The sequence below is a fragment of the Mizuhopecten yessoensis genome, unplaced genomic scaffold, assembly GCF_002113885.1.
Source record: "Mizuhopecten yessoensis strain PY_sf001 unplaced genomic scaffold, ASM211388v2 scaffold10157, whole genome shotgun sequence".
In the NCBI taxonomy this organism is placed as follows: Eukaryota; Metazoa; Mollusca; class Bivalvia; order Pectinida; family Pectinidae; genus Mizuhopecten; species Mizuhopecten yessoensis.
The window spans coordinates 197,397-261,451 of NW_018408407.1; the positions used below are offsets into that span (position 1 = coordinate 197,397).

At 36.8% G+C, this 64,055-nt stretch overlaps 1 long non-coding RNA gene across 1 annotated transcript; it reads left to right on the plus strand.

Moving 5' to 3' along the window:
* Positions 1 to 4,553: 4,553 nt before the first annotated feature.
* Positions 4,554 to 58,341, plus strand: LOC110459629. The gene is made up of 3 exons (XR_002463913.1): positions 4,554 to 5,224; positions 51,565 to 51,654; positions 57,460 to 58,341. It is a non-coding gene; the product is annotated as an uncharacterized LOC110459629 (long non-coding RNA).
* The last annotated feature ends 5,714 nt before the right edge of the window (positions 58,342 to 64,055 follow it).

A 64,055-nucleotide genomic window follows, 5' to 3' on the forward strand; every position in this document is an offset into this window, starting at 1 on the left:
GTATTTTTTTCTTTTGTTCTCTCATTTCAATATTCTTTCTTTTGATAAACTAGAAAAATATCAATCACATGTAATGACATACAAGAAAACTAACCCAAAATGCCTCTTATTTTTTTCCGAAGCAGGCTTCATGTTCTGAAATATCCTAAAAATAGATAAATATGGCTTTTTAAGGTTCGATTCAGGTTCATGCTGCATGTAGGGATAAATACATCGTTACTTTGTAAAAGAACCAGCAGGTCGATTAATTCGATCTATTCATTGTCGTAATCCCATAAACAGACCACTTCAAGGCCGACTAACGAAAACGATTCCGTCTTGAAAATTGATCAAGATCTCTTTTTGTCGTTTGGAACGAGTCTGTAATAAATGACCACACAAGGAACCGACTACCGGATCGATAATTCCGCCTCGTGGTGACGACTTCATTTCTATTCCAGAACAGCAACTACACTGCATTGCACTACATGACAGTAGTTGCAGATGACAACAGTGGGATGTGAACGAACATAGTGTTTCCTCGGATTACTATTGGATCATATATATATATACCAATTACTAAAGTAGCATAACGTATGGGCAGGGAAAGGCATAAACTCATTCAAAGTCGTTATTTATACACTTAAAATAAATAGATTGGTAAAATAAAAGATACAACTTCCATACGTTTGTCTATTCGATGTATTTCTTCATATCACAATCAAATCATAATTCTTAAACTAACTCCTTAACAAGATAAACGATTGCAGTATTGAAAACTCAAAACAGTGTTGATATATATGAATATATATCACTTAAAGTTTCCCGATATTGGAAAGAATAAGGTGTTAAAAAACAACAGTGTCATAGAGTAATATGACTGCATAAACAAATGGCAAGTTGAGGCCGACTGATAAATCCAACGTACAAAAACAATAGGTTTGGTCTGGTTTGGTTCTATGTTGTAAGCGTCCCATCAACAGCTAAGGTCATTTAAGGACGTGTATCATTGTATGCTGAATATGTGTGCATGTGCGTTAATTAAGGCAGCGTATATTTGCGTGTTTGCCTCTTTTCGAGGACTTAAGCAGCCCCCATCCCAGTGGTAAATGTTTGATCGTTTGAGCGTCATGTAATAGTAAAAAAAAATGTATAGTGTAATTGGCCAGTGAAGACGGCTGACCAACACAACACATTAAGCACGATTTGTTTGTTATAATATCAACGGTCGCTGCAACAGGTAGGGTCATAAAAAGGGTCACCGAAAAGAAGGGTAGAAAGTAAAAAAAAAATATTGGTCCCAATTGTTGCAGTTGGGTTCAGTAGACCTTTAAAGAAGTTCTTTGGTTTGTCTAGAGTTGTTATCTTCGCAAATATGTAAGGTCATAAACAGACAGTTAAAGTGATGATTGGAGCCACATATTGGCTATTTTTTGGTGTCCACGCACTGAAGCGTTCTAACTAAGACACGCTAGCATGACACCGCACCTGGTCACATAACACATGATATAACGAATCCTTACCACCATTTATCTAAACCCGAACACCTGCACAGACAAGGATTTTACCGGTTAAATGACAAAACCAGCAGGCCTCCTGGCCTGGATGTAAAATAACAAATTTCCATCCCAGTGGCGTAAAAAATAAAACAATGGATGCAGAAAACATATAGGACAACATCATAAATTTATATAAAAATGTGAACAATATACCACCATTACTGTTGGCAACTGAATAATGCAATGTCGTATTGTGAAATAAAAAAAAACCAAAGCAAAGTGCTGCAAGATAACAGAGAAAATGTAAATCACATAAAATCGAGACGATAGCAGGATCGATACGGCCGTTATAATAGGTCTTTCCAAATGCAATGATATACATTATCTGTCCTCAGCTGAAATGTGCAATTGTGGCCTAGCGCCCTTACCATTAGCATTGGCCTTATGGTTAAAACGTCTACGGCTTGGCTTCCGGTGAGTTGTCTTTTTAAACCTATTATAACTTCCTAGCAAAGCTATGCTCTTATATGAAGACGGTTTCCTAGGGATTTGTTTGTTTGATGTTTTGCGTCGAAGAAAGGGCCGGTATGGTAGGTTTAGCCGGTGTAAAGGTAGATGAACAGTTGTGGCTGGTTCACCTGTTTTTCAGTATTATGTGACCGGGTGAAACTCTGTGCTGGGTGCCTTCGGCGTAGTATTTCAGTGAGGTATCACTATGAAGTCGGCATCAGATCTGCGCTATCGAACAGAGGCAAATACACCAACAAACCTTGTCAGCACACATACACACGTGCATGCATACACAATACACATGTAGTCACGTCCTTAAATGACCTTAGATGTTGATAGGACGTTAAACCCTATACAACCCAAAGCAAACTAACTTTTTGACCACACTTGCTAGCTTATAACACAGACTTTACGTATACATATATTACACTAAAGAATCCCGAACTTTGTGGAAAGTGCCTGAATTAGTTTTGACTTACCCAGTGGGCATGCAATTGCCATGGATATTGAAAGTGAAGAGGTTTGGTTGCGTCATGCTTTGTCAGATAAGAAACGTTTTGCAAGCTGTCTTTACAAATGACATGGTAACGACCTAACTCAGCTGTGATTTCCATCTCTGAACACAGCTACTTTATAAACAATTTTCCTTCTGTTGTTCATATTCCCAATAATACCTTATTCATGAAAACGTTCTCATGCTCAAGCATGGATTTTGTGCTCAAGCCTAATTTCATGTTCTTTTTATAACTTTATTAATAAAACGTTTATGTCAATAATTTTGAATTATTTTAGGAAAATCAAAGTCAGATACTGTTTTCAGTGTTTACATTTGACTTGAGCAAGTTGGTTTGAGCACAGAACCCTTGCTTGAGCATGGACACGTTTCATGAATACGAACCAAGGACGTTTTGGTGTTTTATGGTTCAGCGTCCCATGGACAGCCATTGTCATTTAAGGTCGTGCCTCCGTGGGTGTGATTTATGTGATTGTTCTGAAAAGTATTTCTTACGCAGATGAAAAAACGTGATAAAAGCTCTAAATTATAATCGCATACACAATTATAAAAAAATACGAATTATTGGTAATTTTTATGAATGTTCATATCTTTATGATTTTCCATCTGCTGTGATGTCAAAAAACGTAATTTATTATTAAAACATGCGACGCTTTAGCCGCTTGATATGATACATTTCTATACAAATATTATAATTGTACAAATCAATACTTCACTTAAACTACAAATAAAGCCTTAAGCACTACTGCTATATCAGACTGAATATACTGTATACCGGACAATTTTCACCCAGTGAAGACTTGCGCCCTCCGTCGGTAAAAATCTTTTTTCGCCAGTTATAAATGTGACTATCACATTTACTTACTACGTATAGTATGTTGTTTACGTATGTTTGCTGTAATGATTTCCTTCCTTACGAAAGGTCAAAAAGGCAAAACATTTACTGCAGCGAAAATTTCCTGGTATACAGTATACTGATCCCTGCAGTATATTGAGTAATTAAACTATATAATCATCAATACACATGTTGATACACTTTTGCTGCAAATTCTGAAACCAGATATGTGATTGAATCAATGAACACAAGATAACAGTAACATATGATTGATTTTTCGAGTTTGAGGAGTCACAAGAATGTTTTTATATAATTATAAAAAAAATTAAAAAAATCCAAACATGATTTCGGGGCTCCATTGTTTCCTCCTTATGACATCAGTTGTAGTTGAATCGGATATAATTTTGGTGTATAGAACATAATGTATTTTTTGGCATTTGGCATTTCTAACTCTTGGGGCAAAAACTACGGCTTTCCCCCCACTTGAATTAAACGTTTAATATTTACGACCTCTGTACCACTGTCGAATGGAAACTGTTTAACGGTATGATTATAGCATTGACGAATCATTTTGAAAAAAAGAAAACCATACAATGAGAATTTTTTATGACAAAATTATTGCGATAAAATCAACAAATTATAATCAACAACAGTGTCTGGAGTATGAAAATGTAGCGGAACCTAACCGGGACTCGAACCTTGAACTTCGGTTTATTATACTATCCCTCTAACCGACTGGCCAAAATGTTCTACAGTTGAATAAAAACATGTGTTTTTGTATGTAAAAAAAAACAATTAGTGCAGTGCAGTGGGACACATAACAAAACGTTTGTAAGGTAGTTGAGAGTTTCTCTTGAGAAATATGAAATTGTGATCATTTGACAACCGTCTTTAAGGTAAAATCGTCAAAATATAACACTGCAATATGCTTTACTTTTACGCTTTAATAGGTAACCCTTAAAAATACATAGACAAGAATATGTGATTATTGTGCATTACACTGTACGTCATAGCTTATACAACGTTAGTTTACTTATGATGCAATTTACCTGTTCGCAAACATTTGACAAAAACAATAAGTGGTTTGCAGATTTTGTCAACGTAAAAGTAAAAAGGAAACAATGAATGCCACGTCCATTATAAGAATTATATAAAATCAACAGCTAGAGCCAGCAAATGGCCCCATGTCTCTCATACTGCCACAGACCTACCGGTGCGCTTGCCTCAGTTGTATGCCAGCATCCACCGGCGAAGGCGGTCTGTTTTATCGACGTCTATCAGGAGTTAATGCTGCATAAAATCCAAGTTTATTCCCGACTGTGATTTCTCCGGGATAAATTGGATGATACATACGGCGCTCGTTCTCAGTGTCACGTCAGATCCGGGACGAACTGGAAAACATCAAAACCGTTTTAGTTTTATTATATTGCTTTTTATATAACAACAGTTTGACTGATATCTACCGGAGCAAGAATCAAAGTCAATGGTACGCTTGAAAGGATAGACGATCCCAATGGGATTATTGAGGATTTAAACGCGACTCCGGATCAAAAGAGCGCTTGCTATAAAAAGGACAGAGTGCGCTCTGTATGGTACATACAAACACGGTTGGTTTCTGGCATTTAGTTAGTTAAGAGTCGTCGTGGAAACTACGAGCCACGCCGACTTCGTCTAAAGAAACAGTAGAGTAAACTGGAACCTTTGAGGATGATCGCTTACCAACAGCTTGCAATGGAATGTGATTAACCATTTATATGTCATTCATTTAAAACGGATTTGACTTGAAACCAATTGTGATTCAAAGATTGGGGCCATATTAATAATCAGTTTTTTTCACCGGATTTGTGTTGGTGGTCTGATATAGCAATCAAGCTTCAACAGGATAATGTAAGTTTACATTTATTTTGAGTTAATATCATTTAATTTTGATCAATCATGTCAAAGATAAATTCAAACTTCATTGCAAAGTAGATTGTGGATATCGTCCTCGTTTCGATATTTGATAAACGTTCTTTGGCTGAAAATAAATTCAATCTAGCTTTATTTCTAGATATATTTTGGTTGTTAAGGTGACAGAGGTAATGTGGTCCTTTTATTTTTCGTGAGACAAAATGCACGTTTTTAAAAGACAATGTTCGTAATACTTTTTTGTCATATAAATCTTGCTGTTGTGATTTCATTACATACCTGTTGAATCTTGTCAATGATTTTATCACAGACATGATGAATCTTGCTGAAGTGATTTTATCACATACCTGATGAATCTTGCTATAGTGATTTTATCACATACCTGATGAATCTTGCCATACTGATTTTATGACACACCTGATAAATTTTGCTGTTTTGATTTCATCACATACCTGTTGAATCTTGCCAATGATTTTATCACAGACCTGATGAATCTTGCTATAGAGATGTTATCACGTACATGATGAATACTGCCATTGTGATTTTATCACATATCTGATAAATCTTGCTATTGTGATTTTATCACATTTCTGTTGAATCTCGCCATAGTGGTTTTATCACGTACATGATGAATCTTGTCATAGTGATTTTATCACGTACATGGAGAATCTTGCCATAGTGATTTTATCACATATCTGATAAATTTTACTATTGTGATTTTATCACATACCTGTTGAATCTCACCATAGTGGTTTTATCACGTACACGATAAATCTTGGCATAGTTATTTTATCACAAACCTGATGAATCTTGTTATAATGATTTTATCACTTACATGATGAATATTGCCATAGTGATTTTATCACATACTTGATAAATCTTGGTATTGTGATTTCATCACATACCTGTTGAATCTCGCCATAGTGATTTTATCACGAACATGATGAATCTTGTCATCGTGATTTTATCACTTACCTGATGAATCTTGCTATAGATATTTTATCACGTACATGATGCATCTTGCCATAGTGATTTTATCACATACCCGATGAATCTTGTTATAATAATTTGATCACTTACCTGATGAATCTTGCTATAGTGATTCAATGAATTGGAGCAGGTATTGATTGTTACGTCACTTGTTTGTGAGAGTAACGTCATCAATTTTTGAGAAAACGACGTAATTTTCTCACACAGACCAATGACGTAACAATCAATACCTGCTCCCAAGAGAAGATAACTCTGCAATACGCAAAGACGGAATATGCATCAATGTGATCATCCACACAATAAACTGGTGGTATAGGTGGCCTTTAGATTGGTTACAAATACCTTCTGTCCAAACAGCTAGAAGGTGTTGTTTCATGGAAATTACCGGTTGGTTTCAATTAAAAAAATCGAAGAGTCGAACAATAACTATTCGTAAATATTTCTGCGCAAGTTGAAGCCAAATGATTACATAAAATCAAGAATTCTTGTTTACTTGAAACTCGAAAACCTGCCTCAATATATGACATGTCACGAACGATTTATATTAAAACACTTTGTATTGCATTGACATTTAGCGTGCACGAGATAACTCATATGTAAAAACAACTGGTTTTAAATATCTTTTCAAAGCGGTAAATACGTCAACAATTCTGGACAATCTCAAAAAACTTTTGGTCTGTTCTACAATATATAAATAACCATAGCTTATTTTAGTATTTATATTGAAATGTGTCTTTTACTTATAGTTTGTTTGATATTATTTCCTGTGTAACATGTTTTATCGACCATGTGTTTGTCGTAATGACCTCTCCTGCCACTAAAAATAAATATTATTCATAAGCACATTCATAGCGATGCGTGTTATCTTGTTATAACATGCATATAAAGAGATTTAATAAACATGTAAACAAATAGTATATACATTTGTTATGGCGTGATTCACAACCACATTTAAACATTGGATTGGGGTCTTCCCGGGATGTGCTTCGTGTTGCATCGTAGTCATGCATGCTCCTCGCTGGGTAGAAGATGGCTGAGTTGCACTGCATCATCTTTGAAAACAGTCCTTATATGAACTTAGTTGTTGCAAGGGTGAAAACCCCTAACCATTCAACCAAAATTATAAAGGTTCACACCATAAACTGAAAGTAAACTAAACGAAATATCGCATTTGAAGACAAGATGAGTATTTGTACACTTCAGAATTCTTGAATTTACCAAAATCCATGAAAATCCGTGTTCATGGCTTATTACAATACGAACGCTAAGAACGGCCAGTGATTGTTACTTGTGAGTGGAGACGGTTTTGTGCATTCCCTTATCTTACTATTCTTTTCGACATTACAAGTAAATTATTCCAGCGACAGGAAATCCAAACCACTTAAAGGTCGATACAATACATTTAATGGAACATTTGAAAACAAGCCAACATCCTTCTTTTTATATCGTAATAGCCTGCATCTATATTTAGCTATTGGTAATTGATATTGCACTTCTTTGGATGACTACAGTATACTTTATCATTGAGTTTTTTATGACTGCAGTATACTTTATCATTCACTTTTTTATGACTGCAGTATACTTTATCATTGACTTTAAATGACTGCAGTATACTTTATCATTGAGTTTTTTATGACTGCAGTATACGTTATCATTGACTTTAAATGACTGCAGTATACTTTATCTTTGAGTTTTTTATGACTGCAGTATACGTTATCATTGAGTTTTTTTATGACTGCAGTATACGTTATCATTGACTTTAAATGACTGCAGTATACTTTATCATTTGACTTTGGATGACTGCAGTATACTTTACTATCGACGTTAACTGACTGCACTATACTTTATTATCGACTTTGGGTAACTATTGGGAAGGATTGGATGAACAAGCAAAGCTATTCTAATATCGAAGATGTCCCCTATTACACAAACTATTCTACAACTTGTGCAATAACAGATTACCGGGCAACGTTTGAAGCATTATCATGACATGTTGTTGATATTGAGGTAAACAAATTTGACAATATTGTCTCCTTGAATACGTTTCAAAATAAATAAACACTTTCTTCTAGACACTTAAAAGCAACTGTAATTGTTTCAATGAGCGCAATATCGATTTTCAAATTATTGTTGGAAGAGATATAGTTTTGCCCTAGTTACCAGTTTGGTCTTGAAAACTATAAAAGGAAAATACAAGTCTTGTTCATCAGGACGCATGATGCCTTCCAATTGTTCTACCGTTTTGGTGACCTAGACGATTAACCCTAACCACCAACTAAGAACCAGTAGCCTAAGGATAAATACAAATTGTCACTGTTCTGTTTTGAAAAGTATGTTTAACGAATTTTGTTTGGCTTTCTTGTGCTTATTCGATGGGCTTGTAGCAATTTGGCATACAGAAGATCCCCTGTGTATCGGATTTCCGTGATTAGGTCACATCCAACACGCTTCCAACTTCAAGCTGTCGCTGATAAGACATACAATTGACTTGATTTATATGGATTTTTACCGGCATGAAACAGATTTAAAACCCGGTAGATGTTCTGCCTGGGACGCGAGCGCTTGCTGAGGTTTAAGGATGAGTCAAACTTCATGATGTCCGTGTACAGGTTTTAGTATGCAATATAATCATTAATGAAACATGCTTCACCAGTTTTCAGTGTATGATCCGATTTATTAATTATAAATGATATTCGCCCAGGATTGCTTTTGTTTGAAATGCATCATAATGTGTTTTGTGTGTTTTCTGCCGTTCCCCTTGTACTGTTAACTGATAATGTCTCGCTGCATCTGCAATAATGCTTAACGGTTTATTTGAAAAGTGATTGCTTCTTGATTAAATACTTGCACTGCAAAATGATTTTATTTTTCCATGACATCTTCATATTATTATCTTTTAAACAAAAAAGGGAATGCCACCAGTAATTCCTAAACAGCAACCCTAATACAGCATAATTGTCATGTACTCAAAAAAGCCAAAGGTTAAAAGTTAAATGAGCTATGTAATGTTAGTATTTTAATCTTACTATATTTTTTTACGGTTTGCTTTATGAGCTTAAGATTCTTAGTGTGAAGACGTCACCACAAATCAAGCCTAGAGTTGGACATGGAAGTCCCGCACCGGAAAAGCGTCTTTTAGCGTTTACGCAAACTAGGAAAATATTAATAATTTTGATAATAAAGTGTCCGCAAAGCAGTAATTTCCTTATCGTAAATGCAATTGCCCTAAAATCATTTTAGTTTATCTGATGACACGAGACAAACCTTTAATCTAAGATTGACAACACAAGTAATTGAGTTCTACTAATCGATATTAACATCATTGACATTTTGTAATAATTGATGCATAATTTCCGAAGTATTGTCAGCTTTAGCAGTAATAAAATACACGTATTTCTAAGGCGGATAATACTCTTGAAATCTAACAATCTACATCTAATATAAAGTTGTACGCCCAGTTTTCTCCCAATACGTACTCGTCACCCATGTGCACAAACTGATAGCAAGTTAGATAGTTCATTTCTGTTGGTACTTGTCAACTTGAGATGTAAGCAAAGATTTGTTGCCTAGCAACAGGCGCTATCAAACCAATAACCTTTGCGTTGTTGATTATAGGAACACTGGTACAGAGAGTATTTTTGTTAAAATCAATGTTTATTCATATTCGGTTGTTCAATGTACGTTTTAAATTCAAAGGATTCTAACATGCAGCAATATTAAACATTCATATTTTATGCAACATTATACGGGAGTTTGTATCAGTCTAGCATATCAAGTAGATGTTTTATGCATAATAAAACCTGCCCTACAGAACAACATTGATTATTTATTTTTTGTTTTTCATATTGTCAAACATCAATATGAACTTTTTTTTTTAAATCTAAGTCAGCTATGTGTCTCTACCATGTGTTGCTGTCTGCTAAATTGTTGCCAGTGGTGAAAATATACGTAAAGATTTTCAATTCGTTACAATTCGCTTGTGATAAGGACATAAAACAACACTTTGTGTAGTTGTAAATGTAATTGACGTGAATGCCAACTGGAGATCTACTTAAAACGTCCATGCTGGCTGTGAACTTTTCTGGCAACGTGAATTGGCAATATTGATTGTTCAACTTAGACTTTCAATTTATCATTCTACCATAGTACAAGAAGCGACCTATGTGCGTCCCCTGCCGAATCGGGGTTTTTCTTCTACTAGGAGGACATTTGTCTTTTTTCTTTTTGTTTGTTTGAAGTCATGTTCCATATTATCTACATGTATGAGCCGCAAAAACCTCTTTTGTGTTAAAGGGCCGTTAAGAACTCACAAAACTCAAGAAATTATCGAAAAGACCATAATTTATCTCCTGTCTTGTGATCTATTTTTACTTTCCCATCTAACGTACATCCTTAAATGAACCTCGCTGTTTATAGGATGTTAAACAAATCAAAACCAAAACTTACTATCGATTGTGTCCCCTATGTACCCGTCTTCATAAAAAAAATAGCTGTTGCGAGGACAACCTTACGTATCTGAACAAGAATCTACAAAATCAACTTCTATGTTAAAGGTTAACGCCCTAAAATAAACAGTGTAATCCTGTCGATTTTTTTTTTGATTTTTTTTACTTTTTGAATAACGCAGATTCATTAGGCCAGACCAAAACAATATGTTTCATGAAGCATGTTGGAAAAAATTAGGGTATGTAGATAACGAATAATTGTGTATGGTTTATATAGGAAAGGGATCCTGACTCCTTTGAAAATTGCCTTAAAACGTTTAGAGTAGGTAGGGTTATCGGAAACATTTCTGATGTTTTCATTTGGCCATAGCAAAAAAACTCTATAATGTACCAATTTCCTAAAAATGTCAATTGTTGCAGATAATCCCAACAAACGGTTAACCTGTTTTCAGTTAGTTTCAATTTGGTGTCTTTAGCGGAATGGTATTGCCATTATTTTTGCAGTGAGATAGCACTTTAAATTGTCATCAGATCCCTTAAATCGCTAAGAGACAAGTACACCTAGATACCTCATCAAGCACGCACGTACATTTCACAAAAGGGTAAACGTTCTTAAATTGGCTGTAAATAGGACAACCAAATCAAAAAGAGAGAAACGATACGTCCCATCTTATGCAGAGGATCCCATTGATAAATCAAGCTGACTATATCAGGTCGATTCGGGTCGACTTTTTTTCCCCCAGAGTCTGGAGAGAAATCTGTCCCTGAAAGTTATACATCAATATAGAGTCATCAGACAAACCATACAGGCACATAAATCAGTATACTCATCTGAAGAAAATTTATAGTATACCCCACAAAAGGCCAGACACATATATTATGTTGCTGATGGTGTCGATATGAGCTCGGCGGGGATAGGCACTGCTGATTTTTTCAAATCGTCCATGTCTAAATATTTCTGAGCTGTGGGATACATTTTATACTGCTGCGAAGCAGACCGTATTGTGCTATCATGTGTTCCGTCCGTTTGTGTGGGCATAACTTGTCACTTGTAATGACCTTTTGAATCGTGGTGGTTTCCTTCCTGTTGTTAAAACAAATCCATTTTTTTCTTCTGAATATTATAAAAGTTCAGGGTACTGTTATAAAAGGATTAATATAACATAAAAGTGGGATCAGGCATCAATTTTGAAACGAAGATTTTTGTTGTGAGCGCAACTAGTCCCACACTTTTAAACCGAGTTTTACGAAACTTTACTTGTATCACAGTTGCCATACACCTATAACGTCAAATGTTTAATAGCAATTTTTTCGCTTTGAGCATATCATATTATGCAGTTTTGCAGGTTCCTGTGTCATTATTTCACAATTACAGTTACCCTTTAAAACTGATTTTTTTTTCCAGAGCGGAACTTGTCCAACAGTTTCCAACCGAATGTTATGCAATTATGTGTGTATTAGGGTATTGCAAATATTGCAAATTTGCATATCAAATGATGTACTTGTGATCCCTCCTTGTCCTTTAACAGTTTTTGTATCTGTGTATACGTGACATACAACACGAATGAGACGAATAGTGATAGAGTTGGTGAAGATTTACACTTCTACAAAGTAACTAATCACATTGGGAGAAGGCGTTTCTAAGTTGTTATAGCTTGTGCCTAATCCCATTTGTTAGATTGAACGAATAAAATATGTTAAAATCAAAACTAATCACATTAAGTGCGAAGTGATCAACATGCATGCATTACACACATGGATGCACGTCTTTATATGTCTCGACTTTGTATAGTGTCATTTAGCAACATTGTTAAGCGTAGCTATAACAACCAACACATTAAAAACAATACAGGGTGATGCGAAATAAAAATTTGCAGAACAAAAAATGAAATAGGAAGTTCATTCCATATTAGGACAATATTGAGAAACATTCAAACATATTTGTATTTAAAATTGTTAGACAACTTCTACTATTTCCGCTAATTTCAAATGTAATTATGCAGGGCCTTTCGACGTCAACATTTGCTACTATAGAAAATTGATCATAGTAGTGTCGTTGCCCTGCTTAAGAAAATGTATGTGTGGGCTAAATAATGTAAATGGCTTATATTTACCAGAGTACAGAGTCAACTACTGTTGTAAATTGAGCTGATCCGATCTTTAGTATAGTGCCTTTGGTGTCTAGTTATGTACCAGTAGCCTGAGGGGAGACAGAGTTAGTCAGACCATTGGAGATACAGCTAGTTATGTAACAGTAGTCTGAGGGGAGACCGGGTTATTCAGACCATAGATAATACAGCTAGTTATGTACCAGTAGTCTGAGGGGAGACAGAGTTAGTCAGACCGTAGAAGATACAGCTAGTTTTGTACCAGCAGTCTGAGGGGAGACAGAGTTATTCAGACCATAGGAGATACAGCTAGTTATGTACCAGTAGTCTGAGGGGAGACATAGTTATTCAGACCATAAGGGACACAGCTAGTTATGCACCAGTAGTCTGAGGGGAGACAGAGTTATTAAGACCATAGGAGATACAACTAGTTATGTACCAGTAGTCTGATGGGATACCGGGTTATTCAGACCATTGGAGTTACAGCTAGTTATGTACCAGCAGTCTGAGGGGAGACAGAGTTATTCAGACCGTAGGAGATACAGTTAGTTGTGTACCAGTAGTCTGAGGGGAGACAGAGTTATACAGACCATATGAGATACAGCTAGGTATGTACCTTCAGACCATAGGAGATACAGGATCTAATACACGGGCGTTAATAGGATTACTGGCGAGTTTGACGACAGCAACAGCAGGTGGTATCGACGGAGGGCTTGGACGTTAACCACTTATATCAACTAGTGAAGTAAATACGATAATTCAGTCAATCATTGCTATTTATAGATTACCGTTAATCCATTTCCATATCAAACTCCGTATCAGCCGCCTTACATGTTGAGCGTTCGCTGAGGAAGGCAAAAAGTTCTGTACCCAGGCTGGGACATACCGAAGTCATTAAACATTGTAGTTGTTTTATTTGCTTAACGTCAGCATTTAGGTTAGTGGCAACAACTGGTTCACATGTTGTCAGTATTATATGGCCAGGTGGAATGCTGTGCTGGGTGCCTTCGGCATGGTATTTCAAAGAGATAGCACTATAAAATCAGCTTCAGATCCGCGCTATCACAAGGAGGCAAATACACTAACATATCCTGTCCCCGGCACACATACACAGCTGCAGGCGTACACAACACACATGGAGGCATGTCCTTAAATGACCTTTGCTGTTGATAGGACATTATACTCTAAGCAACCAACCACCCGAGACTCCGTTATCAGTCTCGGGGGACCGGATGCCCTTGGGCCGATATGGATCGAGGGCTGATACGAAGTAGATTAAAAACTGGTCGCATGATAACATTTTTATCATTTATTGCTCTATAACTTTATAAACAGTAACACATAAAACACACAGACATTTTTTTATTTCACGAACTTAACTATAATCACATTTTACCTTAAATGCAACGCAATGAACAAAATAGCAAACAAATGAGTATGCAGTGTGTACACAACCAGTTTTAGGTGTGATATATATGAAAACTATTATCCGGAAGTTAAAATGGATATGTCACGTGCCGGGCAGATATGGCGGGTTCTCCAATAAAATCAACACTTCATATTAAATGAATGTATAAGAACATGCTGTTAATATCAAGATGAACCAACTTTGTCAGGAACTCCCCAATAAAGATAACGTTGAAATAAATTAAAGGATGTATTGAAAAGGGTATCTTGATGCTGGTTTTTTAATAACATCGATTTGATTCTACAAAAATAAAAGGTTCTTTTAGCATAAAACTACGAATTACACACATTTTTGATATCTGGCCAGATCTAAGAATGTCTATCAATAATTCCAAGATACAATACTCATTCATTTAATAGAAAGAACAAAAGCAAAGAAAAAATAATCAATATTATGTTTATGTTGCAATAGTAAATGTACTCGTCAAAAATGCAACACCTTGTGTTGTATACCGTACAGTGATATATATGTTATTCGATATTTGCCATTGATCCATATCAAGTTATTAAATCATTGCTCCATCGATTTGCACTTTAAGTACCGACATCGGAAACAGCCATCTCATGTTCCCGGGCATCCCTGGCAATAACTAGCTTTAATAATACGTACAGGCGTAAAGTGAACGACACATACGTTTGTAGTAAAAATTAAAAATAAATTATAATCAGAAAGCGTAAATCTGTGAACGTCAAGTGTACCTGTACTAAAACTGTTCATAAAAGAAAAGATGACGCGCAGTTCCATTTTCGTTGTGTTAAGGGTTTTGTGTGGTCGCATCAACTACAGTTATATGAAGATGTTGTGAAGAAATGCTGGCCTACTGATGGTTTATCTTCTTACAGTACCATCACACGATCTGTGCTTTTTAATAGCATGACTAAGCATCACTGAAATAGATTTTGGAATAATTGTGTTGAAAACTATCCAAGATGCGTAAAATATGCATTTTAATTCTATGAATGTGTAATTACGGTATGTCAGTATAATGTGACCAGGTGAAATAATGTGCTTGATGCATTCGGTATAATGTTTCAGTAAGGAAACACGCTATGTCGACATCAGGTCTGCAAGGAGCAAATTACTTGACATGCTAGTATGACATAGTAAAATTGGTCATTTATTTGATAAACTACGTTTTTCTGTCTTCCTGTCAGCTTCTTTCAAAAATAATTGGTCGAACATTTCGATTAGATCCATTTGGCAACCTCACTACAAGTTCACAGTCGAAGGCATGTCATGCACCAAACATCAGATCAGAATATTTCCAGAATATCAGCTGATTTAAATTTCACGGATCCTGATTGATTTAACATTGGCGACTGCCTGACCGGATTGCACCGAAGCAGAGTCATTTGATAGGTTGTGTCAGAGGATTGGGAGTAATGAAGGGTCTACCATTGAAATACATCAAGTTGCTGATTACATTTGTTTTACCAGAAAAGACGTATGTTTGCCACTTAACGTAATGTGATAGCCAGCGTCGCATTTCTGAAGCAAGGATATTGCATGTTGCTTTTTCTTTGAATCGTTATTCGTTTTTAGGTTTACAGAGTAACAGGAAATGCCATCTCAGATGTGCATCCACTCCTTATTATTTCCTTTGGCCTTTAATGCAAACATGTGGACGAGTTTCACAAATAGATGATCTGTTATAAGTTTCCCTTCATATTATATTTATGTTAGAAGTTTTGGATTTTTCATGTTCTCTAGCAAGAAAATATGAAAGATAAAAAACGAGTATCATCAATCTAATATGAAGGGAAACGAGTGGCAGATTATTTTTAGCATATAATACAAAGTAAACTGTATAATTGTGATCTGAAACGAATATATTGCTCTTGACTGCCTTTTAAACATTCGCTTCACAATGACGTGACGTCACATTGATGGTTCCTATTCGATTTTGACGTCATTTCCGGAGTGATATAACACACGTTACATAAACATATTTTATTTGATGGCTTTATGACACTGCATAACACGGTATTCATATGAAAAATGTCATTTGACAAGTAAATTAATTACACATATTTTTCAACCATCGTCTTATAGTGGGTGTCACCATCTTGAAGTCTATGAAATAATGTGCTTTTGTGAGTGAAGACAATTAAATAAACAAAACCAAAAATAACACACGAGGTTATGCCTACTGTCATGCATAAACGTCATGTTGGAAATACCATTTATGTCACAATTGTCATATCAGCTGAAGTTAACGTTACGTGTTAAAAAGTAGTTTATTTAAGTCCATGTAACGCAAGTCAAACTTAGCTACAAACAATGTTCAATATGCACAACAATTATTCTGCAGTATAAGTTTTTACATTGTAACTGTCTGTCTAGTTTTATTAGATATGTTCATTTCAAGGTTTTGTTAACTTTCGTATACCATTTACCAAATTACAAAAGTTCTGTAACGCATTCCAATAAAGCCTACTAACGTGTTGTAACAGCACCGTATCATGTCTCTTCATATCATAATAAAATTTCAAACTGAAACATGATTCGTTTACGTTGCATTTACCAATGTATCTTGTACAGACAACCGTATATGAATTACAAAAGGAAAACCAAAACACATAGCGGAGTCGCGTCCTATCTCCTTAAAGCATCGTAATTTCGTTATATTACGGTAAGGGTATTCGTAGGCCTCGTGTGTCTGTTTGAACAGTAATTTGATGAGAAGCATACAAGGACAATTGCGTCCTTTACCTTGTTACAGTTGGTTCTGTGCAAAATACAAAATATTTTTCCAAAAACATTTTGAAATATGATATTGTAGTTAAATACAAGAATAACTGTTCTTACAAATCCATGCACACATAACACTTATGAAGGCACAGCCTTCAATGACCTTAGCTGAACCCTATTACCTTTATTATAAAAACCAAAAATAGCAAAATACGAAAAAATAATTAAAATGGTTGCGCTTGGGACCTCATTTCAGTTCTGAAAATTTTAAAATACGAACAATTTAAGAAAACACTATAATGTCTAAATACCTTTTGACACATAATAAAACGGCTTACAGGAACTGCGCCGTACCACACCATTGGAATGGGTAAATTCGTATTGTGATGTGGCAAAATTATTCTGGAAAATATCGGGGGATAGTTGGCAATGTCAGGTTGTTGCTGTTGCAGACAAGTCGATTAAGTTAGGATATAAAAAGGCAAGAATATCTAAAATTGATTATGTTTTTCATCCAGAGGGTTAAATGAAGTCCCCCCAGCGGCTCACTGTGTTAAAGTCATTTAAAGTGGGACCCAAAGCATAGTTTTTCTTCTTCGCAACATCTGAAATTCCTGTTGTTTCATCCTTCCTATTTTGTTTTCGACCGGCATAACAAGGCGCCAATCTTCAAAATATAAACGATTCCTAATGACTGCATGACGCATTCAGATTAATCTCAAAACAAATAATATATTTTAATACCTGAAGTCAAGAGGTAATTTCCAGACATAAATATACGAGTGTTTTTAAGGTGTTAAAATGAAGTTAAATTCCCAAACGTCAGATATTCCACAATAATAAGAGAATGATGTTATATTACGGGCAAGATGCTTCCTACGATCATTAGTTGCTTTGACCTGTTATCTTTGTACATAAGATTTATTTTTTGTGTTCAATATTCTAAATTACATATCAATTTTAATCCTCATTTCCATCATATTTTCAACTTTAAGACAGGCATACAGCTAACATATTGTTTTCGTGTGACCTTAACTGCATACAGTACTAAAGTGATATGTGATTGAACAATTTAATCACAAATTAATCCATGCATTGCAAACTAAATGAAAATACTGAATGAAACATGGTCTGTTAAAAACACTTTTCTGTTACACAATGGTTTAGTACAATAATCAGTGTAAAAGTAAATGTTACTATAAATACTCTCAAGAAATTAATATTTCGTGTGTCGCCATGTTCAATGGACACCATACTTATATAACCTTACTTGTTGTGAGAATGTAAACATAAAACAATATTGTATATATGAAGAAAACTGAGCTATAGTTAATACAGAAAAAAAGCATACAATATTATATAGTACCATCAAACATTCCGTTATACCTAGTTCTAATGCATGGTTTCATGTAAGCACTGACTTTAAAAACAATTTCCGTGCAAAAGGTTTACCAATTTTTTTGTTAAATCTATCGTGACGTCACAACATATTTTTTAATTTGTCATAAGAGTGAGGCAAACAGTGCTGCCTGCGATGTGTTACTGAACATGCTTATTATATAAACTGCTCTTGAAGGTCTTTAGTAATAGGGACGAATAATTCATGTGACGGAACATTGAATCTGATTGGAAAAATGTGTTGCCTGTTCGGCGCGTCTGGTCTTTGAAATGGTGTAACACACTAGTACGTGTATACATTGGCGTTAATTGGTTTAGTTTTAACGGTAATGGACGCAGCCTAATAGTTTGCTCTATATTTGATCAATGATAACTATTCGTCCGTAGATAATATTTAGTCCTCAAGTTCGAACCAATTATGGAAAACTATACAATTGCGTTTTTGGCAGAGTACAATTGTCGTCTCGGCAAGGCAATACATATTGTAGATTGCTATTGGCATAAAGGCTTTTTCTTCGCAAAGAGTTGACCAATCATAATCCTTTACTGAAATGGTTTAGCTTATATACCTATATGTAAACATCAGTTTCCGTTGGTATCGCAAAGACAATGAGCTACAATAAGCTTCCAAAACGAAAAGTATAATGTCGATGGAAACACCTTTGCCTTTTGTTATGGATTTGAATCACACCTCATTTGTATTTATCGTCGCATGTTCTTGATTAGTCTTGGCAATTGTATTAATTTGATAGTTGGATTTACTATTGTATTGATTGCTTTTTAGGAAAATGCTTGAGGATGAGACTGATCCTGCAAGATGTAATTACTACTTGGCGCCATTCTCATTTTTTTCCCAGTTTATAAAAATAGTAATAATATCACTATATGTGCATTGCGCCAGTAGCAGTTATAAAGTATTTGGTCGATGATAACTTCAGGGATCTCTTGTTATCGCATTAATATAGATTGGTAATTTTGTCAATGTGAAGATGCTCCGATATGATGTAATAATCATGGAGTTCATTACACAACAACCCTATATTTAGTTAGCACGTGATCATAGACTGTATATTGTTTCATTACGCCATGGTTGAATATATACGGATAAGCAGATTTAACTGTTCCGAATGAAAAAAAAAAGATTATGAAAGTATCAATTTTGATTAGTATAGTTGCTTTTCTCGGTTGGTATAGTCTTTATCCGCTATGGCTTCTCCTAAAATCGCGTATCTAACTGAATTAGAAAGCCTTTTCCAGGTCCTAATTACATTGTGGCTGCCATTTTGTTGTCGTTTTTTATCTTTTCCTGTTAATGACTGTCCATTACATTTTACTGAAGATCCTTTTAGACAAAACCTAATTTCCACCGTGATAAAATGTTTAGCAGGTGTGCGGCTCTAGTTAAAATATCCATCATTTCTATGGATTGGATCTCAGCGAGAAATTAAGGCAAGACAGAGGAAGTTGTGATATGCACTGATGTTGACGGAGGGGAAGGGGATATTGATATATTGATAAAAATACTTTTGACATCTGCCATACGCAATATGCATTACCATAACTTTAATAGTTGGTGCAATACCATTAAACGTTAATAATAATTAAATCGAGGGCACTCCTATTTTCTTTCCGTTTGTATTGGTATCCCCACGGTTTCGATTTTTGTAATCACGCCGAAAGTAACTCTGATATTGACCGGATCTTTTGATGCTGTGTGGTATTTTAACTTAAACATATGGTGACAGTTTACTGGTCTGATAGCTTAACCTTTTCGTCGGTTTCTATGCCTAAAGGGTAAAATTCCTTTATAGAATGAATGAAGTACGAGGTTGGGGTGGAGATTCAGGAAATGCCTGATTTTGTGTGTTAAAAGGGCACATATTTTAAAAATGCGTACAGCGCTATATCCGGATTTGTAAAAGAAACATGTCACTTCTCAAAGTCTTGCCAGTTCAATTCGAAATGTCACTAGCGTGATATACCCAATGTTTCTTTCCTATATATAACTTAATTTGCTATTGGAAAAGAAGGAAACGGCAAGGCAAGAGGAAAGACAATTTAAACTAGTGCTATAGGGGGCGAACGTTAAAAGTAAATATATCATTATTTTCATATCCGTGTAAAATGACGTGGTTTGCAGCCATATTAACAACACATATTTACTCATTGTTTCATATAATTGGTCCCCTTTCCATGTTAATAATTTTCTGTATTACAATGGACAATTTCTTTCGGTTTTAATAAAAAAAATAACACGTTTTTAACGTTAACCGCCACCTACCCTTAACAGGCCAGGCTTGCAAATAAAGTTTGAATTTAGGTATGTTTTGATTATGGTTATTTCGATAAAATAACCGAGAAAAATGACATGGTTTGGTTTATAGGGTTAAATGTCATATTAACAGTTAAGGACGACGTGCCTCTATGTGTGTAATCTATATAGCCTGACCAGGTGGAACGCTGTGATGGGTGACGTCGGCAGGGTATGTCTATAAAACACATACCCTACCTCCAGCACACATACACACATGCACGTCACGCATATATAACAAATAAAGACACGTCTTTACATGACATAAGCCAAACTTATTTTGAAAAAAGTCTTGCCGATTTAGCTGTTGATAGGACAGTAGATAAAATCAAATCAAGCTCAGTAATGTCCTCTACGTAGGGGAATTTTGGAGAAATCAAAAATTGACTGATCATCAATTGCTACAGTTGTGATATAGAAATGTATCTGTCCTTTTGACAACTCATACTTTCGTGTCTTTTTCACACTTAACGTTTACCAATCATCAGGCTGTAACATCGGGTATTAAACAAAGTAGAGGACATTTCGCACTTTATTTACACATAAATATCCGTTCACTTTATAATCATTATTCAGATACGTGTATTTTTGTACAAGGTATTGATTTATTGACATTACGGAAGTAAGCAGATATTGTCAATATTTAATTAGCCAATTATTGCTTGTTAAATACCAAGTCGCTGTCGTTATCTATTTTAGTACATATTTAACATGTCTTTATACATCATTACCGGTGTTTACTACCTTGTGGAAATGCAACTAAGTACCGATTAACAACATATTAAATAGAGCTAGGGTTTTATAATAAAGCTAATACTTTGTAAGCTTGGGTTTGGTTTTAACAGTTTAGCGCCGTATAAACAGCTAAGGCCTTTTAGAGAGGCATGCCTCGATGTGTGTGATGCACGCTCGGGTGATGGAGGTGTTATAGTGGTGTTTGTTGGTCCCTTGTGATGGCGTGTATATGATGCCGACTATAGAGTGCAACTGAACCCAATTACTATAGCGAAGGCACCCAACATATTATACGACTCGTTTACATTAAAAGGACAGCGGATAAACTTATGGTTTGCACCTACCTTTAATGCTCGACGTTTAGACGGGGGAAAACAATGTTAAGGGCTTCCTCAAAAGGTAGATTGTTCTGTCTGGATTTGGTTTGGTTTTTATTTGTTTGACATCGTGTTGACAGGTAAGGTCTATTTATATTGTGCTGGGGTATGTTGACCTGTGCAGGGTGTGTGGATGTTTTTGCCTCCTTGCGGTAGCGAAGATCTGCTACCTTACCGAAGGCACCAATCACTGCATTACGTTACACCAAAAACAGGCGAATAAGCTGTTACCAGTACCCTGAATGCTGAACGCCAAAAAGGGGATAACAACCATATTTTTTAAGGAATTTGGTATGTCATGCCGACAGAATTATTTGCCTTCCTCACCTATATCATGCATTTGAAATATAAATTGTATAAACATTGTTGCTTAAAAGATACATATAAAAAGAATATGTGCACATATGGTATTGATCATAAAATACAAATACACTTTTTCTGTTTTAATTCTATATGAGATTGATAACACTCTGACGGTTAATTATAGCTGGACGGAAAACTTTTCAATTAAAAACGTGTAAATATCAATTTATCGAAAGACATTGCAATTCAAATGTTCGATTAGATATTACAAAACGCTGGATGTTGTTGATCGCTGATGTTGGTGTTGGTAACCGTACACCAGCCTCCTTCAAAATGGTTTAAATGTATATGACACAGGGGATTAACAATGCAGCAAAAACAGGCCGGCTGTTGCGATGACGTTAAACCGGAACAAATAGTTCGAATCGAGGACCTCCAAATTATTTGCGAATGCTCTAAGAAATTGCGATACATGGGTACCCTTTATAGCATTTGACAGAAATACTAATGCGCATTAATCTCGTTGGGAAGAGCATTGAAATGCCAAGCGTAAACTACGCAGCCATTTGCAAGCTTACCGTTCCAATTAGTATAGGTGCTGATGACGTGATAGAAGTTCGGGAAAGATCAGTGTCTATGCAATGTTTTGAGGAATCTATTGTTTAATTTTCGTGATACAATGTTTTTTTGGCTATGTATAAATTACAAAGAAAATTCAAAATAACTACATGATGACTTTGCAATTTGCGCCCTGTATTCGTCCATTAACCAATCATGTCTTTGATACAAATACAAAGATTCAATGAAGACCAAGATATTTAAATGTTATCACGTGACCATTTCTATATTTTATTCCACACTCCGGGCCGATATTGGGGTATCCGGCTGATACGGAGTAGGATATAGAAATCATTTTGTCATATACTTCTATATCCCACGAAATTATTAGTAATAACGCTTTAAGCACACAGCAATTTTGCATTGCATGTTTAATGTACTCATATTTCTCCTTAAAATTAAGTACAACGAACAGCATAATACATGAAGATAGTAATGCAATGTGTACACTACTAGTTCGGTCAGGGATATCGCCTATACACAGCTGCTAGTATCACACATGCAAAACAACTCGTATCAAGGACAAATATAAGACAAATTTGAATATGAAAATCGATCACACGTGATTCCTTTAAATGCTAAAGCAATAGAGGCTTATAAAACATGACACCATTTGTAGGGATATTGGCAACACGAAACATAATGTAGCCGCCTTCTGGTACATGAATATTAAACCCTTTAAAAGCATATAAGACCCAACGCAACAGGTGTTACCTGAGACGTAAAGACGTTTTCTTTTGGAGTTAATGTAAATTGCTAAGGTCACGTGATGAGTGTAACAACCGGCGGTGGTTATGCAATCGGCATTTAATTGCTGATATATGTTGATACCTTATCCGTTAGTAGGACGTTAACTCTCGAGAACACGATACTCTGGAGCCCGTAATGCAACATGTTGGTGATCAATTGTTACCGCTACCGCCTTGTCCGCCTTCAGAACAATATGATCGGGTCGGTTGCCAAACTACAATGTCCAGGTTTTGGGAGGTCAGTGAAGTGACATATTTATTTTGTGATTGGCCTCTTCCTCCTTTGACCTTTGCCAAGACGCACATCATTAAACCAATTTTTTTCTTCTATATATACTATATAACTGCTATTATTGTGTGTTTTTTTTAAAGAAATGTATAAGACATCACTGCTTAAGTTTGCTAGTGCTTCTCTCCCTGTTGGACAGAAAGATTTGCCTTTGTCCGAGTCAGATCAAAAGCCTAGTTGTAACGACATTGTGACATTACATTTCGTTATAGTTTTATTTGGTTTTAGCTAGAATAACGTCCTATTATTAGCTAAGGTCATTTAAAGACATGACTCCATGTTTGTCGTGTATGCGTGCATGTTTGTATGTGTGTCGGAGGCAGGGTATGTTTGCGCATTTGCCTTCTCATGATAGCGCAGGTCTGATGCCGAAATTACATTTCAACTGCTAAATTGAGACCAAGCATGTTTTAGAAAACTACGACAGGCTATTGTATCCATACACTATACAGTTTAAAACGTTAGTGATCACATCTCGACCTATTGGGTCTCATGGTGTTGTTCGCAGTGAAAAATATGATGCAACGTTTCCTGTTGCGTAATACAAGATTTCCATTTAAATGAACATATCCCAACAGAACATTGCAAATACGGGCTCAACACACGTGATTGCATATCCGGTTTTGCTCGTATTTCCTGTTCATTCCCGTATCGTAATGTATAACCAGCTACAACAATAACTATAATGTTACCAGCCTACGAGTAACGATGTATTCATTGTCGTTCAATGCTGTGGTATATAGCGTTACCGAACAAAAATCATACAGGTTCACATATAACAAAATTACAAAGGTACTCTAACTGTTCCTTAAAAATAAAATCGCTGTAAATTGGCGATTTACTTTAAAATGTTATTCCATATATTGACATTTTGATTTGTCCTTCCATATGAGCATTATGCTTGGGAAAGCACACTATATGTAAACGTGAATGCTGGAAAAATATGTCTGAGTGTCCGTGTTCCTATTGGCTCACAACTACAAGGCAGCTAGCGCGGTTTTGTTTACTGACTATTTGGGTATTATTTGTCATTTCCATTGCCATCACTCTTAATTGTCAAATCATGAATTATAACGCGTCTCATCATGACAAGTTCAAATTATTCAAATCCCTTGCTAAAGGCACTTAAACAGACAACGGTAGCGAATGGAAAATAAATAGAGAAATATTAAAACAAACAAGGTGTCCTATTATCTGGAATCAAAACGTTAAGTCAGCAAGAAATGCTTGTTGGAAAACAATGATTTGATATTTCAATGCTATCCTTCAAAGTAATTGGAATACACATTAACAACAACTATTCATTCCGTTTTTCCGATTCCAGTTTATTTTTGTCATTTTCTTTTTGTACAATTGATGGAATAGGTAAACAGTTATCAAATCCACCTGTTGTTTTCGTATCTGCAAACTAAAAGCTTGTTTTATCTGACCATGCTTCTACCAAATTAAAATGAGCTATACTTTAGCCATATAACAATAATAAACAATATACAATATATTTACATGCATCCTCTGGTTAGGAAACATTTAAATGTTAATTCAAATATATTTTGACTAGTTTTTGGATGATAGAGGGTTTATTTTTTAATTTAATTTCATCAATTATTTCTTTTTCATTTCTTTATTTTTATCTTGCATAGTCAAGACATATTCCTTTTTAGCGGTGACTTCATTTCCAAAATAGTAATTGAATCACACAACGGTACCAAACTTAACAGAAGTGAACATTAATAAACACTTAGCTATTCATGAGTTGTGGTTTCCAAACAATATTCGAGATGCCATAATTAGCAGCATTCACATTGTATACTATTTGAATACATGTCGAGTTATCTATTGGAATTTGCGTGTTTCGTTCATCTTGTTAAACTGACAAGCCGATTGTTTTTTTCCATATAAGGAATCTATATTTAAAACGCCAGCAAGAATCATTTACATAAAAACTGAATGAAAATTCAAACAGATTCAGATTTAACGAACAACATCCGTTAAAAAGCTCGAAATATTGTTCTTTGATCAAACATCTTCGGGCTATCAATGTTTGCTAGACGTTTACGAACCTCGCAACAGCTAACGTCAAATGAGGTCAAGCGCCAAAGACACCATCATATAGGAAGAGTAGGGAGGTAAGAAGAAAAAAATGCCTATCCGAAGTGTTGCAATCGGGACAGCAAATAAATTATGATTTTATAAATATCATCTCAGAAGACACGGACTAAAACCCCTAAATCTGCAGTCGGCTCCTCCAATAGCATGCGTGGGATATATAGCTGGCCTATTCTACCTGAACATGCAGGGGTTTCGGGTTATTTAAATAAGTGTCTGTCTTTACCATATGAAATAGGATAGTAAAACGGTTATATTTATCATATAAAAAATGGCAACAATATACAAGGATGTGCTATCTAATATCAGGAAAGGCATTTAACATGTACATACGTATCTGTTCGTATATAAAAGTTCCATCATGGTAAATCATGTTATCACGCAATATTTCAAAACATGTGCAGGATGTATTTTTTTCTCTCAAACAAAATAGCTATTCTCTAGAGAATGAATCCTCTGGAGTTAAAATCACGAAATGATCCGAAATAACGTCGTGATACCATCAGAACCGCTCCGCCAAATTGGCATTTAATCACGAAGTGTCTCGAGGGGTTTCCTCTCCCTGACCAAGCATATATAGCGTCAAGAATAGTAATTAATAGCATGGCCAAATCGATACACATTTGCAATCTACACTGCTGGTTTTATACGTAGCGTGAATGTGGTAATTGAAAAAGTGTTGACGGTGTTGCGAGGCAACATGCACCTCGTGAATTTTTACAATATTACAGTCATCAGATGGTGCAATTGAATTTAGAGAAAGTCGAAATAGGATGAGACAGATGATAATCATACCTCGAACTATGAGGCTTTAGAAACTTCATATCTCAAAAGCAAACACTAAATCGTTAAAATATTTGTTATTATCTAATAACCAAAAATATGTACAGATTAAAAATGAAAAACAAAATTATACCAATTTTGAAGCAGGTTCCATGGAAAGGATGAACATTATAAATTAATATGAAAACTGTAAAAAAATTACCTTGTATATAGCACGTATGAACTAGTATATACCGTTTAAAGTCCACCACATAAGTTATATTAGCTCAGTGATAGGTTTCAAAACTCCATCTCTAGAACAGTGCCAACATTAATAAAATGTAAACACAAAACCTATACCCATAGACATTTTCAATAATCTTTAGAAAAAACGAGACAACTTATTTGTAATTGTAATGATACTTTTAGTCGACGTTGCAGTAAGCTAACAGAAGGTTTTGAGGTTATTTGACAAGGTAATTGGACCATCTACCTTGTGGTATTTAATGTCGACCAGAAATAGACAGTTCTGATGAGTTCAATATATATCTAAAATCGAATTAGTTTCTACTAAAGTAGATGGATTGCAAGAAACTAACAGATATCGAAATATAGAAAATAAGACTTCTTATATAATTAGCCTATAAAAAAAGCATAACCAGGAAGAGGGATCGGCACCTCGTTCTGGTTTTTGCCTATGGGCAGATTGGTCGAGTGGCTAACACTTCGACCTTCCACGCAGGCGACAAGGGTTCGATCCCCGAAGTCGTCGCACGCATGGAATATCAGAGAAAGTGTTTGACTCCTGCCCACAAAAATCAAACAACCCAGGTGGAGTATACAGTGATCTGGGGTGGAGGTTGCGGTATCTGTGCTGTAGCATTCAAGTGAGATGGCACAATAAAAGATGCCGTTGGAAGCACGGTCCCACTACCAACATAGCACAACACATATCCAGGACACACGTAGACATACACACATAGGGAGATATTAGCCAGGTGGCATATGACTAGTAGTTAGCGCCTGATAAGGCAGCTCATGCGAATTCCTATATCGTATATCTATGTACTATAAAGCGCTTTAGAGAGGTTTATGTTAGCTAGATAGGGAGCTATATCAAATGTTGTATATTATTTTTATCATTATTATTAATAAGACTGATCATTTTACTACGTAGAAAAATCGACATCAGCTAAAAGTTCTACAGGGTCTCAGTTATTCATGCAAACGTATTTGCTGATCATTCTTTGCGTATAACTGCAATACATAGTAAGTAGTTCTACACTTTAACTATTTATTACATTGTTACATGAGAAATATGAGAAAATGCCACTTTATAAACATCAGAAATTATTCATTTTTAAAAAGATATACAGAATGCATTATTTTTTCATTTGGTGTTATAAGGATTTCCAGTGAATTATCAAAAGTTATCAATAAGAAACAGGTATACGGAATTTTAAATATTTGTATGTGATGTTTAAGATCAGGTTTTTGAAACCTTTGAAGAGCAAAGTCGAGTAAGGACGTGACTCCACGTGTACAAACGCATGTTTATGTATACTATGTAAGTGAAGGCCTGTATCACTACGCACTCGATATTGAATGTTCTCTAAAGACTTATCTACATAATCGTAGTGAACATAAACAACAACATTACTTTTCATACATGAAGTAATCTCTCTTTTAATTTGTATTCGTTTTATCTACAGCAATATGCGTCATGGAAATATATTCTATGGCGGACTCGGAGACGAACTGTTAACCGCGGTTTAAATAAAGACTGTAAACCGGTCTATCAAAATCTCGAAATTTAAATCACAGAATATCTAAGTTTGAGAGATACTACCGAAAATAGAGCAAGGATACACACGATCCTAACGTTTGCAATGGGAGGGAAGAGTAGATAAACAGCATGGAGGCGTGTATTTATCAAGAATATGGACACGAATTTTTAATCCACTCTTTACATCCAAAATGGTAATAATTGGCAATCAAATTCAAACAGATTTCGGGAGAAATAATTTACCTGCTCTATTTCATAAGGCTGCTTCTATTGACGGTCTCTGGTAGATGGGCGTTGTCTCTCGTGTCTGTTGCCTAGGTGACCGTATTTGTAAAACATGTTTTTACTTCCGGTATATTCCCTTTTAACTACCTACATGTACTACCGAGCGGTCCTGTATAAACTTATAAGTTGACGGATGTTTATGTTTGAATCATCTAAATAGTTGAAATTCATTCGCATGATGGGGCTGCAATGTCTGGTTATGTGTTCTCGTATTTCTAGGTCAGTACTACATACAGTTTTATCGATTAGGCTTCTCGATGGTTTTATTTTACATGAAATATATATCAATGAACCTAACTACTTCCTGTATAACACAATATCATTTTGAGGGATGGGTGGTACATTAATATTCATAGTTTAACGTCCTTGTTTTATATTGTTTTGTTCTGGTTTTAAACGTCAAATCACAGCTTAGGTCAGTTAAGGGCAGTTACCTTGACAGTCACGTTAGGAAATAGGCGGAAAGTGATTTTTTAAATAATTATAAAACAAGTTATTTCCACTTATATAAATCACTCTTGTTGGATGTGAGCGCGCGGCGGTTTTTCATATGGAAGGAAACTGGAGTACCCGGAGGAAACCCACGTGGTCGAGGTGACCCAATACTTGTTCGAACCCCGATCGCCTTGGTGAAAGGCAAGTGCGCTATCCACTTCGCTAACCGACCACCCAGATAATTTCGGAGTACTTCGTGGATTTTCCTTCTACGTAACGCACTATTAGTAAGGTGTAAATTCTGTCATTGATGCCATAAATGCAATGACTCAATCGATTGAAAATGCTTGGGTGGATCAGGACTGACACGAATAGAAATACATCCTATGTTAGTAAAACATCTTTTTTTCTAAACCCAATCAACCAAAGCAAATCTTAACCACAATTACGCATGGGTAATACGTATAGGATACAATGATCGACCGTGTTCAGATTTCTTGAATGGATTTCTAGTTTAATGATGTCTGATTTCCTCAAACACACTATATTTCTGGCACCGTTTCTCCGTGTCTCGTGATGCTAATCGAAGTCGATATCGATTATCACTATATATCGAATACATTGACCTGATTCAAAATATAATCCATCAATTTGTTTTATACCACATTCAGTGAACTCTGTTAGCCGTGAAAATGTCCATTTCACACAGTTGTCATTATGCACCAGGGCACATGGACCATACCTACATAACTCACGTTTACATTCTTTCAGAAAGATTATATTTCCAGACATGTTGTCGACATTTAACAGTCAAACATTTCATGATTCGAATGCATATTATCTTTATATGGATCCCTGGTCATGTCGGTTTATTTGGGTTTTGCTTTATCAGGTGAAACGTCCTAGTAACAAGTGAAGCCATTTAAGGTCAGTGCCTCCATGTGGGTCATGTATGTGTGATGAAGGCGGCGATATGTTGGTGTATTTGTCTCCCTGGATCCCTCTTCAGGATCCCTATCTCTCTATAAAATGGGTTTTCCTTTTACCAGTAACTTTCCATTACCTTCCGCTTGGAATCCCAACTGTAGATAAGTTCGGTCAGGACACTTGACGTCCGGAGTTCAAATCCCGGTCCATGCGTACTCATTTTTTACATTAAAAACGCTATTGTTTATCATATTTTGATTATTTCATCAATATTGTTTTTAATAAAAGTCCCACCAGGTATGGTTTTCTTTTCAGAAAGGTTTTATCAAATCTATGGTCATGCCAGAAAAAAAATCTGCAGGATTGGGGACACAAAAGCGACCAAAATAATTCTGCTGTACCCATTGCAATATTTTGGATATCTATTTCTCTCTACTTCTACCTACCGTTTATTTCCTAGCGCCTTGCATGGCAACACCTCACTTTTGGTTATGGTATTGAACGTTCACTGAGGTGAGGAAGGCAATGATTTCTGTCCCCAGGCCAGGACATAGCAAAATCCTTTTAAAGAATAGTTGTTTTCCCTGCTTAACGATCAGCATTTAGGGAAACGACAACAACTGGTTCACCCGTTGTCAGTTTAATGTGACCGGGTGGAATGATGTGCCGGGTGCCTTCGTTATGACAAGGGGACATGTACACCAACATGCCCTGGCTCAAGCACACATACATACATGCACGCTTACACAACACATATGGAGGCACGTCCTTAGATGACCTTTGCTGTTAAAGGGACGTTAAACAAAACAAAACAAAATGCCAGACAAAATCAGAAAATTGTTGTTACGTATATATTAATTCCCAAGCATGTACTTAATTTGATTTAACATCAATCCTTCGCGACATTTTGTGATCATAGAAAATAATTGTCACATTGAATAATATAATTCCAATAATCATAAATTCCAAAATAATGAGCTTCGAAATTAATGGAAAATCTGACAAAAAATACTAGAAAAATAGAAATTACAATATATCGGTAACCATGCAGTATTAGGGGTTTTCTTCCGTGTTTTCTACAAAGGGGACATGGAAGAGACCAACATTGAACTGCTGCCTCCATTGCAACTCTTGGGGTCGTTATCTTATCTTACCTCACTTACAGGGGCCCACACAAGACGTCTCTGTACGGACCTTTATTTGATTCGCTAGTCAAAGGTGATCGTTGGATATTAACTCTTATTTATTGTTTTGATTTGTGTCTCTTCTGTTGAGTTTTGTTTGCCAGAGCTTCACTTATTATGACCAAGTTGTGTCTAAAAGACGTGGAATATACCGCCTGGCTATGTATGGCCTTGTATTGATGTGACCGTTAAGACTGTCATATCATATAATATTCCATAGAGCTTTTCAATACCTTCTTTGCATCTCAGAACCAATCAATCTCCGCCAATATTACTCTACCTAATAGAATTCCTTGGGGGGTCTAAGACTACGTATTATCTGGTATAACAGATTACAAAGGATAGATGCTGATTAATAGAAACGAACCTCATTTGTAATGGATTCTTGTGGTTCATATGATACATTTTGGATAAGACGTATTATATTTCAATAATAATAGTATTGAAGCAGCGGGTTAATGTTGTAATTAATTTTCGTTCAATATCCGTAACACATTGATGACATTTTTATCAAATTAACTGAACAGCAGTCTTCACTAAACACAAAATGCATCCAGTGCATGGTATATATATATAATCAGAAAAACATTCAAAGTGCTTGTGATTGTTAAATATAAAAAAAAAAGTTTCTTCGACTTTCCTAGCGCTTTCACCTCTTTAAAGAGGAGAAGCGCTAGGGAAGTCGCAGAAACTCTTGTCTTTTATTTTCCTATATAATATATATGTGTACATTTTATTTATTTTAAAGCAATTATGAAACACGTTATTACAACTCATATTAGACACTTTTGTTGGCCCGTATGTTAGCGCGCTGGGGTCTTAATGTGGCAGGAAACCGGAATACCCAGAGAAAACCCACGAGGTCGACCACTGCATGATCGTAGGAGCTGATTAATATTGAACCAACTAACGTGTTCTCTTCCGTGTCTACGGTCTGGGGATATCGTACAGAGTGCGAAATGCTGTACTTGTGTATCTGCCATGGTACATGTATTCCAGTGAGGTACAATGTATCACTCTTAAAAACGGTACTTGTTATTCCATGCTTAACGTTCAGCATTTACAGATATGGTAACAATTGGGTTACCCGTTGTCAGTATAATGTGGCCGGATGGAATGCTGTGCTGGGTGTTTCTGCCATGGTATTTCAGTGAGGTATCACTCTTAAAGACAGAATCAGATTCGCGCCATCGCTAGGAGGTGAATACACCAATATACTCTGTATCCAGCACACAAACGCGAACAAATTAAACACATGGATGAATCTTGAAATAACCTTAGCCGTTAATTGGACGCTAATGAAACGTTATCTAATGCATTAAACGCACCGGGGCACGCCCTTTAATGAACCTGACTATACATCATCTTGTCAGGGTTTGAAGATAATTATTTTGTTTTCTGGTGGGTTTTTTAATTTATTTTCTAGTTTATTTATCGGTAGCAACATGCGAACAAAACAGACTCCTTACACAGGTACCTATTATTACATTAAAAAGGCAAAAAATAGAATTAATGTCAAACTGGAAATTTGTTCTGGCGTCTTCTAAACCACAGTCGACTTGATAATTATTAACTTCTATAAACACATAATGGCCGGAGACGGAGCCAGACAATGGTTTCCGGACACGACACACGCCGATACTCTCCTGGTTAACCTTTTGCCAAGAGTCTGAAAAACACGCGTATAGATTTATGTGGACGAGACAAGAATACACATTCACACATCGGTCAGGGCACATAGCTAGACACTATAAAACAGGATACTTTTCTCGCTCTATTACGTGTGTCCGTGAATTATCGGATATTACATAGTCATTTTGTATGTCAAATACCTAACTAATAATATGATCTTAGCTTTAAGCATAAAACTCCAGACAAACAGACAAACACAAGGTACCCACCTGAATATGGCACTGTCTGTTGTTGGGCTTTAAACCCAAAATAAAGAAACAAACTAGAACTAGTCAATACAAAATCGACCTGTTCCAATATACTGTATACAATAACCGGGAAATTTCCCACCAGTTACAAATTCGCCCTTCGCCTGTGAGATTAATTTTCGCCCAGTGTCAATTTCGCCTTCATATTTCATTTCTATACATATTTTGTCTATTCGTATTCGCTGAAATGATAAATTCGCCTTCATTGCGGAGGGCAAAAATGGCGAAAATTAAACTGCAGCGACAATTTCACGGTATACAGTATACATTTGTGGCCGTTCAAATAGTAAACCTAAAACGTAATTAATAGAAATATTAATCACAGTACTTATTGATATTCAGAACTATCCATAGTTTCAAAAAGCAACGATAAAGTCTAGCATTAATAACAAACGTGCATTGAAGCTAAGAAATAAAACGTCAAAATGTTGCATGCGATTGTGGTGACTAGGCATGGATGTATTGCAACATGCTTATCCAACTATCTACTGAGCAACATGTAGCGGTCTGTGTGTTGTAGTGGCATGCATTTGTAAATTTGTTTGAACTCGGTGAAAGCATCCTTCTTGCAAAGCATTGTTAACTTGAAATTGTATCATCCTTCTTATCTTGTACTTGGTATTGTTAACTTTCCCTCAAATTACCTTAACTACACTGCATTGCTAGCTTAACTTTGCATGCATTTGTGTTTATTCATGTTTTATAAATGTGATAATCAGTTTTATTGACAGCTCATGGTTGGAAATAAACATTTTATATTGCAAGTACACTTGTATCCCGCAATAATTCGTATGTTGTCCTTTGCAAGAGGGGGAAATGGAAAAATAAACCACAATGTACGCTATGTGATGATGTCTGCGCAAGATTGTAAGGTTAGATTGCACTGTCAATACTCGTTGTAGAACATTAGTCATGTAATAGAAATTAATGGAGTGATATCGATCGGAGAAGTGTAATATATAGAGAAAAATACATGCCTTTTCCATATCTCACCCAGTATCAACCCGAGACTGCAATATCAGCCCAATGGCTGAATGCCCGAGGGCTGATATTGGTCGAGGGTTGATACTGTTTGTGATATGGAAAAAAAAGCATGTCTTATTCTGTTTATTACATACTTATTAATAAAAAACTACTATCTTATGATTTATTTTTATTTTTGAAATATTTAAAAACGAATTTTTTTCCAAAAGAGGGGTGATTTGGGTTTTGCGGGCTGATACGGGTTTTGGGGTGTGATACGGCGGGGGCTGATATGGGTAAGAGCAATTGTGTCGTATCGCATATACAAAAACCCCGTATTTATTAGTAAGTAGGTAATAAATACCTGTAGTCAATATCAACTACGTTCCATTACAATCACCATGGCAACCGTATAGCATACCCTACTTGTGACAGTAGTTTTCACATGCGTACTAATAAAACGCATCTCCAAATCGTCGACGTCAGTCTATTGACGACGTTATTGAAATACAAAGCTAGTATGAATATATCTGCAGTCCATCTTTAAAATCAATAAAATGTTAGTAGCACATTAACAAATGGAAACTTCAAACAAATACTACTGAACACTCTACATGTAATTAGGATGATAAATCCAAAAGAATCAACTCGAATTCGAGAGTGTGAGATTGTTCTGCACCATCGACACCCGCCTTGTAAATCTTGGCCAAATCCAACCAATGACGCGTTGTCGAAGAAAAACCTGAGGTAACTTATGTGACGTCGCCAATGGCTTGTCGTCTATAGCGTAACCTTCCCTTCACTTCCGTTTTTTTGATAAACGGTAGCACGGTTGACCCAGGAAACTTTCGTTGACTAGGTATCTCTGTAGGTTACAGTGATGGTATAGCAATATAAACTCAAGGATTCGAGTCCCGATCTTTGCCAACCAAACATTTTACATTCATAACACTATTGTTGATTGTGTTTTGTTTATTTCATCTTCATTATTTTTTCATAAAAGTCAAGCAAGGTATGCTTCTCTTTTCAGAAATAAATTATCAAAGCTATATAGTTATGCCGGAAAAAGTAATTTTCAATACTTTGTTGCATTGCTTGGCTGTAGTACGGGGATCCTTAAACTAATGTCCTATTTATGGCGTCGGTAATGTTCGTGAGGTTCATGGGGAATGATACCAGCATTATCCCACTGCATAGTTGTACGGGTATTTTGTTATCGAAGTTCAACGTTCTCACAACAGCTAACACAAACAGTGTTCTTTTGGAGACAACAACGAAATTATAAGAGAAAGTGAGACTAGATAAGATAGAGTTCCTTAGTGTTGCAATAACGCAGCAGATAGTTTGTATGGAGTCCTCTGCTTCATCAAGTTTCTCTCTGTCGTTTGCCGCGGAGACGTTCAAGAACAAAACCCGATGCATCGGATGCAATACTACAGCTCTCTACATCCCTTTTGTTTCTACATATTTTCTCTTCCGTGTTTCCCTTAGTGGTTTGCGGGCTGTCAGTATAGTGCAAACTGGGTGGAAAACTGTACTGGGTACCTTCGCGACATTCCATTTTAGTGATGTAACACTCTATCGTCTGCATCAAGATAGCGATATCTCAATGAGGCAAATGCACAAACATTGCACCCCCAGTACACACATGTAGTACGCATGTGGAGGTATTTACTTTTATGACGTATGTGTTAATATATCACTTTACCCTGAAAACTATAAATAGGTCGCTAACTATCTACCATGTGGCTTTCTATGACGTAATGTTCTGATTGGCAGTAAATAATTGATTAAATTATTTTAGTATAGCATCATAATGGACACCATCATTTGATAGCGACAAAGGTATTCCTAGATCATGCAATACACGTTAAATATACAACAACCGTCTTCATATTGTGTTGAAAATAAAACAAAAATTCTCTTCGCCAGCTCCATACAAACGTATACTGATAGCCTCATATAAACGTATACTGACAGCTTCATACAAACGTATAATGGTAGCCTCATACAAACGTATACTGAGAGCCTCATACAGACGTATAATGACAGCCTCATACAGACGTATACTGATAGTATCATACAAACGTATACTGAGAGCATCATACAAACATATACTGACAACCTCATACAAACGTATACTGACAACCTCATACAAACGTATACTGATAGCCTCATACAAACGTATACTGAGAGCCTCATACAAACATATACTGATAGCCTCATACAAACGTATACTGACAACCTCATACAAACGTATACTGACAACCTCATATAAACGTATACTGATAGCCACTTACAAACGTATACTGACAGCCACATACAAACATATACTGATAGCCTCATACAAACATATACTGACAGCCTCATACAAACGTATACTGATAGCCTCATACAAACGTATACTGACAGCCTCATACAAACGTATAATGGTAACCTCATACAAACGTATATTGACAGCTTCATACAAACGTATAATGATAGCCTCATATAAACGTATACTGGCAGCCTCATACAAACGTATACTGATAGCCTCATATAAACGTATACTGACAGCCCAATACAAACGTATACTGATAGCCTCATACAAATGTATACTGACAGCCTCATACAAACGTATAATGGTAGCCTCATACAAACGTATACTGACAGCTTCATACAAACGTATAATGATAGCCTCATATAAACGTATACTGACAGCCTCATACAAACGTATACTGACAACCTCATACAAACGTATACTGACAACCTCATACAAACGTATACTGACAACCTCATATAAACGTATACTGACACATACAAACATATACTGATAGGCTCATACAAACGTATACTGACAGCCTCATACAAACGTATAATGGTAGCCTCATACAAACGTATACTGACAGCTTCATACAAACATATAATGATAGCCTCATATAAACGTATACTGGCAGCCTCATACAAACGTATACTGATAGCCTCATATAAAGGTATACTGATAGCCTCATACAAACGTATACTGAGAGCATCATACAAACATATACTGATAGGCTCATACAAACGTATACTGACAGCCTCATACAAACGTATACTGATAGCCTCATATAAAGGTATACTGATAGCCTCATACAAACGTATACTGACAGCCTCATACAAACGTATAATGGTAGCCTAATACAAAAGTATACTGACAGCTTCATACAAACGTATAATGATAGCCTCATATAAACGTATACTGGCAGCCTCATACAAACGTATACTGATAGCCTCATACAAACGTATACTGGCAGCCTCATACAAACGTATACTGACAGCTTCATACAAACGAATACTGATAGCCTCATACAAACGTATACTGATAGCCCAATACAAACGTATACTGATAGCCCCATACAAACGTATACTGGCAGCCTCATACAAACGTATAGTGATAGCCCGATACAAACGAATACCGACAGCCCCATACAAACGTATACTGATTGCCCCATACAAACGTTTACTGACAGCCTCATATAAACGTATACTGATAGCCCCATACAAACATACACTGACAACCTCATACAAACGTATACTGACAACCTCTTACAAACGTTTACTGATTGCCCCATACAAACATACACTGACAACCTCATACAAACGTATACTGACAACCTCTTACAAACGTTTACTGATTGCCCCATACAAACATACACTGACAACCTCATACAAACGTATACTGATAGCCACATACAAACATATACTGATAGCCCCATACAAACGTATACTGATAGCCCCATACAAACGTATACTGACAGCCTCATACAAACGTATACTGACAGCCTCATACAAACGTATACTGATAGCCTCATACAAATATATACTGACAACATCATACAAACGTATACTGACAGCCTCATACAAACGTATACTGACAACCTCATATAAACGTATACTGACAGCCTCATACAAACGTATACTGGCAGCCTCATACAAACGTATACTGACACCCTCATACAAACGTATACTGACAGCCCCATACAAACGTATACTGACAGCCCCATACAAACGTTTACTGATAGACCCATACAGACGTATACTGACAACCCCATACAGAATTATACTGACAACCTCATACAAACGTATACTGACAGTTTCATACAAACGTATACTGACAACCTCATACACACGTATACTGATAGCCTCATACAAACGTATAATGACACCCTCATACAAACGTATACTGACAGCCTCATACAGACGTATACTGACAACCCCATACAAACGTATACTGATAGCCTCATACAAACGTATACTGATAGCCTCATACAAACGTATACTGACAGACCCATACAAATGTATACTGACAGCCTCATACAGACGTTTACTGACAGCCTCATACACACGTATACTGACAGCTTATACAGACGTTTACTGACAGCCTCATACAGACGTATACTGACAGCCTCATACAAACGTATACTGATAGCCTCATACAAACGTATACTGATAGCCTCATACAGACGTATACTGAGAGCCTTATACAGACGTTTACTGACAGCCTCATACAGACGTATAATGACAGCCTCATACAAACGTATATTGATAGCCTCATACAGACGTATACTGATAGCCTCATACAAACGTATACTGACAGACCCATACAAACGTATACTGATAGCCCCATACAAACGTATACTGATAGCCTGATACAAACGTTTACAGACAGCCTCATACAAACGTATACTGACAGCCTCATACAAACGTATACTGATAGCCCCATACAAACGTATACTGATAGCCTCATACAAATATATACTGACAACATCATACAAACGTATACTGACAGCCTCATACAAGCGTATAGTGACAACCTCATATAAACGTTACTGATAGCCTCATACAAACCGTATACTGGCAGCCTCATACAAACGTATACTGATAGCCTCATACAAACGTATAATGACACCCTCATACAAACGTATACTGACAGCCCCATACAAACGTATGCTGACAGCCCCATACAAACGTTTACTGATAGCCCCATACAGACGTATACTGACAACCTCATACAGACGTATACTGACAACCTCATACAAACGTATACTGACAGTTTCATACAAACGTATACTGACAACCTCATACACACGTATACTGATAGCCTCATACAAACGTATAATGACACCCTCATACAAACGTATACTGACAGCCTAATACAGACGTTTACTGACAACCCCATACAAACGTATACTGATAGCCTCTTACAAACGTATACTGATAGCCTAATATAAACGTATACTGACATACTCATACAAATGTATACTGACAGCCTCATACAGACGTTTACTGACAGCCTCATATAAACGTATACTGACAGCCTCATACAGACGTTTACTGACAGCCTCATACAGACGTATACTGACAGCCTCATACAAACGTATACTGATAGCCTCATACAAACGTATACTGATAGCCTCATACAAACGTATGCTGATAGCCTCATACAAACGTATACTGACAGCCTCATACAGACGTATACTGACAACCTCCTAAAAACGTTTACTGACAGCCTCATACAGACGTATACTGATAGCCTCATACATCGTATACTGATAGCCTCATACAGACGTATACTGACAGCCTTATACATACGTTTACTGACAGCCTCATACAGACGTATACTGACAGCCTCATACAAACGTATACTGATAGCCTCATACAGACGTATACTGATAGCCTCATACAAACGTATACTGACAGACCGATACAAAACGTATACTGATAGCCCCATACAAACGTATACTGATAGCCTGATACAAACGTTTACTGACAGCCTCATACAAACGTATACTGACAGCCTCATACAAACGTATACTGGCAAACTCATATAAAGGTATACTGATAGCCTCATACAAACGTATACTGACAGCATCATACAAACGTATACTGATAGCCTCATACAGACGTATACTGACAACCTCATGCAAACGTATACTGACAGCCTCATACAGACGTTTACTGACAACCTCATACAAACGTATACTGATAGACTCAAACAGACGTATACTGATAGCCTCATGCATACGTATACTGACAGTCTTAAACAAACATTTACTGACACCCTCACACAAACGTATACTGACAGCCTCATACAAACGTAAACTGACATACAGACGTATACTGATAGCCTCATACAAACAAACGTATACTCCCTCATACAAACGTATACTGACACCCTCATACTGACAGACCGATACAAAACGTATACTGATAGCCCCATACAAACATACACTGACAACCTCATACAAACGTATACTGACAACCTCATACAAACGTATAATGGTAGCCCCATACAAACGTATACTGACAGCCTTACACAAACGTATACTGGCAGCCTCATACAAACGTATACTGATAGCCTCATACAAACGTATACTGATAGCCTCATACAGACGTATACTGGCAGCCTCATACAAACGTATACTGATAGTCCCATACAAACGCAAACGTATACTGATAGCCTCACGTATACTGGCAGCCTCATACAAACGTATACTGATAGCCCCATACAAACGTATACTGACAGCCTTATACAAACGTATACTGATAGCCTCATACAAACGTATACTGACAGCCTTATACAAACGTATAATGATAGCCCCATACAAACGTATACTGACAGCCTTATACAAACGTATACTGATAGCCTCATACAAACGTTTACTGATAGCCCCATACAAACGTATACTGGTAGCCTCATACAGACGTATACTGACAGCCCCATACAGAAGTATACTGATAGCATCATACAAACGTATACTAACAGCCTTATACAAACGTATACTGACAGCCTTATACAAACGTATACTGGCAGCCTTACACAAACGTATACTGACACCCTCATACAAATGTATACTGATAGCCCCTCACAAACGTATACTGGCAGCCTCATACAAACGTATAGTGACAGCCTCATACAGACGTATACTGACAACCTCATATAAACGTATACTGGTAGCCCTATACAAACGTATACTGACAGACCCATACAAACGTATACTGATAGCCCCATACAAACGTATACTGACAGCCTTACACAAACGTATACTGGCAGCCTCATACAAACGTATACTGATAGCCTCATACAGACGTATACTGGCAGCTTCATACAAACGTATACTGATAGCCCCATACAAACGTATACTGACAGCCTCACACAAACGTATACTGGCAGCCTCATACAAACGTATACTTACAGACCCATACAAACGTATACTGATAGCCTCATACAAACGTATACTGACAGCCCCATACAAACGTATACTGACAGACCCATACAAACGTATACTGATAGCCCCATACAAACGTATACTGACAGCCTTACATAGACGTATACTGACAGCCCCATACAAACGTATACTGACAGACCCATACAAACGTATACTGATAGCCCCATACAAACGTATACTGACAGCCTTACATAGACGTATACTGACAGCCCCATACAAACGTATACTGACAGACCCATACAAACGTATACTGATAGCCCCATACAAACGTATACTGACAGCCTTACATAGACGTATACTGACAGCCCCATACAAACGTATACTGACAGACCCATACAAACGTATACTGATAGCCCCATACAAACGTATACTGACAGCCTTACATAGACGTATACTGGCAGCCTCATACAAACGTATACTGATAGCCCCTCACAAACGTATACTGGCAGCCTCATACAAACGTATACTGACATCCTCATACAGACGTATACTGGCAGCCTCATACAAACGTATACTGGCAGCCTCATACAAACGTATACTGGCAGCCTTATACAAACGTAGACTGATAGCCCCATACAAACGTATACTGACAGCCTTATACAAACGTATACTGTCAGCCTTATACAAACGTATGCTGATAGCCTCATACAGACGTATACTGATAGCATCATTCAAACGTTTACTGACAGCCTCATACAGACGTATACTGATAGCCTCATACAAACTATACTGATAGCCTCATACAAACGTATACTGACACCCTCATACAAACGTATATTGACAGCCTCATACAGACGTATAATGATAGCCCCATACAGACGTATAATGATAGCCCCATACAGACGTATAATGATAGCCCCATACAGACGTTTACTGACAGCCCCATACAAACGTATACTGACATTTGTGTCGATGAGAGGTTGCAAACACCGGTACATATTACTGTTACAGCGTGACAGCTTCACGAGCTGTCGCAAGAAATACCAAATCGATTTTCAAATAAACTGCTTCATACAAGTGTCAATCATACAGCGCTGTATAAAATCGCGGACGTTAAAGCTAAGGTTCAAATGGCTATAAAGTGTTACGTATACGTACGTTAGATATCTCATAGTATTTAATGTAAAGGGAATAGCTGTCCGATGCCTTGTTAACTTAAGGCTGCATGTTAGCGTAACCATAAGATACATCTCCTCGTTGAAGCGCTCAGCGCGTATATAAAAAGACCATTGAAACAATATGTGTACGTTAACTTATTCGGCCATTGTTGGTCAATAATTGACACATTGACATCGAAGGCTGAATAATGTAGAAGAGGCATATACTAATATTGCTTTGGTCGTATTACACACTATGAGAGATAGTGGTGGTGACATCCAGCTTTGTTTACCTCAACTGGTCATACAATATGTATTCTTAATATTTCGCCTAACCACAACGGCTATAGATTTAGAAAGGATATATCGTGTTAACAAGTAGAATAAGTTTGTCTTCCTGAAATAAAAACTGTAATTATGTAATGTTGATAGATGCGTAAGGGCGAAAACTCTAAACAGATCACGTGAATATTTTGTAAGCTATAGCTCAAAACTTTAAGCCGAAGATGTGTAGTATAGCTTTATCTGTCTATTTACACACAGCTCCATTGTCTTAGGTAGTCAATAATTCGGATGTTTTAACTGTTGCTGTTTCTACGTCTCTACAATTTGCGAAGTATTCCATTTAAAGATGTTTGTCGTCGGCTCGTTATTTCATATCCTCCTTCATGACAATCTGGTTGTGAATAAATACATTTCTAATCAAGCTAGTCGGGCATTTTGAAACAGCGGGCCCTCGCGGGAAACAGCTCCTGTGAATGATACTTGATCAGGTAGTAGCGTGCGACGATGTAGAAGATTCGGTGTTATAACTGGATACTTAATTTCGGATAGGATGTGTTCGAATTAAAAGCATCACTGTTCCTCATGTGCTTCGCTCCAGGACCTAAACGCACTTGATCGATTCCGAGTAATTAGACCGACGGAGTAAGATAATAATGGAAGGGCAAAGGTACCAGCGAACTGTAGCGCGAAAACTATATTAGAGATTTTTACAATCCTCCTGAAATACTTCTTCCAATTACACTTCTGTGTATGTTTTACAAGAAAGATAGTCTTAGATACTTGCAGAGGAAAATGTTTTTAAACGGTGTTTAGGTTTTCTGGAAGACTTCTTTTTGCCAATAAAAGGTGTTATTTCAGAAACCATTTGCAACCAAATATTCGTGCTTTTATGGATTTTTTTTTTATTGGCTTGCATACGTCTTTTTTTTTTTAGATTGTATATGCTATCCTTATAAAACAAACAAAATTCCACCGAAACCAAACCAGTCTCTGAATAGACTTGTTTGAGTTTAAGCACCATGCATCATTTAAGTATTGAACGACATTGTTTCAATGTCCATGCAGGCATTAATGAAAATCGGTTACAGATATATTTACCTTGAGCCCCTCTGATAATTATGTAATTATTACGTAATCGATTGGCGCTCATACCGTCATGTAAGACGAACGAATAATACGACATGATTTCTTACAAAAATCGTGACAGAAATCGGTTTAGGAGAAAACATATTACTCTTTGTCAAGTACGAACACTTGTTTTCATTTTGTGTGAATATTGATATTTATGCTTATTTGTACATTTCCTGCGCTGTTTGTGGCATAATATTCATGTAACTTGCTTTGGTTAGCTCACCTTGCCCCCCAAAATAAAATCAATGAAATCCTTCACCTTCCATATGAAAAGAGGGATTTCATCAAAAGCCTATACAGCCTATAACTAAATATAAAACGTGAAGAGAAGAAAAAAATCATGCTACAATAAACCCCTTAATTTATAAATTCCACCATGAACAATGCTGTTCAATAAATTTAGTTACATTCGAAATTGTATATACATACCTGTATATATATTCCTTTTATCACGTACCTGTTGCATCTTGTTATAGTAATATACGCAATTTTCAAACCATGAAATACAACGTTCTGTATTGCACATGTGGTATGTGATAAAAGCAAGACCACACACTTTTTAACGAATCAGAAAGCACTTATTTATTACGCGTTCTCTTGAATATATTCGTCCGCGCAATAAACTCGTGCTTTCTGATTCGTTAGAAAAGCACAAGTGTGTGGTCTTGCATATATATATTCGATATTGAAGTGTCTGGGTCGTCAGTGCGAACAAGATTCCAGCCACAGCCTAACGTCATAACAATGTTTGGTTCTAACGGTTGTATCACGTTAAACGATGTGGGTAGGGAAGCTAAAAAATAATAGAACGACAAATGTGTCTTTACAGAGGTGAAATGGTTACTATATAAATTATACAGTTACGGAATCCTGCAAATCCCTGCAGTTTCGGGTAAAGAAAACAAAATGCTGTATCCCACTGAAGGTAATCGTAAGGGGAGATAACTGGGTGTTTTCCTGCAGAATCGGAGATTTTCTTCTGCGTCTTCTACTGAAGGCTTTGAAGAAACCGGATTTGATTAACTTCACCCCACCAATTTCAATAATTCGGATATTCATCTTTTATTTGGTGACTTTCTTGCTGTTTCTTTTCGGGGATTTATTTCTTGTACCATGTTTCAAGTGACCTTAGCTGAAGCAAAAATATTTACATCGTACAAACAATGGAAAATGTCCATGCAATATTGCAAACATTCGAAACCAGTTTCATTGTATTGATCTCCCGGTGAGATGGTGCAGGTACACAAAGGATATATCATATATACATATACTGTAGTTTGCAGAACTAACTCAGAATATTGATTTCTCATTAATTCGTAAATTGCAAATCATAGAAAAAACAATACACCCGTCGGGCGGAAGAGGCCTGTCGTAGAACTGACACAATGCCGCGTCATCTACTGGGAACAAGTATGTGACATGGCCTTGATATGTCTCAGCATCCGGTACATCCCGGTGTCGGCGCTGGTTTGAGACTTTACTATAACGGTGATAAGACGCTAGCAGATTAATTATAATTGGTTTGCTTGAAAAAAAATGCAAAATTAAATAGCAAAGATATGCTCCCTCCAATAATTCCACAATATATAAATGATATAATGTTTTGGGTTACTTTTTTTTGTATTTGATTTTGATTTTGAAGATAAATATGTATTGCGTTAAGCTGACAATGCTTGTATGAACAAGGTCCTGTGTAGCTAAAGGTATTAAGCTCAGGAAATTGATATTTCTATCTGTTTATCAAGCTTGTGATCTCTGAAGAATGTCTAAATTTGTTATTTCTATATTTCTACGTCAATCAAATAAGATATTATTTCAGATGTCAATGGAAGAAAGCTAGGATTGTAAAATTAGAATTGGGATTTGATGCTTGGTTTTGTTTTCTTTGTATGTCTTCGCAGCAACATACTCAGCCCCCGTTACTGTTGCTTACCTGGGAAATGATTTAATCATGTATATTTGAAAATTTATAATAATTTGTTGATGTACGAATATATTGGTGCGAGAAAGACACATAAAACCATTTCTCATCACTTCGACCATTAAAACCAATATGTCACAACAGGCAATAAGTCAGGTGCCTATTCTTTATTTGTTGTTTCTCTGTATGAAGTTAAACGTCCTCGCAACAGCCGGGTCATATGAGGACGGGTGTCTAGGGAGACAACAGCCAGGGTCGTATGAGGACGGGTGTCTAGGGAGACAACAGCCAGGGTCGTATGAGAACGGGTGTCTAGGGAGACACCTTCTAGGGTCGTATGAGGACGGGTGTCTAGAGAGACAACAGCCAGGGTCGTATGAGGACGGGTGTCTAGGGAGACAACAGCCAGGGTCGTATGATAACGGATGTTAGGGGAGACAACATCCAGGGTCGTATGAGAACGGGTGTCTAGGGAGACAACTTCTAGGGTCGTATGAGGACGGGTGTCTAGAGAGACAACAGCCAGGGTCGTATGAGGACGGATGTCTAGGGAAACAACAGCCAGTGTCGTATGAGGACGGGTATCTAGGGAGACAACATCAGAGTCGTATGATGACGGGTGTCTAGGGAGACAACAACCAGGGTCGTATGAGAACCGATGTCTAGAGAGACAACAGCCAGGTTCGTATGATGACGGATGTCTAGGGAGACAACTTCTAGGGTCGTATGAGGACGGGTGTCTAGAGAGACAACAGCCAGGGTCGTATGAGGACGGATGTCTAGGGAAACAACAGCCAGTGTCGTATGAGGACGGGTGTCTAGGGAGACAACATCAGAGTCGTATGATGACGGGTGTCTAGGGAGACAACAGCCAGGGTCGTATGAGAACCGATGTCTAGAGAGACAACAGCCAGGTTCGTATGATGACGGATGTCTAGGGAGACAACAGCCATGGTCGTATGAGGACAGGTGTCTAGAGACACAACAGCCAGGGTCGTATGACAGGTGTCTAGAGAGACAACACCCAGCGTCGTATGGGGACGGGTGTCTAGGGAGGCAACAGCCAGGGTTGTATGAGGACGGGTGTCTAGGGAGACAATAGCCATAGTCGTATGAAGACGGGTGTCTAGGGAGACAACAGCCAGTGTCGTATGAGAACGGGTGTCTAGGGAGACAACAGCCAGAGTCGCACGAGGACGGGTGTCTGGGGAGACAACAGCCAGGGTCGTATGAGGACGGGTGTCTAGTCATCGCCTTATACAGAAAGTAGATAGAAAAGAAAAAAGATGCATGTGGGAAACTTAAAGAATCCCAAGTGTTGCAATGGAAAAATGCAGCAGATCAATTGTGGAGGGGGGGGGGGGGGGGGGGGGGGGGGGGGGGGGGGGGGGGTACACTAGTCAACTGGGACGAAACCACCTCGATCCTACAGGGGGCTGAATAATCAATACACCGGTGTCTCATATGAAAAGGTCATTAAACATCATGTTTCCTTGCCTAAGCCATAATCAAGGCTGTTCAGTGTGCGATATTTGGACCAAAAGGCTTTTGCGGATTTCCCTGCAGAAGTTTTTTGTTAAAGGAAAATTAAACTACGCAAATTGGTGTGATGCATCCATTACATTTAACTTCTGACAGGAATATTAAAAAATAAAAAAGATTGATATATGTAATATCGATGTTTTACTTTATACACAAACAATGTACGTAATAAACGTGTCGCTGCGTTTCAGTTACAGGTAGTGTGTAGATCCAGCCCCCCCCCCCTTTGTTTAAGGGTTTTATTCGCACACATGTAGATCCAGCTGGTGTCCCCCATCCCCTCCCACGGTTCTGTTTGATATATGTATATATGTATTTTGTATTTCTGGTCGGACATGTATCATTGCACCAAAATACGTCCCTACAATTTCCCACTACACGGCGTCAGAGGCGACTAATATGGCCCCCTGTAGCATCGAGGTTTCTCGTCGATTTGATTTTAACTTTTTTTTTTTCATTTACAGTATGAATTAAAGCAAAACACAACTGTTGAAATTGGATTCGGAAACAAGTTTTAGAACTTATGTAGATCCATCTCTAGTGGAAAAATACATATATGAGATTTGAGGACCACATGTTTTATGACTATTATATTTGAGAACGAAATATGCAGTATACGAGTAAAAACGGAAAATAGGGAAGGATATGATAGGAAAGAGGGGAGAGAGAATTGCTCAGATTAACCCTGTATTAAGTGATTATAAACAGTTACGTACATGAAGAATGGCAATGTAAACGACAAGTATATATTGGAAAAGAAGAAAAACTCATTCAAATCTTCGAGAGCTGATAATGAAATTTCGAGAACAGGAGAAAATTAATGCGTTTTCTTCATCTGACAACTCATCATCGCCAAACAGCAGTAATTTACTTAAAATTGGACGATTTATCTCTGTAAAGACACGTACACGGAGTTGTGCAAAACGGCGTCAGTGTAACAGATAATGTTCATTTGTCTCGCTATTTTCCATACATGAACACAAAGGGCTATCAATAAGATTTCTACGATGCAAGTTAAATTTTAGGAAACTGCACTCCATTGTAAGTCTAGCTGTCGTCGATTTCGTCTGCTTTTGAGAAATCGAAGAAACAAAATTGTATTTGCTAAATTTGGTTATAACAGGAAACAACTACAAGAGTACGCGTACACACGTCATCATTTGAGCACACCCATTAAAACTATAACACTGGAGGAAGTGATTAACAATTATCAGAATGAGAAAAGTGCATCAATAATTGATTAGAGAGATTTTAGATGATGATTACTTCTGCAATCGATAAATTTAATTATAATTCCTGTCAATAACTGTTAAATTACAACATTAGTGCGAAATTAGATACAAATCAAGACATTAGAATCACACACCAGTAATACGAGCAGGCAAAACCGCAGAAATAGGCAGCTTATCTATTTAAAACTCATTCAAGACCGTGTTTTTCTCTGAGTAGGACTGAAGTGTGTGGCTTCTAATCTGGTAACCATAGCGATACATGAGGATTGCGTGATTCGTACAGGTGCTCTTGATTTTTGTAGAACATGCAATAACCATGTACCATTGAATTGAATCAAAATAGCAATTTTGTGTTAAATTGTAATATAAATGCATTCAGTGATATACCCAAAAAGTCGTGCTTATGTAATGTAAGTCATAGGCTCCTAATGTCTCTGTATATGTTATTTTTTGTGTAAGTACTTAAATTCGCACACATGGACGAATTATCCGTTTATTTGCAGACGACACTATTGCATATCTAGTTATCAAGTCAAACAGTGATGCTGAAACACTTCAAAAAGATCTTGACAAACTAGCGCTCTGGGAAAATACATGGAAAATGATCTTCCACCCGAACAAATGCAATGTGTTGTCGGTGACTAAAAACAAAACTCCAATAGTCCATAATTATACTTTACATGGACACATACTGGAACATCTTAGACAGGCCAAGTATCTGGGTGTAACACTATCATCTGACCTTAAATGGGATTCACATATAAATACTATCTGCCCAAAAGCAAATTCTACGCTAGGCTTTTTAAGACGAAATCTTAAAATTGGCTCAACATCAGCCAAAGTACAGGCATACAAATCATTAGTTCGACCATCACTTGAGTATGCATGTACAGTATGGGACCCTCACACCCAAACAAATATTGACAAGTTGGAAATGGTCCAGCGAAGGGCAGTGCGATATGTGCGCAATAAGCACAAGTACAACCATCGAACCTCCAGTGTGTCAGAAATGTTGGACCACCTAAAGCTGCGCCCTCTAGCAGATAGACGTAGAGATGCTCGTCTGACCATGATTCATAACATTGTAAACCAGAAAGTCGCTGTCGTAAAATCAGACAGATTAATCCCTACAGTTAGAAAATCGCGAACAAACCACCAGTTTTCGTATCAAATTCCCCACTCAAAAACCCAGACCAGAAAGACATCATTCTTCCCTCGAACTATACCCGAGTGGAATAAACTCCCACCTGACATTATTTCGTGCCCCACAACGGAATTATTCAAATCAGCCCTCTACCGTCACCTTTCAAACGCAAATTAGACCATCTCGTATCTTTTAAAAACAATATCTTTCCATGTCTCGTCTGACATTTTATCTTCAAATTGTTGAAGTTGGTCAGTACCATTTAGAAGTAGAAGGACGTTTTTGTTATATGTATACTATATAATAGAACTCGTTATACTGACAGAATTTGTCCGGTGACTTTTTGGCGTTATAAATGGGTTTGGCGATAAAGTGAGGAATGTAGAAAGACATTATTAAGAAAACAAGAAAAGGGATATTGGAATCTGTTGGAGTTAAACAAAGTGACAAATGAAACGAGGGGCAGTATATCGAAGTTTTGCAGTGTTTATGCTGGAATGAACAGCATTAGCAGGATCTTTCTGCGGGGATGGTTTTTTAGCGAGTCGCGGGTCAATAACGTTATAGCGAAATTATAATCCGCAAAATATTATGACAAATGAGAAATTGAGCGGTGATTATAAAGTTTATAACCGTAATGCCGTCAAGAAATAGGAACCATGTGGATAAAACAATGACTATACACCTGGAAATATATTATATCACACATCTAATAGTTTTGATGAAATTAAAAAAAAAAAAAACAACACTTAATTGTTGTTGCTCAATATGCTGTTATAAAGCCTATTCGTTTGAATTTTTGACACCTTACATGCCCAGTTACCCACCTCTGTGTTAAAATACCGCAAAAATTAAATTCTTTTCTAATTTTGGATCAAAATAGTCGCGCCTCGACTTGATCGTCATTTTGAACTTTTTAACAAATAGGTGTACACACCCTATAGCAGAATCATTATCCTGTTATGGTGAAACTCGTGCATGATTTACAACTACGCTTTGCCGATTACTTGTATGATAAAAAAGTGAGACCACATTGTTTGCAAACTTGAGAATATGTTTCGAAACTTACGATGGTTCCTTGGCAGGCATGACGGGAAGATAAGAGTAAAATGCCATTATTTATTTTATTAATTTCGACATAATGTCTTCCAGTGACGTTTATAAATGAAACTATAGCGGAAGTGTAAATAAAGATAAAAATATTAATACGTCACAGTAATATGGGCAACGCCTTTAATCGTATTGTCATGTTTGTGATCAAACTTTTACAGAAAACATTTTATGATTAGTTGCGCTGATTTCAAACAAATACGATTCTATAATGAACATTCTATGAAAACTTTACTTGATACATTTTCTGTGCAATACAGGTTCTGCTCAATACAACTATGACTATTTACACTCTTTTGGTCTATAATATAATATATGATATTCTACGACCAATTCGTTCGTTATTGATGTTTTTTCGAAATCCATTACATATTTTAATCAATTTAGTTTCAGTTTGATGTGTTTACTTCACTAACTCTCTTTTTGTAGTGTTGATTGGCCCTAAATGACTAGCATTGGTCATGGGCTGTTTAACAATACAAAAACAAACAAATACAAAAACAAACAAATACAAAAAGAAAAGAAAAAAAAACATTTTCTTGTTCCATGTCAGGAAAGGTTGGAACTCTATTATTTTATTCATCTTTATTTAAACATTATATCTTCTAGTGGCGTTTATAGATGAAATTAAAGCGGAAAGTAAATTATTACGTCAAATCGACGTGAACAACACCAGTTTCAATTTCCTTCTTTTTGTATTTACACAATATGTTGATTTTATCTTTTTTCTTTATTTCCAGAGGCCTGTCTTGAACTATGCAATATTATGATCGGAAATCCTCGGCTGTGGGCGTTCTTTGCCATGCTATCACTCATTCCGACGACATTCGGTATGTCTCTTCCTTCTTCCGGGTGGTAACATAACCTGTATGATTGATCTACTGTTCATTTGATATCTATATTGTTTTAATGTTTACTGGGTGTCTGTACATGGTGTCGATTAAGGTATTTAATTAAGGCCATATGCTATCTCACAGCGTCATGTATCTCCAACATCGAATAATTCTGCACTAGGAAAGTGTTTTCTTGTTTACGGCTTAACGCAATTGCAAAAGTTCATCCCTTCAAAATGGTTCCAAGCTATGTTGAAAACGAAATGGCTGAAACGTTTTTTCTTTATATTTTATTATTATATTCGTGTATTAATTTATTATAATTTTCGGTAAATCGACAAGGAACTCCAATCAGGAATATACTGTATATAATTGACCACTGACAAGTCAGACTTATCTTCCGGTCCATTTTTCGTATACAGTGACCTTGACCTTAGGAACTCTGAAACCGCCTTTCGCACATCTACATATCACAATGTATCGCCCTGCCAGTTTTCAAAAAGATTTTTCGTTGGGATTCTGAAATAATCTCCAAAAACGAAAGAGTGAACAGAGAGACAGACAGATAATATGATATCTATAAGGCACCCGGACATTCCGGCTTAATTTCAACTCTTCTTTCTTGGAGATACAAAACAGAACATATGGACTTCCTTAATAGTAAAAACGTTGAAGGAGATAACTCGTTCATACATAATTTTTGCCATCAAGGATCTCTATCTCTTTGCACATAAAACGTTAGAAGATTCCACTGTAATTTTATTTATCATGAAATCGTTCTCATCTAAAAACTCATAGTCTTTATAAAAAAAAAACAAGTCCTCGTTCTGGTGACAAAATATCAACAACAAAAAATACAATTTAAAGAATTTTTGACAGACGTTAATCCGAACCCCGTTTTTTATTTATAACAGCATCATAGTTTTTGATTGTTTTTTTTTTCAACTTTAAGTATGAGTACACTGTATAATTTAACCCATTCATCCAATTCACTAGGTTGGAATAGTCCATTATAAAATGTCAGGAGTGAATGAGTTAATAAATACAGACAGGTCAATTTGGTCATCAGATCAATGCTGGTCTATCTGCATCGGTCGGCGTCTGAGAACGAGGGAAAAAACAACAACAACAAAAAACATTATTTCAGTGGGTGTCCCATCATGCTTTAAGTGTAAGACGTATCTATAAGTTTAATTTGATAAGAAGCCATACTTAATATCTGACAAAAGTCCGCCAGACTCTATGGTTTATGGGCTCATTGTTCCTATCAGTCCACCAACAACGAAATGTCATACGTCTATGACGTCAGCGAACGGTTGAAACTTCGCTTCAGGCTCCGGAATATCAGCAAATACCTATCCTGCTGTGTCGTTCGAAACGTCCAATTTGAGACCTGAAAACCGGAATTAACTGTATTCTCTATTATGTCGATTCCTCGTGTGAGTCGTAAGTTGTGTTTCCCAAGTAGGTCTGTCTTACATCGTCGTTATAACCGTGTTTCTTCCACGTCTGCTTATGCAAGATACACGTGGTTCATGTGAAATTGTCTACTTTTAGTTAAATATAGTTTAGCGTCCGATTCTAGCAATGGCCATATAAGGACGTGCGTGTGTGTATGCGTGTATGTGTGTAATGTAGGCGTATATGGACGCGTGTATGTGTGGATACATACGTGTTGTGTATGCAAGTGTGTTGTGCATCTGTGTCTGTATGCGTGTCTCTGTTTAATGTGTGTGTTTATGTTTGCGTGCATCTGTGTAATGTATTTGTGTGTGTACATGTATGCGTGCCTCTGTGTAATGTATGTGTGTATGTATGCGTGAATATGTGTACCGTATGATAGGTCAGTAAAACTATAGTGTGACTTTGTAAGAGTGTAATTTGTTCATGCTTAGTTCAGCCTACTGTTTGGCCTTGCATGACTATATTACCGTGTGATATACTGTGTGACCCTGCATGTAATATCCAGCCTAGTCCAATCAAACGGCACTTTGCATACAAATAAGTTAAATTCATGTGTTAGCAAACAAACTGCTTGAAGTTTTTATTTTTGAAGTGAACGTCTCGTTGAAATAGGAACATGTCACCAGCATTAATGTTCCCTTAAAACATTAACGATCCCTTTTTTGCTGATGCGAGAATGTATTAAAGGAAACAAATACCATAATCTCGTCGAGTTTGAAAAATCGTTTACGTCATAGAATTTTTATGTCTGCTACGATTTTGACAAAACATGTTGTCAAGGACACAAGCGTCTCGTTTGATCTTTGTCAAGACTACGCTTGAAACTCAAGCCTGATTATTTGAATAGACACAGTCCCGCGGTGACGTAAATGATATTGCTTTCAAAAGCAATTCCAACACGAAATGACTCGCAGCTTCACGAAATGATGCTCCATCAAAGTAATGACATTTTAGATACACTAAGTGAGACAATCATCATCAGTAGTTCTGTATACTGGAAAGTAGGGGGTTAATTGACGGAAAGAATCCTCTTCCGCGTCTCAAGCCGACAATTTGTGATACATGCTATTGTCAATACTAGTACTCAAACGATTACGACGTATTTAATGATACTATTAACAGCACAAGTTATTTTATCACACCTGTCTGACCTACTGTTAGAGGTAGTACTATTCGGCCTAATGGAAGTGAAGGAGCCTTTGTACTAAGTCTTAGTACAGCGATGGTACTGGCTTTGCTGACATTTTCTGGGTGACAATATCTTAACGTAGCCTTAAAGTATCAACACAACATGTGCAAGCCGCCTTCACGTGACCTTAACTGTCACAAGGTCACGAGACGTAGTACTGACTGAAGCATTGTTCACATGTTCTTGGGTCGTATCACGAAACCGTTCTCACGCTCAAGCATATGCTTTATGCTCAGGCCTAATTTCGTATTCCGGTTATAAACTAATTGAATAGTTATGCTTTATCAATGATATGGGGAAAACATTTGGAGCCGAAAACAATTTCTGATAATTAAATTTGACTTTTTGATCGTTTGAAACGATTTAAGTGAGTTAAAAAAAAGTAGGTTTGAGCACAAAATCCATGCTAGAGCATGAGAACAGTTTTATGAATACGAACTTGGTATACCGAAGGGAGGCAACTCTGCACCATTTCTGATAACTGTTTTTGTTTTCCTGTATAGCGGTTAATTTTCGCCCAGTCAAATTTGTTTGCCAAGTGTTAATTTCGCCATTAATAATTAATTAATATGTTTAATGCTGTTTACTTATATTCGCTGTACTTATAAATTAGTCCTCTGAAAGGCGACAATTAAACTTCAGCGAAAATTTCCCCGATATACAGTAATTGTTCCGCTTCCGCTGCATGTTTGTATCGTTCTTGATTGAAGTAGTGTACCCTACCTCTTCTGCCATATAACTAGTATAGCTTTGGCGTTGCATTTCACTCCTGTAGGTTCCTGGGAATTACGTGGCCTGCTTATCCCGCTGCATGCCGTAAGGGGTGAAAAGGGTGGAGTCCCTTCTGAATTTGGGAGGGATGGGGGGGGGGGCTGTTCTGACCTCGTATTGGCGACTTTCAGCCAACACGAGAAATGTTCTACAAGATTATAAAAAGTTAAAGTCTGTTTTTGAAACGGCAATGATCTCTATAGTTCTAGACTACCTTCAAACAGGTAGGTTGTTTCATGCATAACAACCCACACAATACGTATACTTTTCAAGTTGACAATCGCCTTTTACGTAATCCTCATTTCCGTTTCCATAGTTTTATCGAAATTTTATTGATTCCAGTAACTTTTTTCCGTATCGGTGCGCCTTTCAGAATGAAATAAAAATGTTATAGCCGGGGCAATATTGGGCATGACCAACCGGCCCTTTGTTGAATTTAGGAGGTCCGAGTTGTCTCTGCTTGGGAGATATGGAGAAGGCGGAAACAGGTCATTAACATGTAATTCGACGTTTGCGACATTTATGATCAGTTTTCTCTTTGATGTAAATGTTCCTTCTGGCTAAGACTTCTGGTCACCTCATGCTAGACCATTGTCGGACAATGTGATCGGTGGAGGTTCGTGATACGGTGTCCACGTTATGATTTCTTAGTAACATGACACTTTGAAATGGTCCCTGTCCAGCGCAAAAAACAATCTAAACACAAGAACCAAAAATGATTTCCTTCGCTTGCTATTTGACGGTAAAAGCCCTACACAAACCACAAAGATTCGCTGACTGATTTAAAATCAGCTGACTAAGACGTATTTAGGGCACTGGACGAGAAGTCGCCTCATGCAAGCGTATTCGTCTGGTTCAGTTAATAATCTTTCGTGATACCGTGGCTACATGTATGTGTGATAGGAATGACTCTTTTGATGTTTCTTATAAGCAATAATGAAAACAAATCAATGAATTAATTTCCGGATTCTAACGATTGGTTCTTTTATCATATCCGCCTTACAGATCTCTGAGGCGTCCTAGATTTTAACAATTCAAGTCGATGTCGCCGCAAATTCTAATATTAGTGATTGGGTTTCATCTTAGCAATAACAAGTTTAATCCTAGCGTCAGACAAAAAGTAGACATATACAGAGGATCAGAATGTAATCCGTGTTCGTTCAACTTGTGTGTTTCATTGGCTGTTTAAGTCACCGAAAATGCTGAGTCAGTAACATTATAGTTCGTTTGGTACATGTTCATTTCCCTGATGAATTGGCAGCTTGCGATGGTTTGGATCTGTTCTGTAAACTTTAATCTATTTTTCAATGTGTGCTTCATTACGTCTCCCTTGCCACTATGCCTCAATTTTAAGTCTATATATCAACGCTCACTTATGTAAGGAAAGCAATTGTCGTGAATTCGGTATGTGGTATTTCACACCGTCTCAAAAAGTAGACGGAACTGCTCTTAGCTCCCGAAATCAAGTAACAAGGTGGAGGAAAATCACTAACGTGTGTTTGGTTGAACGTCAAGATGTAAAGAGACCGCGCCGAAATGTCACCTCGATGTTGTCGGCGCGGTTATCGGTAACTCTCCCCAAATTTCACCCCACAATAGGTTCAGTCCCTGGACCGGGACATACCCTTCACTGACAAACCCTAAAAACGCAGCATTTGTGCGAATTGTACGCAACCCTTTAAATCGGTATTGATCGCAATTCTTAAGTCAATCCAAAAAAATATTACATTTTATGTAAAACATTTGAGGAGAGTACAACATTCTTAATTTATATAATAGGTTAATTTAATCGTAAATCTTGTCAAAATAAAGCGTACAATGTTAAATGACGCATCAAATATCTTCAACAATATCGTAACACTACTGATTTTACAAACATTGTATATTAACACACTGACGGTCAGTCTTGAAAGTAATAGTTAACTAAAAAAAATAGAATTAGTAAAATTCGTGCTTAAATCTGTTGCGATTGAAACGTAGGTTATTCAATCTGATATTGACCAATACTCCTCTATATTTTAAGATTCATATTAAAGGGTTTTACGTATCTGCCCTCTGTTTCAACGGTGGTTTAGACAATTTTGATTTTTGGTGCAGTGCAATTCTTTTTTGACTAACTGTATCTGTTACCAAATTTTAAAGATGCAATCACGTGTTTGTGTGTGTAACGTTAATCTTTTTTATACAAGTTTATCCGGCTGGATATGCACAAGAGACAACAAGGATTTTTTACAACCATTAACTTGACAATATTGAACTTATTCACTGTCGGGGCGTCAGCCTAGTGGCTGACAATGCATGTGATCTGAATATAAAGGTACATGTATTTGCCTGCGTCTAGTATATTTATATTATATGAAATACTCTTTCTGTTACAGGTTTTCGCTGTAAATGGTCGAATGAAGGATGCCAGTCAGGAGAGGAGTGCTGTAGCGGAAGTTGTGTACAATCTCATCCGGGCACTAACCCTCGATGTACGAAGTGTCCGATGCACGGAGAATGTCTGTACAGTTATCATTGCGAGAGCCGACTTATCTGTGGCTCAAAGCGCCGATGTTGCGCCGACTACTGGGAAACGTGCGCTTTAAGTAGTGATTGTTGCAACCCTAAGCAAAGGTGCATAACTGTGCGAGGTTTCGTTTACCGGAAGTGTTTGTTTGGACCGGTGAGATATCCGGGAAGCTCTGCACGTGGCTCGCGGTATCGGAAGACTTTCGTTTTTGTCCCCGTTTCGTTGATTCTGCTTTTAGCCTTTTTATATTTTTAAACTTTTGCCTTGAAACCATTATCATTACATAACCTTTTATATGAAATAAAATTCCTCTTTCGTATGCATTATTATTATTTTTTTATTAGGTCGGATTGAATCTTGCTTTGATTGTTAATTTCCATTCCATCATGTTTTCAAGAGATAATATATATGTGCACGCCCGCTACTTTTTCTATTTAATTATGCATTAAGCAATTTAACATACGATATACTTATTTTAACGTTTATCCGACCAAATATGGAAACAATTGTAGAAGTTATTTCATCGGAGAGCAAAACTAACATTTCAAATTTAGCAATGTATATTTATAAAGCAAATGAAATTAGAAATGGAGTATTATTGAATTTGAATTACATAAAAATATGTCAATTCAATGGTTCTGTGTTAAAGAAACACGACATTCAAATTTTGCGCTAATCACTGAGTAAGCTAATCACTGAGTAAGCTAATCACCTTTTGAACAACCGGGCCCTGGTGTCTAACTTACTTTCATATACCATTTTGTATATCTTTTCTCTGATTGTATCGTTTGGAAGTATTTTACTCTAGATCATTTCCTAATTGGTGTAAAATAAAAATAAAATATGTTATAGAAATATCATAACCACGTAACCATATCATCAATACACTACAGCTAATTTGATATATATTGACCTGTTTCCTTGACCTAAAAGACAGCATTATTTCTTGTATGTATAATGGCATTGCTACAATATATGTAGCATATGAACTCCGTAACACTTTAAAAATTTACATGTATAATTCAACCATAGGGCCATGAACGCCATACCATGGGGATGGAAGAACTGGACCCGATGACGGTTAGCGACGATAGACAATCAGTACATTACCAAGTCGTACGCTATTACACGTAACTAAGTCAGTGTTTGCTATGCTATTCTGTCTTTGCGTTTTGCAGAGTTATCTTCTCTTGAGAGCAGGTATTGATTGTTACGTCACTTGTTTGTGAGAGTAACGTCATCAATTTTTAAGAAAACGACGTAATTTTCTCACACAAACCAATGACGTAACAATCAATATCTGCTCACAAGAGAAGATAGCTCTGCAAAACGCAAAGACGGAATATGAACTCAGTAATACATTGAAATGTAGCCATCATAGGTAGTGAAGTAGACGTTACACCACACCAACAAATTAACCAGATTTATATCAAAAATAAAATTTGCGTCATAAGTGGGAAAATATGCAGAACGTGGTACAGTGCGAAATCTACATAGCTCTTATGTCATAAAGAAACCTTCATTGAAAAGAAAAGTTGTTAATATTAGTATTGAACCCTAAGCGAATTTGAAAGCCACTCGGGGTACACGAACATTTTACATGAACGTGGTCTTACTTTTGTGTTTGTTGTTCGGTTTGACGTCAGGTTTTACGAACACGCGTGTCTAGGACAGAAACTGCCGAAATAAAAGAGAAGAGAAATGAGATAAAGAAGAAAAAGGTATTCTAAGAGTTGCAAAGGGGCAGTAGATCAATTTCAGCTTCTTCGGGGTCCGTTAGCAGAAACACAGACGAAAACGCCCGATTCAGCACGTGGACTGTGTCTATCAAAATTATCAGGCTTTAATTTCAAGCGCAGTATTGACAAACATCAAACGAGACGCGTGTGTCCTTGACAACATGTGTTTGTCAAAATCGTAGCGACCTTGGTTGTCGTCTGTAATGATTATACGCTGTGGAATATATCTGTCGCAGTCTGGGAAGAGAATCCATTACACTCCTCACCAAGGACGAACGTTTAACACCAAGGCAAAAAGTGAAATATAACCAAGCCAGGCGCTAGGAAACACATAGGTTGTTGGAAATAGAGAAAATATAAAGGCTACATAGCCGAACACATGGAAGTGAAAATATCGACGCTTCGCCGTTAAATACTGACACAAATAATCAATTAACATAGTTCTAGTTATGCTATGCCCAATTATATCCAAAAGCTAGAGTAAGTCTAGCAGAGCGCAGAGGCATATCTCCCAAGTATCATACCTAAATGTCACACGGTTAACGGAAGTAAGAGAAGAAAAACTGAACCAGCCTCGTTGACGTTTTGAGGTAAAACAGCTTACACTGTACACGAGTACCGATCTTTTTAAGGTAAATGCTACCACTGTTTCTTCTATAATCTCGAAAAAGAGTTCGACTCAGATATTTTTGTTTTGATATCAAATATTGCTTGGAGCAACATTCCCCGTTAAGCTTTTCATAGGCCCATGTTTGAGACGCTCATTTTGATGCTGTGTACTTATAAAACCAGAAGGGCAACATTGGTAAAGCGTCGGCATAGCAAGATAAAGGTTATGAGTNCCCCCACACACCCCCACCCCCACCCAGTGTATGTTTTTTTATTTATATTTTCATACATATTTCTAAATAAAGACATCAACATTTTTTAGTAAGCAATTTCAAAGTGAATGTTATGTAATGATTTTTTAGGTATTACACATTTCGGTAATTTGCCATGCTTGCAAAATTGTTTTCTAAGGATAGTAAGTATTCAAATTTGAAATATTTTCCTTTAATGGTCCCGAGTTATCTCCCTTTTTCTTTTCATAAGGATCTGACTGTAGTTTTTAAAGTGTATTCACGTCCTGTCAATGCAAGCATTATGTGTACCAAATACCATTCAAACCGTGCTGTACTTTGGGAGTAGTAGTACGAACAATGATTCTTAACAAAGGGGCATAATTCCATATAAAATTTGGGCGGTAATTCCAATCTATGTACTTTATTTGCATCCCCTCTTTTTAAGGGTTCTGAGTTATAAGCATCATTGAAGTCAGTGCAGAACATGGGAAGAGTATGGCAAACAATTGTGTCTATACAGACAGACAGACAATCAATTAAATTCCAGCATACCCCGCCTTAATAACATTTCCTATCCAGTACTTCTATGTTATTAGATACGTTTGACATTATGTTCTAGAAGGAAACCAATGAAAAAGGGACATAACTCTGCAGAATTTTGTCAAAATTTGAACGACATGGAAACTGGGACATAACTCCACATTATAGGAAAGTATTATGCCAATTTAAGAGAGATACCATCATTCCTTTAAAAGATATACTTGGCACAAAATTCTGAAAGAGAAGTCATACAAAAAGGGCGATAACTCTTAGGGCACAACATCACAAAATAGAGAAGAAGCATGCCAGAAATCACTTCTGTAGTTTTGAAGATACGCGTGACACAATATTCTGGGCTAGAAGTTATACAAAAAGAATCATTATTCTTAGTAATTTTGTCAACATTTTACGACATATAACAAGGAAGTAGTATGCTTATTATGACATGACATTATTTCATGTACGGATAATGTATACACCATCAATAAAAAGAGTCACACAAGATATTTAAAAAAGCATCAACACAAACGTTAAAAACAAACAACTATATTTTGAAAATTATTATATGATCTGGTACTTTTCATCGCCCCTATACTTTACTGTTCGTTATTTTTTAAGCTTTACAGTTTGAAAAGGCTTTGCACAAACGTTGTTTTATTATTTATTTGAAGTGTATAAAAAACGAAATTGCAGCACAATATCAGAGATTCAGAATGTTCTTAACATTATATCTATGTTTTATACGCACTTTAATTAGAACTAGGTTAAACTTACATCAACTAAAATAAGCGGGATACCATTTTTCAGCGAATACATATCGAAACAAAGACATCACACCACACAAATGTGTCTACTAAAAACTGGTCTTGGATATGTATTGGTTTATTTAAGGATTGGTTGTCATATTTTTGACATGTATTGGTGTGTAACATACATTGGCTTACCTATATACTGAATGGTGCGCGCTAGCGCACCACGTTACATATGTAGGTAAGCCAATGTATGTTACACACCAATGCATGTCAAAAATATGACAACTGAATCGCGCACCACGTTACATATGTAGGTAAGCCAATGTATGTTACACACCATTGCATGTCAAAAATATGACAACCGTTACTTATATTTACATTTTATGTCAATCAATTTACAGTTCACGCAGAAATAAAGACATAATATTAGTCTGAACATGTTTCAACGTCAGGGTAAATCCATACAGAGAACAGCCATCAGATGACAGTGGAGCAGTGCAATCTCCAACGTTACAGTTATGGCGTCATAAACATAGCGACGTCACAATAGCCCAATGTATGTTTACGTAAATAACATACATTGGACCCGGTAGAAACATCTAGGCTCTGTGCAGTGGTAATGTAAATATTAAATTTTGGTATACCAGCTTTATTTAGACAAATAGTGGTTGGGAACTTTTTTTATGGACTTGGAATATAAAAAAAATCGTTATAGCAATGTTGCAGAAAAATATAGATATAACGAAGAAGTATCTTTAAAAGGAAAGACGACAGAGTTTTATGGTACGTGGATTTTAACGCAATCCGGAACTGTTGGTAGTTTTCTCGTTTTAAAGGGCTCACACAACTAAATCATTTGCTGTATGTCATTACTAATATTTGAAGTTCAAGACTATTGACAACTGTCAAAATTGACAGATACATACCTGACGAAGGATTCAAAAGGCACTTTTTTGGGTGAGTTTGGTGGCATATCAGAGCGCTTCAGGCGTCTGCTTTTCACAACCGGAAGTTAACAAGCCAAACCAGTGAAGTGGGACGCGAATGCCCCCTGACATTTGACCCCATATAAATCCACCATCACATTTTTAAATCTGCTAAAACAATACCCTTTTCTAAAGTTCTATATCTGTAGATTATTACCTATTTAAATTACTCAGAGGCACTATATTAACCCGGATTTTTTTAGATAGGGATTACAATCGTGAAAACTAAAACTTACCACAAAATATATCTACTGTTGAGAAGAATAAAGGGAAAAGATCGAAGTGACCTAGAACTAATGAAGATCTTACGATGGTGGGCGTCAAGATCCCTCTTAGATCTCTTTTTCAAATATATCATTGAAACCATCCGCAACGTTTAGTGCATGCCGGATATTGGTTTGGTTTGGTTTGGATTTATTCTAACAGGTAATGTCATTTAAGGACGTGCATCCATGTGTGTTGTGTGACACGGGTAGAACCGACACCGGCTATAACGGCAGTACATATATAAGAAGTCAGGAGCCTCTCGGAGGGACTCGTGAAAATGAGGATCAGAAACGCACGCGACCAAGCGAGCGAGCGACGTTGACGACGCTGGGTTTCAACTAGCAAAGAAGCGACGGCACTCCGATAGTTGAGTACCTACATCCTATATGTATCTATCTATAAGAAAAAGGAGTGCAGGTAGTGAATATTAGAAAGGTAAAACACTGTCGTTTAAATTGGTCAGGTCCGTCGAGTCAACAGAAGATGTCGCTGACTTATACAAAGGTATGTGCGTACCAGTTGAGGGCTCTAATATTTATTGTGTATGGTCAGGGGTTAGCGCGAACGCAGACCCCCACACTGAAAACTGGCGTACCCGAGTAATCCGCATTTGGGATTATCGCAGGGTTCAGCCCGACCGGAGTGCAATGGAAGGGCCTCGACCTGGGGGAACCGCCTAGCTGATCACGGTATCCCCTGTACCAGGTAAGTATGAGTTGCTCGGGCAGAAGTTGTTATTAAATAGAAATATCTAACCTATGCAGTACAGGGGTCAATATATTTGCATATCATGAAAAAATAAAATTTCAACATTTATCAATCTAACACCAATAATTTAGAAATTCGTTGAGCAACTTGTTTAACNAGATAGAGATTACAATCGTATGAAACACTTGCTGATTGGCTGATTAAGGTGTGCGAGTCCTGAAACAGCATGCGCATACATTGTTCGAGGGGAGGTAACGCGTAAATAATATGAGCTACAGCTGGATTCCAGGTGGGTCTTCATCTCAAATAATCTGTTGTCACACCTAGCATACATTTGGTAATTTCCCATAATCAGGGTCAATCCTTGGGTCAGCCAGTCAAAAATATCACCCTCTGGTTGATATTTCTGTTATACCCTCAGGGAAGATTCTTTTAGTCACCTTTCGCGATACATCTTTTTCGACTGAAATACAATTAGAACTTATCGTATTCTATTTGTATTTATTTTGTACATATATATATAAAATAAAAGTCTCCCAAACCAATAATACAGCATATACAGTCGAAGTTTCATATATATAAATGTGTGAAAAGCTGGTGTATTTCTTGTATAAATATCACAAGACCA